At 35.2% G+C, this 72,089-nt stretch overlaps 5 protein-coding genes across 5 annotated transcripts; all 5 read right to left on the bottom strand.

Moving 5' to 3' along the window:
- Positions 1-5,142: 5,142 nt before the first annotated feature.
- Positions 5,143-17,373, bottom strand: LOC115989738 (eukaryotic translation initiation factor 3 subunit A-like). The gene is made up of 14 exons (XM_031113575.1): positions 17,177-17,373; positions 15,155-15,232; positions 13,435-13,916; positions 12,326-12,541; positions 11,802-12,170; positions 11,672-11,701; positions 10,714-10,941; positions 10,455-10,616; positions 8,194-8,415; positions 7,888-8,094; positions 7,606-7,812; positions 6,975-7,055; positions 6,389-6,590; positions 5,143-6,058 (listed from the first exon to the last, which is right to left on the bottom strand). Exons 2-14 carry the CDS (start codon positions 15,198-15,200, stop codon positions 5,583-5,585), a joined length of 2,928 nt encoding a protein of 975 aa, XP_030969435.1. The 5' UTR covers positions 15,201-15,232; positions 17,177-17,373; the 3' UTR covers positions 5,143-5,582.
- Positions 17,374-27,945: 10,572 nt separating this feature from the next.
- LOC115989920 lies at positions 27,946-30,249 on the bottom strand. Its single transcript, XM_031113789.1, has 3 exons — positions 29,903-30,249; positions 29,006-29,818; positions 27,946-28,906 (listed from the first exon to the last, which is right to left on the bottom strand). The coding sequence occupies exons 1-3, from the start codon at positions 30,247-30,249 to the stop codon at positions 27,946-27,948; spliced, it is 2,121 nt and encodes a 706-aa protein (XP_030969649.1).
- A 4,825-nt stretch (positions 30,250-35,074) lies between these two features.
- LOC115992028 (pentatricopeptide repeat-containing protein At3g53700, chloroplastic-like) lies at positions 35,075-38,113 on the bottom strand. Its single transcript, XM_031116066.1, has one exon. It carries the CDS (start codon positions 37,996-37,998, stop codon positions 35,680-35,682), a length of 2,319 nt encoding a protein of 772 aa, XP_030971926.1. The 5' UTR covers positions 37,999-38,113; the 3' UTR covers positions 35,075-35,679.
- Positions 38,114-44,808: 6,695 nt separating this feature from the next.
- Positions 44,809-47,086, bottom strand: LOC115992414 (actin-depolymerizing factor 2). The gene is made up of 3 exons (XM_031116610.1): positions 46,875-47,086; positions 45,467-45,732; positions 44,809-45,383 (listed from the first exon to the last, which is right to left on the bottom strand). The coding sequence occupies exons 1-3, from the start codon at positions 46,875-46,877 to the stop codon at positions 45,233-45,235; spliced, it is 420 nt and encodes a 139-aa protein (XP_030972470.1). The 5' UTR covers positions 46,878-47,086; the 3' UTR covers positions 44,809-45,232.
- A 4,799-nt stretch (positions 47,087-51,885) lies between these two features.
- LOC115991809 (3beta-hydroxysteroid-dehydrogenase/decarboxylase-like) lies at positions 51,886-68,568 on the bottom strand. The gene is made up of 13 exons (XM_031115742.1): positions 68,417-68,568; positions 68,068-68,317; positions 67,875-67,964; positions 67,600-67,733; positions 67,114-67,284; positions 66,475-66,600; positions 65,470-65,549; positions 63,758-63,956; positions 62,791-62,896; positions 59,201-59,375; positions 58,869-59,025; positions 54,106-54,172; positions 51,886-52,388 (listed from the first exon to the last, which is right to left on the bottom strand). Exons 2-13 carry the CDS (start codon positions 68,309-68,311, stop codon positions 52,237-52,239), a joined length of 1,701 nt encoding a protein of 566 aa, XP_030971602.1. The 5' UTR covers positions 68,312-68,317; positions 68,417-68,568; the 3' UTR covers positions 51,886-52,236.
- Between the last annotated feature and the right edge of the window lie 3,521 nt (positions 68,569-72,089).

Genomic DNA, 72,089 nt, shown 5'->3' with positions numbered 1-72,089 from the left:
AATCAAGCCCACCATGATCCTTATTTTCATGCTTTTCCCAGATCTACAATATAACCAAATGGCTATCCAGTAATTTTAAGCTATCCAGTATTTTTCTTTTCCAAAAAAAAAAAAAAAAAAACCACCGCCACAGCCGCTGCTACAACCCACAGTGACAATAGCAGCAACAACAACATCAACAGCAATGACAACTTCGACATCAACAGCGGCGACAACTTCGATGAACTCGAGAAGAAAAAAAAGGAATGGAAACCTAGTGAAAAAAAAAAAAAAAAAAAAAAAAAAAAAAAACCCAAGCCCAGAAACCAAACCCAACGTGAAAAGAAAAGAAAAGAAGAAAAAAAAAGAACCAAACCCAGGAAGTGAAAAGAAAAGAAAAGAAGAAAAAAAAAGAAAACCCAGAAGAAAAAAAAGAACCAAACCCAGAAAGTGAAAAGAAAAAGAAAAGAAGAAGAAAAAAAAAAAAAAAACCCAAGCCCAGAAACCAACGTGAAAAGAAAAGAAAAGAAGAAAAAAGAAAGAAGAAGAAGAGGAGGAGAATAGGAGAGGCGTGTCCCAGACCCGTGAAAGAAAAAAAAGTCTGTGCAAAAAGTCAGACCGTGGGACTCATATGTAATTTTAATTACAAAAATGTCATTGAAAACAGAGTTATGAAAACTGAAAACAGCTAAAATGTGTTTTCAGTTTCCATAACTCATCACTCAAAAATCAGAGAATTAAGTGATGGAAATAAAAACTAGAAACAAAGTTATTGAAATCCAAACAAGCTTCATAACTTGTTTCCATCATGGGTCCCACCATTTTTGAGTTATGAGTTATGGAAACAGAGTTATGAGTTATGGAAATTAAAAATCCAAACAGCCTCTTAGTTTGAGTTACTAGTTGTGGCTTGTTTGAGAGAGAGGATGACTAGGTTCATTATGAGTCTGTGATGGAGAGAGAGAGAAAGGAAAGAGAAAAAAAAAATTCTTTTATTTAACTAGGGATTATTTTAATGAGAGAAAAAGGTTTGGAGTTATTACAGTGCTCTCTTCTCTTCTTCAAGAGATAATTGCTACAATGCTCTCTTCTTCAAGAGAGCTACTGTAGCAACTCTATGGGTTCGTTTGGTTGGAGGTAGAAAAGTGAGAGGATAGAAAATAGTGGGAATATGGAAAAAAATTTAATTTCTCTCTTTTTTGTTTAGTTGAGAGTGAAAAAGTGGAAGGATGAAAAAAATGAATTTTTATAAATTTACTCATATACTCTCCAATTAAAACCAAAAAGTGACCCAAAAAAAAAAAATCACCCAAATTTATTAAAAAATAAAAATCAAGTCCAAAAAAAAATAGCATCTAAACAAACAAAACAAAAGAACACAAAAGAAAAGAAAAAAAGGGGGGGGGGGGGGGGGGAGGAAGAGGAAGAAGAAGAAGAAAGAGCAACATACTCATTGTCCTAGACAAAGCCTACCAGGAAATCAAAAGAAAAAGAAAGAAGGAAGAGGTAACGTCCAGGGAAAAAAAAAAAAAAAAAAGAGGCAACGTCCAAAAAAAACAATAAATAAATAAATAAATAAGAGCAATGTACGGAAGAAGCTCATGTACAAGTGCATATGGTTATTTTCGTCATTTACCTATAAAACTCCCCCTCACCCAGTTTTTTCCCCAATTTGTGGAGAATGGGCCCGGTGAGAAAAACCTGAGCCCCACTATCATTTTCCCCTCTCCCCCTCCCAAACAAACACTTTCCAAAAAGTTTTCTCTTTTTTTTTTTTTTATCCTCCCTAAAATCCACTCTACCAAACACAACATTAAGTGTGATTTGTGCTAAGAGGGCAAATTGGATATTTTTGAAAAATTTGCATAGTGCCTCACATTAGCACAAACCTCAAGAGTTACATTTGTATTATACCCCATTTTTCATTATAATAAATGGTATAGATTCAAATCTATAACATCCATTTTATATAATTACTATTTATATTCAAATCTATAACATCCATTTTATATAATTACTATTAATCATTACGTCAAAATATTAATCAATTTTTAGTGTAAGTGAAATCCAAACCTAAATCATCAAGCATATTGGTTCAAAGGCCATGGCCACTCCAAACCTTTTGAAACTTTTTTTATTACTTTTGCTAATATTGATAGATTTACAAGTAATCTTTAAGAAAAAAATCACTTGGTCAAAAGCTTTTCTATGTTTATATTCTTGTTATTATAATTATATCTATAGACAATATATGTCAAGTGATAATAAATATATATAAAGTGTAATGACTCAAGAAAAAGCGTTAGCCACATCTGCATTATACCTCAAAATGATTAATCACTATTGAGGCTCCTTCTAGTTGTTAATAAAGCACACTTCAACCCAGTATATGCTAAAAATGGCAACAGGTCAGGTTCGAGGCGGGTTTTTTTTATGCCTGGACCCAACCCACGAGCTCTAACTCGTTACCCGAACCCGGCCCATTTAATAAACGGGTTTTTTTTTTAACCTTAAACCTGCCCCGTCAGGCCCCGCGGGCCCCGTCCAACCACTTTTGGGCCTAATCCGTGGCCTAATCTTAAAAAAAAAAAATTTAAAAACTCAAACAGCAACACAATTCCTATCACAATCACAAAAATGACCAACACAAACTCACATTTAACGACAAAATAAATTGTAAATAATATTAAATAATAAATCAAAATTGTGCTATCAGGCTTGCTGAAATGGGATTCTTAGATAGAAAATAAATAATAAATAAACACAAAAAATAGAAGAAACAAAACTCCATTTATGGACCGATTTTTACATTAACACAAACATCAACTCCGATTCACATTCTTTGAAGTTATCTCAGGCGCCATAATCAACTAAACCAACATAAAATATACACATGCATTACATTCTATACATATTGAATCCACAGATAAATACCCAAAATCAAAAACTACCAAGAGAGGAAATGAACCCAAAAATAAAATAAAATGAAGAACTCAAACCACCAAAGCTGTATCGGCAGTGGTTTCAGCCATCATTCCCACCTTTGGGCTTCTCCTGACCTCAACACGACCAAGAGCTCCTCCGATCATCACATCTCTCTTCGATCTAACAATCTCATGCTCCTCCATGACAAACTATAACCACCACGAGATCTATGCTCTTCCATGACAAACAACAACCACCACGTGATGAGAATGAGGATGAGGGTGGGTCGATGAGTGAATGAGAGTGAGGGTAAGGGTGACTGGGTGAGACCGTGAAGGGCGAATGAGAGTGAGAGTGAGTGAAGGTAAGGTGAAAGAGTCAGCTAAGTTGAGAGAGATATCAGAGAATGAGAGAATGAAATTTTAGGGTTAGGGTTATGTTATATATGTGTGTGTGTGTGTGTGGGTTTTTTTGTAATTTTACCTTTAGGCTAAATGGATCAGGTCCAGGTTTAAGTTTGGGGTGGGTTTTGACAAAACCCGGACCCGATTCGGGTTTTAATTTAAAAACTCAAGCCCGATCCTACTGTTTATCGGATCGGGTAAAACCCGACTCATTAGGGTCGAGTCAGGCTGAGTACCCATGGGTTGGGTTGTTATTGCCATCTCTAGTATATACCCGATGTGGGGCTCATCACATACCCACACACATCATATAAATCAATCAAATTGGGGCATCACATAAAGAAATTGAAAAATATAATTGGGTATAAATTTAGTATAAAGTGCTTTTATGTCAAATATAACAATACCTCCCCAAATTTAATTCCTATCTCATTATGCCATTTGCTTTTCAATTGTTTTTTATCACATTTCTCCACTTTATGATTTTATTTCAATCATTGTCTAATATGTTGTCAACAAATTGCTAAATAAAGTATTTTATACAATACTCACGGACTTATAAATCATTGAACACATTATATGTAATTTACAATATTTTATATATATATATATATATATATATATATATTGCTTGGGAAAGGATTCCACTTCAATTCTCTCTCATTTTAAGCCGGATTTATGACACATGGTATTAATTTGATTTTTGAATACCACATGTCTTACATCTAAAATGAAAATAAAAGAAAACTAGAGGATTCAATAGAATACATATATATAATATTACACATCTATAAAAATTAAAGTCTATCAAGACCTCTATATTATAATAAGTTATTTACCGAAATATATATATATATATATATTTCTCTAAGAAAATACAATTCAAACCCATAACTTAAGGGTATTACAAATTTTATTAATCAACAGGAATATTACAAGTTAAACCTTATAATTAATATTACAAGTTAAACCTTATTTTTTGAGAGAATTTTAACCTATAGCATCCGCTCCTGATAATAGTATCTCTCACATTTAGTGGACCTTATAGTCTTAAAAGTAATAACTTATGTGGGTTCCAACTAACTCAACTGATAAAGTCTCTAATGGTTGAATAAGAAATCTAGGATTCAATATTGCCTACATAAAAAACTGATTGATGTCTTGATCTGATGATAAAGAATTATCATCAGGAGTAAAGGTCATAAGTTGAAACTCTCTCAAAAAAAATAAAAAAATAAATAATGTGTAATTAATACTACAAGTTAAACCTTATAGTTTTAAAAGTAATAATCTAAACTAGATAGTGTCCCTCACATTTAGTAGACCTCACGTGCCTATACCACTTACACATGGTGAGATAATTTTTCCTGTCGTTGGTACACAGATCATTGGATGAAACAGATGCATTGAGCTCGGTTATGAATATGCATGCTTTTGAATTGAATTTCTAAGATGTGTGAATTATCTAAAAGTATGATTTGCTTATTAATTCTTCTAAGATGATATTAGGTCAAAATACTACTAGATTAATTGCACCACTTTCAATGTCCAAGAAAATATTCAAATTCTCGAAGAGATCTAGATACCTTTATTTATCAAAAAAAATAAGCTCACACTTTAGCAAGAGAATAACTACACCTACAATATTTTCACAACACTTTCATAACAAATTATAAGTGGTAAGTTTATTGGCTCTAATTTAAATCTATAGCTTAAACTACTTTTTTGTCCATCCATAACAACCTACTATTTAAAATTTCTTGTAAAAATATTGTGAACATAACATTTTTTTTTTTTTTTTTTACCCATAATGCCAGCAAAAAATACGCCAATCTGACCAGGTCAAAATTGAAACCTTGAACAATAGTAAAACTGCTCTAAATAAACCATTTAGAGTAGTCAAACAACGAGTCCCAACAATCAACATACAACCTGTAACAAGAGTCACAGCTACAACCCCAATTAGCATCACGATGTATAAGATATTCTGGACAACTATTTCCTCATCAAGCTCACATGGAGTTCTCATTGCCACACTTCAAAATTAGATCCCGCAATTATCCGAGGGAACGTATGCATTGAGCATGATGGGAACAAGTTATATTTAATTAAAAATAAATCTAAATGGGAGGGAAACAAACAAACGAAAAAAACAACCAAAAGTTGCGAAAAGAACCAGAATGCTTAAGAAGCAAATGCCCAGCTAGAACCACAACCACATTTCGGCAGCAAAAGTGCAACTGTTAAACCCTCCAAAGCTGCTTAAATTTAAATTCAACGTTCAGAGCCACGAGTAGGGATCCTGGATGATGACCATGTTGACCTTGAGCCACCACCCCCACCAAAGGAGGATCCACCAGAGGATCTGCGGTCATCACTGCGCCACCTGTCACCTGCTTGAGTCATTCGATCATCCTGTCTGCTACCCCACCGATCAGATTCTGGGGGTGGGGCCTGGCCTGAGCTCTCTGATCCCCGCCTAAACCTGGGGACAAATTTTCCAGAGGATGGTGCAGCTGCTGCTGCTGCTGCAGCAGGAGCCGGAACAGCAGCAGATCCTGTATCCAATGGGCGGGGTGAAGTAGGAGGTTGAGAAGGCTTTAAAGGTCCCTCAGTGGGTCTCCCCAAAAGTGCTTCTCTCCTTAACCTCTCTTTTTCTTCCAGCTCTCTCTCTCTTTGTCTCTGTTTTTCAGCAATCTCATCCAACTTTGCTTGGCGTTCAGCCTGCTCTTTCCTTTGCCTCTCAGCTTCTGGAAGTTCCAAAACAGCAAGAAACATACCATTAAAATATACTAAGAAAGATAAACCATTTGCACATGCACAAACAAATGAAATGTAGGATCCAATAATTCTTTGCATCAGGAAATAACTAGGTAATCAAAAATTACAACATCAAAAAAGTAGTTAGTTTCTTTACCATTTGGCTAAAATATCAAAGCAATTCATATATTATCTGATGATGACTGGAATGATGCCCTTTTTTTATCTTAAAACTGGAAGAAAACAGAGAGAGAGAGAGAGAGAGAGAGAGAGAGAAGAGAAGAGAAGAAAGTTGTATGATTTGAACAAAAGTCTCTCACCTTCACGCTTCTGTGCTTCCTCCTCCTCACGCAATTTTTTCTGTCTCTCCTCTTCCAAACTCAAATAAAATTTCATTTTCCTCATCTTCTCTCTTTCTTGTCTCCTGGACATCAAAATTTGTGCGATCTGCTCCTCTCTCTCCCTTCTCAATCTGGTAAATTCATCCTGCCGGCGACTTACAACTCTTTCTTGAAATATTTCCTGCACAAACAATTTAAGATTCCATAGTTAGTCGAAGGTACAGCTGAAAACTGCCCAAATGTCATCGAGTAGACACATTGTCAGCCAAGTCTGTCCAGGTAAAGACTGTAAGCCATGTCATGAAACAGAAGATCAAATAAGAACATAAGAAACATAATCTGAAAAAAATTCCATGGTAAACTATGGGAGCTGATAAGTAGGAGTCCTCAAAATCACTTCCAAGACCCACTCTGTTTATAAGTGATATGTTGAGCAGTCTTTGAATTTTTCAAGTTAAAGTTCTCCAGATATGTCATTTTCTGTACTTTCCTATTCTCTGAAAAGGGCATAATGCACTCATGGGATTTGGCAAATGATTGCAAGTTAAGACAACCAGGTACTGACCTTATTGTTCTTAATGCGAGCCAGCCTCTCCTTCTCCTTTACCTCTTTATCATGGCGCTGTTTGCTAAGCTCAATCTCTTGCTGCAGAGTAGAACAGAACACCCAGTAAGTTTAACATCTGGGGTTCAATATAAATTTCTTTTGTTGAACAAAAACGAGAGGTGCCAACCAATTTCAAGCACATGATACAAATGTTACTATTTCACAGATTAAATAAAGGATACCAAAAGAAATAACATCCAAGCCTTACTCCCAAAACTCTGGGGACGGCTATTCCCAACGAACTAATCATAGTCAACTATATGTATTCTTTTCCACAATTCTATCATATATCCAAAATTATACTCTGTTACCCCCTTAATTAGCATGTCATTTTTTAACTACCTATTCTAATGTTATTTTAGGTCTTCCTCTATTTTGTTCATTTCTCAACTTGAATCAACACACTCACTCTTCCTCATTATTGTCATTAATTCCTCTCCTCTACACATGACCATACCCACTCAAGTGACTCTCTCTCCTCCTTTTCCTCAATAAGGGTAACCCCTATCTTTAAAAAATTCTTCATTTCAGGTGCCACAAATATGCAAGTAAGCAATCAGTTGAGATACTTTAGAGAATTTAAAATTACCTGTTGCTCGTGTTCATGTAGAGCCCTCTCTTCCACTAAACGCTGTTGATATGCAGCTTCAACCAGGGGAGCAGCCTCTTCTCTTTTCGCTCTCTCCAAATAATCCATAGTCTTTGCAAGTTTCTGCAATTTCTTTTCCATTTCCTGCCTTTCTCGGAGTTGCTCAGTCAAAGTCAACTCCATCACACTCTGCTTCGTAAGTTTTTCCTGTATACAGAAAATGTCAATACTTACCCCATCATATCCTAATGAGACATAAAACAAAACAATTCTTCAACTCACTCCCTCTATGCCTGTCTTCTTTCCTTTCCACTTAATTCGTTGTGAAGCTTCCTGAAGCAAAGCTTGGGCTTCTGCAAGGTCCCGCTCCTCTATTTCCCTGCGGATCCTTTCATTCTTCCTCTCCTCAAACTCAAAAGCCAGTCTTTTTCTTTCTGCTTCCTCAGTTATCTTCTGCAGTTCTATCCTCTTTGACTCTTCCAGACGTTCCTTTAAAGATGAAAAAAAAAAGGTTCAAATTTATTCACTTTAAAAATAATTAGATATCATGTTGTAAGCCATAAGCCAGAATATTAGTTTACAGATTACCTTCTCAAGAAGTTTGCGTTCTTCTTCTTCTTTGCGTTTCTCAATTATGGATTTTCGAGCAAGAACTCTCTTATGTTCCTTATCCACAGTTTCAGCTAAACTGGGAAGCAATTCACCAAGTTTTGAGGCATTCCTACTAGGAGGATAAATCATTGCCCTAGCTTTATTCAAAGTTTGTGCAAGGATGGTCAGGTGATCCCTTAGAATCTCAGACTCAAGGCCCTGAAAGCAAAAACAGACGCATGTAATCCAGATCCACGAGATGAAAGCCACCTTCATTTACAGAGGTAAACGTACAAATATTTGTATTATAGAAAGGCCCCCAAAAGCCTCTGATTGAAGAACAATTATTTAAAAATTAGTTCCATTAACTTCTGTCATAACCCTAAATATGCAAAAGACAAAAGGCACAACAGAATGTCTGGTGTATCTCAGCTGGAGGTGTAGATGCAACATGGAAACGTAGTCTGAATGGTGAACAAGAACTGGTGCATGCAAAATGCAAAAGCATAATAGAGCAATTTTTTAGAGGTTACAAAAGACCCATCTTGAACCCAATCCTAAGGGTCAATCTAGGACGGTAAATGAACTAAGCTGTTTAAACAGATCCAACTCAACTCCGGAAAAAACATGTTTATGTTCTTTATTTAGAAAATGAGCCAAACTCAAGCCCAAGTTAGGCCCAACTATTAAGCGAGCCAAGTTCAAACATAATAACCTACTCACAAATAAGCTCATGAGTAAAAAGGCTCAATTTTAAGTATATATGTTTATATGTTTATATGTATACATGTATAAAAATATACTAACATACTTGATATTGGATTGTGTGAGATAGTAAATAAGTTCATAAGATATAAAATTATTATTGTAATTTATTGATAACATAAATGGTAGTAAAGATTATTTATAATTTTTAACATTACAAGGTTGGTGAATCTAGTTCTTATAAGTTCATAAATGAAAATCATAATCATTCTATCTTATTAATTCCAAAAATATAATTTCAACCATAATTTAGTTATTCATTAGACCAGGGAAACCCTCTTCGACTATTGCCTGGGAGCTAGGCGGCTAGCAGCACACTAAAGGTATACCTAGCCTTCTTCCCATGAACAAACTCACTATCATGGAGGTAAAAAAAAGTATACCTGTGTTGTTTACCATATCAAGAAAAAGAATAAATTAATTAAATAACTCATGATCAAGCTCTAGCTTGCTTGACAAGATGATGAACCAAGCTTGAACATATGATCGAGTTTGTTGATGAGCTAAAGCTAGATTGTGATATACATTCCTAACTGCATCTTTTTTAAAATACTAAGCAACCCTTGGATGACTTCTCAAAATCCTCCTAAAAAGAATGAACCACTTAAAGATTTTGAAAAAAGCTGAAGCACCGTTGTTTTACCTAATGACATGCAGGTAACTTCTGCTTCCTAAAAGCTGAAGCACCCCTGGAAAAGCCCCACCTAATAGGGCCTAACAAGATGCAGTTGATAAAAAAAAGGCCTATAAATCAAGGCATCAGGGAATAATCAAAATTAAACTCACTAAAGCCTAAATAATACCTTAAACCTTAAAATAGACTCATATTTTCAAAATCATGAGAGTAAAGCTACTTAAGTCAACTCCTAACCCAAAAGAGTCCAATCAAGTACAACCTGGTTTGAACGGTAGTTCCAACTGTTGAACCTTTAACATAAGACTGCAGGAGTTACACCTACAGCCCATAATGTGAGCAAGAAACAGAAAGTCCTCTACTTCCCTAACGACAAAAGGAGTATGGTCCTACTAATATTAGCAAATCCATCCAATCCACAATGGTTTTCACAAAATCAAATTGGGTGGAAACCATTGGGTTCCCAAGTGAACCTAAACTTTGCTGAACCCACATCAAATTTTACCAGCATTGTTACAGATTTTAATTATTTGTCAATTCTTTCTCTTCTGAATACCTAAAACAAGGGACTTCAATAAATTAAATTGAAAATTATAAATGAATGACGCTTGAGAAACTAGTATGTATGGTTGTACATTGATCATTACAACGAAGATGACAAATAGAAAAGAGAAAACAAATAAATTTTACCCAAACTACCACCCATAAAACATCGCCATCTATACTGTTTTAAGAAATTTCAACCTAGCCACATTAAAAAGTTAACCATTTCTCCCATCATCACAATGTGGACACTTGTATTCAACTGATTGGGGAAGTATCATAAGCACAAAACTTGAGAGCACAAATAGAAGCTTACCGTATTATCAAACGTAACAATACCCTTCATATGGTCAACTTTTGCGGCCAAAAATTTATTCTTGACTGCATCCACAGATATCCTTTCCACAACAGAAAAATCAAAGAAAGGGATCATCCTAGACAAACTCTCAATCATCATTGCCTGGTACACTTGAGATACCTGGAAAGCAAAAGGGCAGTACAGTGACAAGCATGATGAGATGCACAAAAAATGGCAAATATATCCCCAAAAAAAAAGAGGAAACAAAACAATGCACCTGCTGTAACAATCTCAAAGTCGTAAGCTTTTCCAGGGCAGGAACATATTGAGACAATTGTACTTCTGGGACAGAAGAAGCTGAAGAAAGCTTGCCACCAAATTTTGCAATTTTGGTTAACAAAGGCTGAACTTTTGATGCAAGATCTAGAGGGAAAAAGTCATGTTCTAGAAGATGGTAAAGGTCTTTCACTTCTTGAATTACACAAGACATTACACCTTTGGCCACCTGCAATGAAACCCATAATAAAGAACTTAATTGAGAACAAAATCATGTGAAAAATAATTGAAAAGAATTAGATTATTACAGCCTAGATTGTTTCCTCTTTAAAACTGATAAATTGAGGATCTCTTTATAACTGGAGGATGTATTGGAGGCAGATCAAAGAAAGGTACAAACATCATATCACATCACATATTCAAGCATGATCAAGCAGACATTTAAGCAGGGACAAGTCCAACCCACCAAAACAGAAACAAAGATCATAAGATAAGAATAACAAATAGGATAAAGATGAATGTGGTAATGTGGGACAACTATTTCCTTATCAATGTCAGCTGGAATCTATTTCCATGACTCAAAAGTAAATAAAAAGAAAATTCCAAGTGACTTTGTGATCAAGAGCTATAACCACAAGTGTATGGGCCATCTCAAAAGACTAAACAAAAAGGTAAATTGTTTACAAGCAGAGCATCAATTGATAACAAGCAGTCCCTATTCCCCACTCCCACCCCCAACCCCCCCAAAAAAAAAAAAAAAATTCTTGGAAAAAAACCCTATATATATAATAACATTATAAGAATCCATAAAACCGACATTCTAAGACTGAACAACAATAATCAAACAAAGTAGTGCACAAGAATATTTAAAACTTCACTTCATCCGCATCAGAAAGTGTGTAACATTTACCACAAGCAGACAACTAATAATTAAAAAGGAACAAAGAAAATCTACCTACCAGTTCGGAGAGAAGGGATGACCTTGAAAGCTGGAAGAACAATAAAGGAGCAGAAAGCAAGTAGTCAGAACTGGAAAACTGTATGTATCAACTAACATGAGACAAAATTCAATTACTTAATTTACATTACCACTTCTCTGCTCTCAAGTTTAGACTCAAGATTAAATCCTATGAGATTAGCCATCTTCAGGTTTCTCTCTTTCTCATTCTCAAGATCTGAATGAGATCCACTGTGGATGCGATCATAAGGCATCACTGAAAGAGCAGCCAAAACAACAGATGATGCTATCAATTGCAAATCCTTCTGGCTCAAGTTCTTATTGAAGCTTTTCTGTAATAAGAAAAGCCTGAACCATGCATAAGCATGATAAAGATGGCTAGCAGAAATCCAAAATATTTCAGTTAGCTTAGCATAATAAACAACCATCAAGGATGCCTTGGGCGTTTTCTTGACCATGAACATCAATCCATGAATGTCCTCAACTGATCGAAAGGCTTCCTGCAGAAAATACCAGGAAAATTATTACAAAAGAGACATGGTTTTTTGACCATGACAAATAGGTGAACTGTGTGCTAGTACTTCTTTGTTCACACTTAACAAAAACGTATAAAAACACATAATAGTTAAAAAAAAAAAAAAAAAAAAGGGCAAACCTGCCAGAGTTCAAGTTCGGTGGCAACTTTTAGCTGCTCAAATCTCGTGTCAAGATACAGTTGCAAGCTTTCAGGAGCTGAGAGATCAGGTCGGTCCCTCTGGTCTCGATATTTGTTGAGATTTGCCAAATGATTTCTTATGATCTCACACAGCCTGCGAAACTCTGTTGTTCGTTTGTATTGCTTACAAAACTGGAAAGCTCGATGCGCTGTCATCTACACAAAACATATGAAGCTTTATAAAGCCCATACAATCCACTGATATAGTTATAGTTCAGGGTATTGTGTGTACCAATATGATTTGCATAAACATAAAATTAAATTAAAACTAACCATATAACATATGAAAAAAAATGACAAAAGCAAGTAGTATAGCAGATATTTTCCTCCAAAAAGTTTGAATTTGTTGCTTTTCTGAGTGCTGCTAGATATAGTGGGAAAAAAGAAAATCACAACATTCAATTCAATATAAAATTTCTTTTCCACATATGCCTAACAGCAAACTGGTGGTTTATCAGGTATATTAACCACTTTCCTCTTTCTTGAATTTGAACAGTTCATGACTGCTGATGATAGAAGCATACTAAATCACTGGCATTTAAAAAAAATCAATAAATAAAAAAGAACAGTCAATGGGGACTCCATCTTTTACTTGCTGTTTAACCAGCCATTAAGCACTTTTACCAAGTCAACAAGACCTTTAATAACACATACCACACTATTACTTTGTCTAATGCCAAAACAATAGAAGAAGAAGTGCTAAATAAGTAACCATGCCATCATGTATCGCAAGCACAACTGTGACATTCTTAGCAATAAAGAGAGGAAAAATAAAACTAAACTTGAATATGATCACATTCACAAGAAGACTATGAATACAAGACCCTATTTCACGATTGAAAGACTATATGTTTATCAAAATCTATAGCAGCAAACATAATAATCCACATGATGCAGTTATATATATAATAAGTCAAGATGTAGCAGTTATAAACAAATGAGCTGCCACCCTCCCCCCCCCCCCTTTTTTTTCCCCTTCCCCATTAAAAATTAGCAAAATGCAACTCCTAGCAACAACACTAACAAAAAAAAGGATTCTATTTGCTCACCGCATACAGTGCTTCCAATTTTGAATTGTTCCGTAAGATTTCAAGCACTGTTCTATACGTTTCCCATAGAAATTTAAACCATGGCGTCACAAGCTCTCGATCAGATCTATCTTTCCCTTTCTCTCCACTCACGTAGCTTAGCATTAAGTCTTCTGGTCTTTTATCTGCTTCTAGATCTTCAACATCAAGAGCTTCTTCTAAAGCTTGTGCCTGGCTACGAGCTTGCTCAGCTCGCTCAGTTGATAGATGCATGAAATGTTTGATTACCTCCTCCAAAGAACTAACATTTACTTGCTGACATATGATACGATATTGAATGAGTCCATCCTTGGCAAACCGACCTCTCCGCAAGTCTACACACAGCTCTATATACTTAAACATACTCCTTTCAAGTGGCTTTTGCCATGCTCTGTGTCTCCTTGAGGTAAAAAGGCCATGAAGTGTTTGCAATGCATCTTGCTTTTGTCCAACATTTATTAACTCTGCACCGTGAATACCAAAGTGGATCAGTTCAAGAATATAAAATATGACCAAGCCACAAATGAGTCCTTATTTGTTCAGTGAAGGCACTACATCAAGTGCTAAAATGCATACATAGCAGAAGAACTAATGCACTACAGAAGAAGAAAAGATGCATATCTCCAATTTCAATAGACAGGAACATGACAAAAAAGAGCTGAAGAGTCTATCAACTAAAAAAGGAAAAATTGCCAACCCATGTGGTATTCAGAAACACAAGTAGAAGTTATTTTAAGCTTGCAGTCAGGCCAAAAGAAAGGTAACGCAGGTAGCGTGAATCCAATTTCACTTTTATTTTATATTATTTACATTTAAGTGTCGAGCAGTTCTATAATTTTCTGGTACCTGGATGTGGGTTGTAATATTGGTCTAGTAGGTCTTATTTTGGGATTTGAATATTTTATTGGATTTTAGTTGTGAGTTTAGTCATTTAGTTTGGACTTAGTGATCAAAGCCCAAGGAGTCCGAGTCCTATTAGGGTTAGGTATTAGTCATCTATTTATATGTATGTAAGCTTTCTCTTTAGGGGGGAAATAATATGTTTTCTAAATTCTCACAGGCTATTAAGCTCTGTCTAAGATTTGTGTGATAAAATCTTCTTTGAGGTGTGATGCTAGGTGCAATGCTTAGGAAGTCTAGAAGCTTTTTTTTTATTAATCCCTAAATCAGCAACTGGACCCCTAGCAACCAAACATTGATTTGTCATTTTTAAAACCCTAATATTCAAAACTTCGAAATCCTAAACTACCCATCAAAAAACCCACAGAAGACAAAGTACTGTTCAGATGTTAATGTTCAGAGCCCTGGAATGGCAACTGAGACCTTCCCCTTTGTTTCATCCCCAAATCTAACTATTCTTTTTCACCATTAGAAACCCTACATTTTACTACTTACCAGCTTTTTTCCTACCAATCCCTAACCCTAATTCTTCAAAATCCTAGATATCCATAACCTCAAAATCTGATTTGGATTCCTCCTTGTCCTATGCCAAGGTATATAAATGATGATAAGGGGAAAATGACATCCCATGAATTACACCATAAAACATACCATAAATAGTCTTGTTCTTTTGATTTTGAATATTTACCTATAGTTCCAAGCAATGCAGTGACACTTCAAGATAAAGATAAATCATTTAAAGAAATTATCCCAAAACAAGGTACTACCACATAACAAACGCAAAATAATATCTGTCACTTACCTTCAGCTCGTTTCAAAGCATTTTCTGGTTTCGCAAAATTCGACATATCAATCAAATCGAGCAGATCAGATTCCTTGCCTGCTCAAAGGACAGCATAAAACATCAAATTAATAAAAGATCTAAATTATGTAAATTACATTATTACTTCAAGTCAAACAAACTCATGATCTACCAAAGAAAAAAAAAACAAAGCATCTGCACTATTACCCCTGAGAAAGGAAAGAATTGTCTGGTTTAAAAGGCCAAGTTGATGACATCAATATTCACATGCAAAAGGGGGCTCCAGACAATTGATTTATGCGATCCATTTACCCCCCATCTTTGACATGGATGAATAAAAATATTACTGTAACTAAAATCAGTGAAGTACCGAGACCACTTTAAGAATATGTTACTTCATTGGTGGCTAAGAAAATTTTGGGAAATTGATTGTATACTATTGGAGTCTCTTTTTCTTGTTTTCTTTTACAAAAACTTCTTTAGCATTTTTTTTTTTTTTTTTTGATAAGTAAGAATAATTTTATTAAACAGAGACTACATCATGTTCAATGAACATAAACTACAGTAAAGAATTACAAAAAAATACAAAAGAATTATGTACAAAAGAACATAAAAACTTATTTAGCAATGTGAACTTAAGTAGAAACAAGTGGCAGAAAATTAGAACATAAGTGAGAGAGGAAAAAATTCATATAGAGGATTTCTGCCCAGACCATGTACCCCCAGGCAAGCAGGGGACAGATGTCATCACTACATAAAACTGCATAAAAGATGCTATATGCAGTTTTGTGGAGAAAACACAACATTTATTGTGTTCTTTAATTTATGTCTTTCAATCAAAAAGATATTCTAGATGTTAACTTAGCTATCTTATAATGGACATGAAGTCACAGATCTTTGGGAAAAAGGATTTTGTTTGTGTTTTATTAGTATTTGATTATTCTTAATTATATTCACTTGCAATGTTAGACCATGATTTGATTCTGAAATTGAGTCTAGTAGTGGAGTGCGACGATGATAAAAATGGACTTAATAGTTAAATTATTTTGTTGTAGTGTCAATTTTGTGCAAACTGCATAAAAGATGTCATCACTACAACAATTGCTTATAAAGTAAAACAAACCATTAATTTTTATTTAAGTGAATTAACCAAGAGATGAGTACATATAGCATCAACTAGGTCTGGCCATTTGTACTAATGAATGATGATGTAGCATTACGTTTACCAAAGCCTGCACTAGGCATACCCCAAATGATACATTGTGCAAATGATGCACAATGCCACTACCACACAGTCACTGTTGCTTGAAAAACTATCAGCATATGCGAGGAAAAAAAAAAAAAAAAAACTTTACTCCAAATCCTAAATCTTTGGTGTTAAATAATTTAACCATTAAGTCCATTTTTATTATGTGCACCCAAAGCGTATTCTTTGCGGGAGCCAACTAAAGTGGGATCATCATCACACTCCACTACTAGGCTCAATTTTCAGAATCAAATCATGGCCTAACATTGCAAGTGAATATAACTAAAAATAATCAAATACAAATAAAACACAAACAAAATCCTCTTTCCCAAAGATCTGTGACTTCACGTCCATTATGAGATAGCTAAGTTAACATCTAGTATATCTTTTTGATTGAAAGACATAAATTAAAGAACACAATAAATGTTGCGTTTTCTCCACATATCGATTGGGATGAGAGTGTTGTAGATTTCACAGAATTAGATTTCTATATATATAAAATAAATAAATAAAATTACAATTCTTTGAAATCCGAAACAAAACAAAACACACACAAACAAACAAATAACTAATTGATGATATAGAGTGCATGTTTATCATGACCGAATCCGTAGATTTTTATTATTATTATTATTATTATTATTATTATTATTATTAATCCTAAGACTGGGTAGAGACAAATAGAAAACGCAGTATTTCGTAGCAATCGGATCAATAATTTAACGTTAATTATTTCAATTCATAGGTTTCGGGGAGAGAGAGAGAGAGAGAGGGACCTGGGTTTACGCTATTGGTTTAGAGCAGGATGTTTTTACTGAGGCGCTTCTTCGTGTAGTTCTGTCTGTCTGACGAGGTTGCCCTAAAACCCAACCGAAGACGATGAAAGGAATGGACAGCTTTTAGTTGCCTTCATATAAATAAAGAAAAGATATAACCAGTTACTCCGAGCAGTGACCGAGCCAGGGGCTTCATCCAAGAAAATGAAATTTTCATGGGCAAATTATATAATTTAACTAAAATTTAAGGATTTTTTTTTTTTTAATCAATTTATAAAGTTTAGATAAAGAATGATTTGTCAAGGGTTTTTTCAACCCAATCCACCATGGTGATTTTTTTTTAAAAAATAAAATCAACTCAACTCAATCCATCACAAGGATCTAACCCAACCCAACATTGATCAGGTTGGATCCATAAGTTGGATAATTTTTTTAAAATACTATTATTATTATTATTGTGGGGGCTAGTTAATCAAGAGGTACTGTTAAGGCTGTATTAACTAGGCCTATGGCCCAATCCAAGGATGTCCAAATAAGATTATAAGGGAAACGGAGTAATGAAAAAAGTATAGATAATATGAGATAAGTCCTACAAATGTCCGAGGAGAAAAGCCACATTGGCAACAAGGGTCCGAGGTCAGTAAGAGTGTCATATCATTATGGACTTACTTCGAAGTTACATCACAACTAAGAGTTGGACATTGGACGAGGGGTAAGAAAGGAGAAGGGCAACAAATATCTTCGAAAAGCTACTACCTCCGCATTGAATGCCTCCTAACCAACTCTCTGGCCGTATTAATGTGAAGGTGATGCCTGAACAGTGGTCAAGCAGTCTTACAGCTATTAGTCGATGGTTCTGGGAGGCATTGGATGGGACAAGAAAGAGTTCCCAAAATCAAACACACACGTGTATGGTAGGGATGATACCAAGATTGTAGTATATAGCATGGGAAGATGCACTAAAAGAGAAGGAGGGGAGGAAATCACGCAATTTTTACGATAAGACTGTGAATTCTTGTAACTCTGTTAAAAAACAAGACAATATAATATCATCTCCTCAGGCCACTTCGAGGACAGACTTTCTCATCCTACTTGTGTTTAATAGCCTTAAATTGATAAATCTTATCGTCTTTCTTCTTGAATATATCTAATTCTTTCATCCACGCTCTAAAAATTTATTGTTTGGGCTTCTTGGGCTAAAACCCAATTCTATATTGGGTCCAATAAAATTTCAGTCCTTACAATTATTATTATTATTATTAAATTAAGCATTAGAACAACCCCACCACATATAAGATCAAATTTATAACCAGATAATCTTGAGCATAACACCAAACCAACATAAACCATACAAGGAGAACTTTTAGCATTTGGGCTTTATTTAGGAAAGTTGGCAAAAAAGTAAATAACAAAATTATATAATATCTTTTTTAATATATTTTTTAAATTTTAAATATAAATTAAATATAGGCAAGTTGGGTCGAGTTAGATGGATTTGTGAATCTTATGACCCGAACCCAACCCGATCCAAAAAAAAAAAAAAATCTCACAACCTAACCTAACCCACCAACCCCTAAAAACCGACTTAACACGACGAGTTAGGTTGAATCGGGTCAATTTTGACGGGTTGGCTACATTCCATATAAATCCTTGATTTCAAGTCCTTCAATATTTAGATTTTTTTTTTTTTTTTTTTTTTTTTGACAAGGAACCTTAGAGAGTGTAGAGTATTGTATCTTTTTACCTAGTTAAATCTCAGATTCATGTAGCACGCCCACAACACATGGATGAAGTAAGTTATCGGTTTCAGGGACGTGGCCCCTAGAAAATTGTTTGTAGCCAGGGGATTCAAACCTTACTTTTAGGGAGCATACCAACAATATGCTAGACTAGATATTTGAAACTTCAATATGTAGCATATTGTTTTAAAAATTATTATAATATGAAATCTTAATATGTATATTTTTAGGACAAGGTTTTCCTTCAAATTGGTTTGAAGGAATTTCCTCCATCCATATGGGGCAAAATATCCATGTATATTAATTAAATTAATTATATAACTCATTAAAAATGTTATGTATTTAATACATGTGGTTAATCTTTTAAACCACCATGTAGTAAGATGGAAAAAGCAGCTTAGAGGTAAACTTAAAAATAATAATAATAATGATAATAATAAATCATATTATATATAATAAAAGTTGGGCTTAGACGCCGTGGTTAAGTCATGTGTCTTCACCAAATTGTAGAAATTTTAATAGATTTTTGAAAAATAAATATAATTTTTTTTTTCTTATCTTTTTTTCCTATAATTTATAAGTTGATAAAAATTTTAATTTGAAATCACTTCTTTAGATAAAGTTTGATAGACACAAAAACTTGATAATTTAATATCGACTTAACCTCTTCTCATCCATTAAGAAAAAAAATATATATTCTTAAGCTTCACACTTTCATAAATTTTTATAGATATATATATTTTTTGTTCTTATCTTCTTAAATTGCATGATTTTTTTTTTTAGAAGATAAGAACAAAAAAATATATTAGTACATAATGACATATTGCATCTGTGGGTCCGGGAAGTTTACAATCAAGCCCAAACTCTATCTGGGCCCATGGCCCGTGCCGAGGACGAGTGATCAGTGGCCAAGGCAAGGGGGAAAGGCTGAGAAGCTACCCTGTCCTCGGCACTCCAGAACTTCGAGGGGAAGATCAACGTCCTAGTGAAGGCTATCCCCAAACCGCTCCTTGAAGGGGATGTGAGTGGAATGGGGCCCACGGGGGAGCAAAGTGTAAAATTGAATCAAGGAAAAGGCGTCCTTCCTTCAGTAAATGCACCTACCAATACCCAGAGTTGATTAATGGGAAAAGACGTTTGGACGGTGTAAATTTCGATCCACGCAACTAATAGAAAGTAAGAGAGGACGAGTGATGGGATGGATACAGAAATCAGCACCTGCCTGACCGACAAGTGGAAGGCTAGGATCAACCAAGATGGACTATATAATAAAAAGATAGGTGCACAAATTAGGGGGCTGGGAAAAATGGCCAAAAACCAGAGCCCCCCAGCCCACCGCCAGGAAAAAGATTCCAGGGGTGAAGAACACCTAACCTCGCACGAGCACCATGAAAAACCCACCACTTGGTGACCAAGGCCTAACCTTCCAAACCCACGCTCTACAAATGACATTGTTTGGGCCTTTTCACGTGCGAACCCAACACTGTTAGGTTCGTTACGAATCGTGTCCTTACAATTGGCACCGTCTGTGGGAAAGGCTTGTGTGTTGGCATAGGCGGTGGGTAGAGAGAGTTCCTTTGTTATTTCTAACCGTTGGTTATAGAGTTCTAGTATAAAGTCCTGCTAGGGGCTACGTTTCTTAACTAGGAGCTTGGCTGAGGAGCTAACTCCCCTAAAGCCAAAGCTCCCCGTAAAGAGCAAACTAGGCGCTTGGTAGCGTTAATCGTATGGATAAACTCTAGGGGCTTGGCTGAGGAGCTAACTCCCCTAAAGCCAAGGTCTCACGTAAAGAGAAAACTAGGTTTTGGACAGAACCAAGGCATTGCATAGTCCTCGGACTCAAGCCTATGGGAAAACCAACTACCTGGATGTGGAAAACTAGGTTTTGGACAGAACCAAGGCATTGCATAGTCCTCGGACTCAAGCCTATGGGGAAAACCAACTACCTGGATGAGGAAAACTAGGTTTTGGACAGAACCAAGGCAATGCATAGTCCTCGGACTCAAGCCTATGGGAAAACCAACTACCTGGATGAGGAAAACTAGGTTTTGGACAGAACCAAGGCATTGCATAGTCCTCGGACTCAAGCCTATGGGGAAACCAACTACCCGGATGTGGAAAACTAGGTTTTGGACAGAACCAAGGCATTGCATAGTCCTCGGACTCAAGCCTATGGGGAAACCAATTACCTAGATGTGGAAAACTAGGTTTTGGACAGAACCAAGGCATTGCATAGTCCTCGGACTCAAGCCTATGGGAAAACCAATTACCCGGATGGGGAAAATTAGGTTTTGGACGGAACCAAGGCATTGCATGGTCCTCGGACTCAAGCCTATGGGGAAACCAACTACTTGGATGAGAAAATTGGGCACTAAACAAGACCTAGCTACTATACGCGACGTCGAAAATGGTTCCTATATCTCCGTTAAACGATGGTTAAAAATGATTCTAAAGCCTCTACGGGGCATGGATCGCCATCGTGCCATTCCCCAGAGACGATAAGGAAATCCTTGTTCAGTCCCTTGTTGGAATCAGGGAGGCACTGGATCAACCGAACCCTTTCATCCCTCGACCTCATGTAGTAGGTTTTTCCTTTCAATTTTTGGAGGTTATAGCACCAGTTTACATCATGGTGGGTCAGTCTTAAACCCATCTTCTCATTTAAAGCATCCACGCAACCCAAAATCCTAAAAACGTTGCCGGCGCACTGGGTAGGGGCCAAACGAAAATGCCTGAGGTAACCCCTCGTCACTGGCCCCATAGGGATTCTCATACCTCCCTCTACAAAGGCGAGGACGGGAATTACAACCGCGCCCGTTCCCCTCTTAATGTGCCATTCCCCCATCTTGCAGTGCTCCAGACTTACGTTGGGGGGAATCCTATAATCAACGATGAACTTATTCATCGCCTCTTCAGTATCGACTAATTTCCTCAATCTCAGTTTAGTCATCTTTGTCATTTACTAAAACAAACCCGACCCGCGACGGGAAAAACAGGGAGTCAAAGAGGAATAAACTCATAAAAGAAAAAGCACGAGTTAGTGGAGGTAGGGAACTTACATAAGAGAAGAATTACGCTTCAGATAGACTTTATGTGCTTGAGATAGACTCGAATTTGGGCGGAAGTTCAGATGAACCCAGGATACACGCACTACAACTCTTAAGTGCAGAACTGAAGAGACGGATCCATCTCCAAAAAATCTTTTATATTTTCTAGGGTAACTGCACACCTTTTCCCGCCCAAGGAGGCCAGGAGATCATCACCGTTCGATTTCCATCACACCGTTGAACGTGGGAAGCACGAAGCCGCCCGTATTTAATGAAGCCACGTTTCGCCTTCCAGGGGCTTTAGGAACGTGCTTTGGGCAGGTGAAAGGCCTTGGGAACTGATAGGTGATAATGACTGACAGGTGTTGGCGGATCTCTGATGTCATCAAAACCCTCCTATCCGTCCGAAGAGACGGATAGCAGGATTTCGAGGGGCTATTGTGGGTCCGGGAAGTTTACAATCAAGCCCAAACTCTATCTGGGCCCATGGCCCGTGCCGAGGAGGTCTCTTGCCGAGGACGAGTGATTAGTGGCCAAGGCAAGGGGGAAAGGCTGAGAAGCTACCCTGTCCTCGGCACTCCAGAACTTCGAGGGGAAGATCAACGTCCTAGTGAAGGCTATCCCCAAACCGCTCCCTGAAGGGGATGTGAGTGGAATGGGGCCCACGGGGGAGCAAAGTGTAAAATTGAATCAAGGAAAAGGCGTCCTTCCTTCAGTAAATGCACCTGCCAATACCCAGAGTTGATTAATGGGAAAAGACGTTTGGACGCTGTAAACTTCGATCCACGCAACTAATAGAAAGTAAGAAAGGACGAGTGATGGGATGGATACAGAAATTAGCACCTGCCTGACCGACAAGTGGAAGGCTAGGATCAACCAAGATGGACTATATAATAAAAAGATAGGTGCACAAATCAGGGGGCTGGGAAAAATGGCCAAAAACCAGAGCCCCCCAGCCCACCTCCAGGAAAAAGATTCCAAGGGTGAAGAACACCTAACCTCGCACGAGCACCATGAAAAACCCACCACTTGGTGACCAAGGCCTAGCTTTCCAAACCCACGCTCTACAAATGACATTGTTTGGGCCTTTTCACGTGCGAACCCAACACTGTTAGGTTCGTTACGAATCGTGTCCTTACAGCATCAAATTGATTATAGGAAACAACAAAAAGAGGGGCTAACAATGGAAATGAAGCAATTGAAGAAAAAATCTGTGCTGAAGTAAAGAAAAGAAAGATTGTGAAGAAGTAAGTACAATTGCACAATTAAATATTATTTGGTTCTTTTTTAAAACTTCACACTATTTTTATTTTCCTTAAGAAGAAAATAACTTTTGTATTTTTTCTGTTTTGCAAAGAAATAAAAAAAGAGAAAGTGGAGGACCAAATAGAAGTGTTAGACGATTAGAGAACATATAAAATATTTAAATGAAAGACTAATTTCATATTTAGAGTTTTAGATTGTTTTCATCTTAGAATGATTTGAGTTTGGAAAATTTTACTTTTAAGCTATTGTATATACGCTAATTCAGTTAATAGATTTTATTTCGGATAGGTTGACTTAGTTTATTGTACATGTTTTCGGTGTTGCACTCTTTTTTTAACAAATGTGTTAATGTGCTAATTTTCTTTCATAAAAAAATGTGCTAAAAAGAAGGAAGGATTTTGATGAATATTACACAAGACTTCTTGCTGAGATTTCTTAATTGGAAGCAAGGTTTCAAGAGGTAAAGGATCATGCAACTCTCTTATTTTTTAATTATACAAAATTCAATTATTTTTTAGATTTAAAAAAAATAGATATATTTTTTTTTATCTTATTTACACAGAGAGAGAGAGAGATTTCATTAATAATTGTTATACTATTTTTACAATTTGCCATAGTTTTTAAAATATTTTATAGTTTTTTTAAAAAAAAAAAAAATGCCCAACTTGAACTTACATAATATTCATTTTAATTGTTATTCAATTTAATTATATTATCAAAATACCATGTGGCTTCACCAAATTGCAAAAATTTTATTAAAATTTTAGATTTTTAAAGAACTAAAAAAGAATAGTATACTATCAGGACTCTAATTCATTTTTATCATTAAATTAAATTAGATTAACATTATTTTTTTATTTGTTAGGATATATTTCTTAAATTAAGGGATAATATTGAACATACAAAAATTTAATTTAGATAATATTTATCATCTAATTAACATTGTTTTATTTGTTAGGATATATTTATTAAATTAGGGGATAATATTTAACATTCAAAAATTTAATTTAGATAATATTTATCATCTAAATTTTCTAAATTTTAATATTATTAAATTAACATTATTTTATCAGAATATCAAGCTACAAAACTTGATTATTAAGGGATAAGCACAATCCAAATTCTTCAAGAGGTAATTAATATAAATCTATCCCAATAAATAGTATATATCTCCAATAATTTGATAAACTCTATCTATTCTAAAAAACAGTATATATCTCCATTAATTTGATAATTTCTACATTAATAACATTTAATATATATATATATATATATATATAAATATCAAAATTCCTTATAGCTATCAACCACGTTCTCTTTCTCTCTCTCTTTTTTTTTTTTTAAATTTTTTTTATATGTTACGTTATGTTGAATCAGCTTTTTTTTATTTTTTATTTATTCTATTCATATGACTTTTTTTAATTCCAATTTTTATGGGATAAAAACAAACACATTGATTAGATATCTTTAATTTCAATTAGATCTAAATGAATTATATTTCAAATGGAACTCCACCAATATATATAACCCTATATATCCTTTTTGGAGTGAAACTTATTTCAATATGTGAATGCATAAATCCTATGACAATGCAGGTATGCATTCTTTCTTCTTTTATTATTATTATTTTCATTTTGTTTATTTTCTTTAGTGTTATTATTGGTTTTTTGTCTTCATGTGATTTTAATTAATGAATTCAAAACATTCGAAAACATTGTCAAGTTTCTAAAGGCTCCTTCTTCATTTTTGTATTTTGTTTTTATTAAATTGATTAGGTTTTGTGTATTGGTTGCCTTTTGTTTAAATTAATTTTCTTAGCTTTGATCTAATTTATATGCTTAGGGTTAGGGTCTTAGAATTAATAGATTAATTTTAACAATTTTCTTATTTGATTTTAATGTTACATCAAATTATCAAGATGTTCTACACGTGTATTCTTGAATTATCAACTTAAATTTTAATTTATAATATTATCAAGATTATATTAATTTTAGATTTATCAATTGTTTAGTACTTTTTTTAAAATAATTATCAATTTAAAATTCAATTTGGAATTATCAATTTAATTTAGTTTTAGGAAGAAATCTTACCCCTTATTTTAGTGAGATAATTATTTACACCTAATAATTTTTTCTTTTATATATATTGAATCTATTAAAATATATAATTATTTATACATTTATTTTATAAGCTTTTTCATAAAACCGTGCAACGCACGGGCCTATAACTAGTAAATAAATAAAACTAAATGAAGTCTCGGCTAAGAGTCAAGTGAGGATATGTGATTATAAGTGTCTCAATTTAGACAAGTGTCTAAACTATGAGTTAGAGGCTTAATGTAGTCATTTTCGGGTAAGTTTGGACTAGTATCCATAAGCTTTATTCATTCATATCTTTCATTTACTCAAAGTTTGTATGAGATTGTTGTAGTAGAGTTTTTGTGGTAAAAAGTATTAGAATAAGATCTCAAAACATTTATATTTTTGTAGATTTTTTGAGATAAAAAGTATTAGAATAAGATCTCTAATCATTTAAATCTTTTAATTCACTCCAATTATTTGTTAAATGAGCAACACGTGAGAGTTATTTGATTTTGTGGTTTATTTGGGTGTTTTATGATCGCTTTATATACATACACAGGCATAAATAGATGGTGAGTGATTTGAAATTTGGACATTTTTATTAGAAATACCAGGAGGTTTCGTTGGTCGTTTCATGACCACTTGATTATTCAAATATCATGTATCTTATATCTAGATTAAAATAAGAGGATTTAAATAGGATGGATCCTTTCTAGAAAGTACTAAATAAAATAAAATAAAGTTTAGTAACAAATTACACTAATAAAATAATTTAAAGTTGGCATTTTTTGCAGTGGAGAAGTTGAAGGGAATTTAAAGTGCACTAACATTAGAGAATTTGAATCATTGAAGTTTTTTGAGTTTTAGGTAGGTTTGGTTGGGAGGATGGATATGGAAAGTTAGAGAATAGAAATGTAGGAATGATAGAAAATTTTGTAGCTTCTCTTGCGTGTGTTTGGCAGGGAAGATGAAAAGGTGGAAAAAAATATTAATTTGAATAAATTTATTGTTATACATTTATTACATTAAAAGAAAATAGTCTCCTAGAAAAAACCGAATTAAGAGGGGCAAAATAGTAGACTCCATTTAAGAACCATTTTCTACCCATATTTTCCTCACATTTTCTAGCTTTCTCCTTTTCTACCCAACCAAATAGACCATTAATTTTTTTTTATTAGAGAGTTTCAATGTATGAAGCCTGCTCTTAATGATAACTCTTTATCATCATACCGAGACACCAATCGGCTTTGGTGTAGGCAGGAATTGAACCTTGATCTCTTATTCAACCATCAAAAATTTTACCAATTGAACTAATTGAAACCCATAGACCATTAATATTTTAAGTAAACCACGATGCTTATCTGAGATAAAAGATGCATCAAGATGAGGTAGTTTTGAAGACAATTTAAATGACACATGTCACAACAATAAAAGGACATGACTCACAATAATGTGCATCCTTATTTTTGGATCTAAATTCTATATAAAATTAGTCACTAATTCATAAAATACACGTGAACATTAATCAAAATTAACAAATGAAAAGGTAAAATTAGATAACTTGTAGAAAATAACCTACCTAATTATAATTTGATTATAAAAGATCACACCTAATTTAATTAGAGAAGATCAAACATGATTTAATATAGTGATTTTACTTAATTTAAACTAGCATAATTTAGCATTATTTGTAACTCTAAAAACCAAATTAGAAATACATTTTAGAATGATGGCGTGTAAAATTTTGGATTTTTAAATTAGTTAATATTGCAATGTTTGGAAAAAGCTTACAAAAATTTTGAAATAAATGTAAAATTAAGGTACGGTTCCTTTATACCTTAAATTTACCTATATATAAAATGTTTCTATCATATAAGTAACATACATTTATAGTATCACACAGAAGCTTAATAAATCCAAATTGAGTTTGTTTATATTTTATAATTTTAGATGCATGAATTTGTATATAAACATAATTGATACAAATTTGAATGATACTTGGTATGAAATTGGAGCGCACATTCTACCAAAAAAGAAATTTAAGCGCACTTAAAATCAAAAGACATTTGGCAACAAATTATAGTCAATTAAAAAAACACTTGGTACAAAATTGGGATGCAATTAGAATCTAATTTGGATTATTGAGCTTCCTTTTTAATATATTATACGTATATGATATGAAATAGGATTATATGCATGTAAAATTAAGTATTTATATAAGAAAATAAAAAATGGGAAATCACTTTATTATTGACAAAAAAATGCATTTGTGACCTTTCACTAAAAGTTTCAATATAATAAAAAAAATGCAATTTTGTAGAAAAATGTAATTATGCCATATGCATTCTACTAGACTAATGCAGATATATGGAGAGAATTATGCAATAATCTACTCAACTGAAAAAGGGTGCAGAGAACACCCCCCCACCCCCCGGGGGGCAGGGGTACAAAAGAAAGAGAGAAAATGATGCCATATTTAGAAGCATTCAATTTGATTACTCTTGCAATGTGCTCTTACAAGTTTTCCGATTGTGGCCACTTTTATTACAACAAGAACAACATGTTGATTTCTTGAACTTGATTTGTGATATTTGCTTCAATTGTGACTCACTTTGCCCTTTATGTGAAAACTCAGGTTATGGTCCTTTGCTGTCGGTAGGCTGAAGTTCAAGCTGCAAATTATCCCTTAAAATAGGCATATTATGGGTTGAAAAATCATGCATTACCTCTGTGTATAAAGTCTGCTGAGTGTTTCTATGGTACCACTTCTCAACAAACTCGTACACATCACGATTTGCATGTTGAAGTGCACTACATGCATGTAGACAAAGGATGCCTATCATCTGCCATTCAAGGCATGTGCAATCCATTCTTGACAAGTCCACCTCAAACTTATAGCTTTGCAGTTCAAACTCAAATACAAACTCAGACACTTGGCTGCCCACTAGACTTTGTGCTTTAGACATATTCTCTCTTATTTTCTGTTCAATTTTGTAGCCGACTGGACTTTTCCAAGTCATAACATCCCTTTGCCTACCAAGTAGCAAATTCGACAACTTGCATTGATGTGCTTTCATAAATTCTAAAATTGGCTTTTGACACTCTTTCCACATCCATGAATAAAACACATCTGTTTCATTAGCATTCAACTTGTCCCATCGCTTTCTTTTAAATTGTGCATTAGCCCAATGCTCTGGGTGATTGGCCATAACCCACTCATATATTTCCTTACAATACCGATGCTGGGTAACTAAGGCCTTTTCATATTCTGCTCCTAATCTTGCAAAAGCAATATCATCCAAAAGTTGAAGTGCAGTTTGCTCCCAATTGGATTGCAATTGGAAGTAAGAGCTGAAACTTTGCTTTAGGCGACGATAACAGTAAGAATGAGTTTCAAAACCAAACACCTCATTGAGCCTATTTAGCAGGCCTTGATTTCTGTTCGATATTATTGCAATCTCACGCTTACCGACGATCAACTTAAGTTTCTCAAAGAACCATGACCAATCAGCATCATTATCTGTAGCAACTATCCAATAAGCTACTGGATATATTCCATCATTTGCATCTAGTGCAGTCACAGACCATAAAATGCCTCTAAATGGTATACTTAAATGATAATCATCTATAAATAGTAACGGCCTACATCCAAGCTGAAATCCTCGAATTGAACAACCATAAGCAACAAACAACTACCTGAATTGATTATCTTCAGATGATGACCATGTAGCAATTGACCCTGGCATTACATCCATTATATGTTGGCACATCGATGGTATTAACTTGTATGCAGCATTCGTCATTCCATGAATCAAATGTTCCTTTCTAGATGAGTGGAAATAAGTCAATGGTACAAAAAGGTCACCTAGGAAATCCATGCAAGTTTGTCTAGATACATGATCTGGACTTACTTTCATATTCTCTTTAATCATTTCTGCAACCAATCTAGTTTTCAATGAAGGCTTCAAATTGGTTTGACCTTGTACCAAGTGTTCATGCTTATCAATCAATGTATTTACTCTAATTAAGTTAGTGTTTCTCACGCCATAAGCTGTCACTTTCCATGGGCACCCATCAACTACACACCTTACAAGTATTTTTTTGGAAGTATTTCTTTTAAACTTGTATTTAAAGCATTTTGCAACAGAATACTTGTATAAAGCCAAACAGAAAGCAGCAGGACTTTGAAATTGCTGACCTCCTCCAATTAGCTCTCTTTCCCACTCATTAAGCAAAAGTGGTGATTTCTCACCAATTGAGCACTGCATTGACACTAGTTGAGCTCTATGAATGTAGTTATCATCAACATTAGTATGTTGCTCACCACCATGCTGATCCGAAGTTAAATGGTTCTCTGTGTCAGAGCACTCGGCTAAATCTCTATCGACATACTCAGCTTCATCATGTTGATCTTGGCTCTCAATGTTGGAGGACCTGACTGGATCTCTATCAGCATACTCAACTTCAGCATCCTGATCTGACGTCAATGGGCTCTCTTTGTTAGATGACCTAAAAATAAAATGTTTTTCCAAATTCAATTCAAATAGACAGAATTGACATACATGGAAAAATCAATATAGCAAATTAATATACCTGTTGCTTATAAGTGCAGGATTTGCAACTTCTGCTGCTTCAACCACATATACATATCCAGCACCCTCATTGAAATACAACAAGTTATTCAAGCCATTCTGGTCTTTGAGGGGCAACAGACATGATTTGTCAAATTTAACTGAGTATTGAAATAACTTTCCCGTAGGAGTTATACAAAGTTGTTCACATATCTCACCAACAAATGTTTCATATGCAGTGTCTTGATCAATCACCAAGCCATCTACCAAACCACCTTTATATAAAACAGATCTATCTTTCTTCACCACTAGCTCTCCCCCAAAATGACAATAGCAAAATAAAGTCTTTTCCACTCTTTGCAGCACCATGCTGTTCTGGTTAACATAAACGTACTTAGTTGTGCTAATCATACGTTCACATGCGTGTCAAAAACAACGGAATAATAGAATAACTTACATTATCGCATTAGATTAGGAACTACGTTACTTCATAACCAAGACACCCTCAAAACAGGCATTATAGAAAACATGACAACCAATAAGAAAAGTAAGTTGAACAGTAAGACTTATGAGCCTTTTCCTTGTAACTATTGAGAAGGATACAACGACAAATGATCACATGAGGAGACTAAAGATGAGAATAATGATAGTCACTAATTCCAATGCTGGCACTTCATATGTTTTCATAATGCCAATTCCAATAGCTTGAGATTACTATAATATTTATAAAGTTAGTTAATTTTGTATTGAAAAAATATGCATAACTAGCCAATGATCTCTAGCTTTTGTGGCACCTCCTCTAGTGTAAGGTGGAGAGTGAGGTCGTGACTTCAAGACACATCAGCAACGTAATTTACCAATCATAATTAAACTAATCAAGCCAAAGATTACATAAATAAACTAATCACGCACAAGGAAGTCAAGAACTCCTAATGATTTCAACAAAACATGTTAAAATTATGTGGTTAAATGATTAAATTTATTATATCCCAATAGCTTAAACTTTTTGGACAATCAGAAATTTAGAATTCGATCTCCGTCTCCTCCACTCTATCTCCCATTTAAAATCCCACGTGTTAAGCCTCACCTATTAAAAGGGAGTTTGAGCCCTACATGAGGGGGAGTGTTAAAAGGGAGTTGAAGCTTAAGCTTTTAAACAATCAGTAATTTAACAAAGTCCCCTCAAAAAATACAGTTGACATTTGCAATGTGAAAAAATTATGGAATGCCACTACAAATTGAAAAAGCATACAAGTTTACCAACCAAACACCCAAAAAAAAAATGTATGCTTTGTAGTATTCACCTCTGAGATTAACTTTGTATTAGTAACAATGTTAAGAACATATATCCAAAGCGATTTGCAGTAACAATGACACTAATTTGAAAGACTCTGCTTAAAGAGAGATGACGTAAAGCTTTCCTGGCATAACACCAACGTAAATTCGTAAATACCCATATCAAAAAATATCATTAAAAAAAATCCTAAGACATGAATGGCGTTTTCAGCATTCATTCGAGGGTTTACCTGGTCAAAATCCGCAAGGAAATGTCAGGAGAACTATAATGGCGACTGTGTTGTAAAAAAAAAGTAACGTTGATTGGCGCTCGGTGAGTTTTTTACTACTAGAAATGAACAATCTTGGGTTTAATCTAATCATAATTTTGTTGTATTTTGGCATTCTATGTGTTAGATAGTATTGGAAAAAAAAAAAAAGGTCAAAAGAAAACTATATACAAGTCAATGGAAAACTTATCGTTTGGGAGGAGGGAAAAGAATAAAATGGAATTTGTTTGGGAGTTTTAATGGATAGAACAGAGAGTCTATTCTATTGTTTAAAAGTTTAAGTGGGAGAGAACTCAGGAAATTGAATGGATAGGAGAGATTTAAGGAAACACGCATTCTTTTTTATTCCCTCAAAACCTCAAATTTTCACTAAAACTCCAAAAATACTCTTATATATATTTAGTCTTTTATTTTAAAACGGAAAAAACTTATGTATTCCCCTTTTTAGAAAAAACCACATGGCAGAATTTTAATATGGAAACCTAAAGAACAGCATATAAGTACTGTACCTAAGTTTTACCCTTTTAAAATTAAGGTTTAATAGTAATATTGTGATTAATGATTCAATTTATTTTCCTTTATATAACTCCTAAATACGATTAACTTTCATTTCTTTATTTTAAAACTTCCAAACAAGGATTAATAATTCCATTTGATTCATTTATTTTTCATTACTTAAATACGTTTTATTCAATTCAATGTTATTCCATTCCTTTATGATTTATCCATTCTATTTGTTGATTCCCTATTTTTTAGGCTATGGGCCGGCAAAAAAAGTCTCAAGCCCACTAAAGAAAAGCAAGGAAGAAAGGGCTTGAAAAACCTATTACTAGACCCACATCCTAACCAAGCTAGCAAAGTAACCAAAGAAAAGGGTTTATTGCAATCTATATTAGGATGAGGAAATCAGTAGAGGCCTGGTTATCCACAGCTGAGAAAAAAGAGAGAGAGAGAGAGAGCAGCTCTCATTAAGAAGCCCGCTGGAAAAGCAAAAATAGGCCCAAGAGATGGCCCAAACATGCTAAAGAAAATAAAAGGCCCACAAAAGGGCTTCTACAGAATGATCCAAAGAATTGAAATAAGCCCAGTATGCCCCAAACTCCTTATATAAGTGAATTGGAGGCTCTGAGCACTTACCAAACTCCTTATACAAGAGAATTGCAAGCTCTGAGCACTTCATGAAAAGGGGAAGGGAAAACAGAGAGACCTGCTGAACACGAAGGTAAGTAAAAACATTCCATAATTTCAGACATCGAGCAATGTGAAGAAAAGGATGAGTCCTGCTCCTTCGCATCCCAAACCCGAAAAGAGAGGAGGACTTAGCACTAATTGAAGCTCGGGAGTTGTGTTTTGGTGGAGGGGAGAGAGTCTTTGGTTTTTGGTGTTCTGTCGTGGTTCATTCGGAAAAAAATACTTGCTGGGAAGTGTTTTGATTGAATGGATGGAGAACGTGGTGGACCATAAGTTGCATGGTTTAAAAAAAATCTTAAGATTAAACCTTGGTTAAATAAGATAATCAATTTCCATCAATTACTCTCTAGGAATCCTCGTCTGAAAAGAAGTGTTGCTGTGATTTGAGAGTTTGCATTGAGATTAGTCTATTTACCAAATATAGAAAGAAATCAAAACCTCTTTTGTAATAAGAATTTCCAAAGAGGGAGGAAGAGAGTCAGAAGGAAAGTCCCAAAATTTGTGTATAAATAGGAATAGAACTCAGCCACATGGGGGAACATCAACAAAAGGAGGAAAAGGCATTAGTAGAGCAGTAAACATATTAGAGAGAATAGACAAAGGATGGTGGCAGAATAGGTTTTTAAGAGGGTAGTTGAGAAAACCCTTAGGAGAATATCTTGGCATGCACCACTAAAGTATTCCCTCTCTCCCAAAAAGACACTGCTCTTCGGGCTTCTTCTCCACAGCCAAGGTTGACTCAAGTTCCAAAATCCATAGTTTTGTGCTGACTTTAAGCAATAAGACTATGAGAGTTGGAGCAAAGATTTTTCTTAGCTAAGTTCTATTCAGCAAATAACAATCCTTTGAGTTAAACACTTGCTAATATGCTGGTTTTTTTTTGAGTTAACAAATTACTGGGTTGTATTTTATTATTTGTTTGGAGTATGTGTTTTGCTGCTGACTGGTTTAGCGGAGCCAATTCTACGGGACATATCAAGCCCAATTCCAGCTGGACCAATTTTGTAAAATGAACCAGGCCCATTTCTCAACCCCACAACCCTTTGTTCAAGAAGTGTCCACAAATATCCTGTATTTTGACAAAAAAATAGGCCCCTACACCATTCAATTTCATTCTAAAGTGTTATAGTAAAACTTATATTTTTTATTTGAAAGAGATATTGCATGTATATGATACATGAGATACCATCTTGTTGTTACAAGAATTTGAAGAATTAGAGTTTTGATCACATGGTCTCTAAGAGCATCTTCAAAAGGTTCTTTAATCCATGGGTAATTTGAGGATTAGGAAATGAAAGATTTGGATCCTGACATTCTTATTGAAAATAGGAATTACAAGTTGATTTAGAAGACCCAGTGCTCTTATAAATTTTTAACTTATTATCTTATGTCCTTCAAAGGATAAATTTTGAACAATAGAATTTTTCTATTTTTTGGAAACTTAGCATTTCACAGGAGCCTAAAAGAAGGAAAGTAGAAAAATGATAGTGGAAAAAATGGAATAGAGCAGGGGTGCCAATCTCTGATGCGACCGCATTTTTTGCGGGTAGTTAATGCGGGATGAAGGGAATCTAGCGTGCATGAATAAAGATAACAGCCAAACACAGAGATCGGAGGTTGAGTGTTCTATTTAAATGATTTATTTTGATAAGTACATTCTGTTCAAATTTACTAGAACATGATGCTTGAAAGATTTCATTTTCGTCCTTTAAGATCAATATTATATAAAACAGAAACTTTTATTGACCAATTTACAGCTTATGGCTTTTGTCTTTGACCCATGACTCAAAACGGTGACAGATGGAGAAAGTTGGTTTAGGGTTCAGGTAGCTCTTTGCCATTTACTTTAATCTCCTTCTCGTTTACATGTGCTACTGTGTATGGACATGAACTGTACTGCATACATTCCCAGGAGAATGTAAATCTTGAGTTAGTACAAATCTTTTTCTCCATTCTATTCTATTTGAAGTCATGCTCTCTTTTACTTTCCTAATTGACATTTCGTTTTTTTATTTACTTTTATCAATGTTATTTTTGACATTCCTCAATATTTTTACATTCTCTCAACTTGGATCAACTTACTTTTTCTTACCAGTTCATTACTTGCTCTCTTTTTAACATGACCAAACTATCTCAAACAGCTATCCCTCATCTTTAGGCTATCCCTATCTTTAAGTGGATTCCCTTGTTTCAAATCCTATCTTTCTGTGTATTCCTGCTAATCTATCTTAATTTTCTCATTTCCACCATACTCATTTTATGATACATGACTCAAAATAAAAGAAGAGCAGAGATTCAAAAATTCGACCATTCTTTGGCACTCAGCCAAAAGATTCCAAAATGGGTGCAAATCAAACACACACACACACGAATATGTATTAATTCCGTGGAAGCTGACCAACAGAACAGCAAACGGTGATACATATAAACCAAACCCGTAAATAAGTAAATAACAAATTATGCATTGAAGAGAAGGGAGTAATGCCTAAGACATACTACATGCTACTCGATCAAGCTTGCTAAATTCGTTCTTTTTTAATAGTTATGTCTAATTTACATATAAACATCCTCATGGGTATAACTGGAAGCTTGAACCTGTTGATAGGCAATGTTTCTGTACCAATCCACAAGTTGACCCTACAGCCTGAATGCATTCACACATTATTACAAGAAATTCAGGACCAGAAACAATGGTATTCGCTCTGAAATGGTACACGAGCCAACTTAATACAAAGACAATTTCTGATCTTTTTCTTCTGCAAATGTTGACACTGAAATTGCAAGAGGAAGTCTTTTTTCAGATGAATATGTAGGAGGGAGTCTCCTCCATGAGGCCAACCAAAGAGAACCAACATTACTATTTTATTGACTCAACCCCTTACAAGTCCAGCATGTCATCCTCTAAAATCCCTTTCATTATCTTCATTACCTTAGTACAGCATCACCTACTGGACTGAAAGTAATCCAAAATTTTCAAATTAGAAATCAGGAAACATAGCCTCTATCCTCCTACCAACTAGCACGTAGCATTTTAATTGCATCTTCACCTGTAAGCTTTTCTGGGATTTCGGCTATCTAAAATATCACCAAGAGTGGCCAAGGCATCTTGAAATTTATGGATTTTGAGAAACCCCCTTATCATGGAAACCTCACTGTCTGAGAAGCCTGCTTTCTCCATGACCATATCAACAAGTTTGATTAGGGTGTCCTCCATGGCTAAAGCGCAAAGTCCTTCAGCCAGCAAAATGAATGATGAAAATTGTGGAACAAATCCTTTCTCCATCATCTCAACCACGAAATCAACAGCTTCCCCAATTGGTCCTCCACCATTGCAAAGCCCACGAAAAACAATTTTATACGTAACGGCATCAGGAGGATCACCCTTCTCCATCATTTCTCTAAAAAGCATCATGCCTTCTTTTGCTCTCTTTTGCTTAAATAGTGCTTGAATTACAGGATTATAAGCCGGTGGACTCGGGACCATTCCTTTCATCTGAACAGTTCTGAGGAGCCTACTTGCAACCTCAATTCTACCTGCCCTGCACAAGCCCCCAATAAGAGTCCCATAAGTGACAATGTCTGGTTCACACCCATTTGAAGTCATACTTTGAACAATATCTGCTGCCTTCTTTATATCACCATCTCTGCAGAAGAATGTGAGCAGGGAATTGTATGTGAACTTGTCAGGTTTCAATCCTTCCATTATCATTTGATCCATAAGCTGAGAGGCCTCTTCCATCCTCCTGCTCTTACAAAGACCATCAATAAGGCTGTTGTAGGTCACTGAATTTCTTGAAACCCCTAGGAGTTCCATCTGATCAAAAATTTCCTCCGCATCCTCAATTCTCTTGTTTTTGCAAAACCCATCTATCAAAGTATTGTATATAAAAACATTCCGTGAGCAGCCACTTGACTCCATCTCTTTCAGCAAGCTCAAAGCTTTCTCAAGTCTCCCCCTAGAACAGAGGCTGTCAATCAAAATATTGTAAGTAAATTCATCAGGTTGACACCCTTTCTTCTTCATCTCCTCAAATAGCTCCATTGCCATTCTATGATTACTAGTCAAACAGAGTCCTTGAATCAGAGAATTAAACGTACAAACATCAGGTAAAATTCCCTTGCTTGTAAGAACACGAATAAGTTCAGTGGCCTCTTCAACTCGGTTCTCCTTACACAAGGTGCTAATTAGAGTGTTATAAGTGATAGTGTTAGGGGAACAATCCCTCAAAACCATCTGATTAAGAACTTCCTTTGCCTCTTCAACTTCACCCAATTTACACAACCCAGAAATCAAAGAGTTGTACGTAAATATATCCGGATCAAACCCTTCCTGCAGCATTACATCCATAACCTCTAAAGCATGTTTGACATGTCCCGCCCGGCACAAACCATTAACCAAAGTGTTGAACGTAAACTGATCGGGACGGAAGCCCTCATTTGACATCTCCTGAACAAAACTCAACGCTTCCTCAATCCTACCCTCTTTGCACAACCCATTAATCAAAACATTTACTGTCACACTGGTACATGGGCAACCAACTTCTACCATTTGTTCTCTAATTCTCAATGCACCACTAATATTACCTTCCTCGATATACCCTTGCATTAGCGTGGTGAACGTTTTCTCATCCGGTGACAAACCATAGTTTGGCATCTCTTCCATCATCAAAATGGCCGGCCTAATTTGATGAGCTTTACAAAGAGCCTTTATCAATACATTAAAAGTGGAAACATCTGGCTTAATTCCTCTACTAACCATACTCGAATGCATGGTTTCAACTAGTTTAAGCTTATTACCATCAACAAGAACATTCAACAAGAAGTTACAAAAATGCGTGTCAGGTTTTAAGCCAAACTCATTCTCCATCATTTCCACAACACCAACAATTTCATCATATAATTCAAACTCTGCATAGCTCATAATAAAAATCAAGAAAGTACCTGTACTAATCTCACACCCCGCGAGTTTCATTTCTTCCAAGACACTTCTCATCGATTCGAAAGACCCCACCTTTCCAAGCTTACGAAGAATCTCCTCGTATATGGCCGAACTGGGTGTGAAGCTGGACTGCTTCGAGGCCCATTCGAATATGCGAAGGGCTGAAGACTCGTCGGTTTGGCGGCGAAGGGTGTCAAGGAGTTGCTTTGGGGTGAAGTCTGAAGGGAGCTGAGAGAGAGTAGTGGGTGGAGTTGAATTGGAGAGTGGAGAAAGGGTTGTGACTTGGTCATGGTGTTGTGTGGAGGCGAAGGAGATGAAGGAATTGGAGGTGGGTTTGTGAGAGAATGAGAGCGGTGGTGGGTGGTAGTTTATGGAATGCGGTAGAGACAAAGGATAGCATTTTAGACAGGAAGAGAAAGCCATTTGGGCAATTTCACAAACATGTAAGGTGCAGAGAGTTGAGTGGTAACTGGCGATGAGGTGAGAGTAGATATGAAATTGGCAGAGAACAATGTGATAAGAGTTTTGGGTTTGGCAGTTTTCGTAACGACCCACCGTTTTCATAGAGGAAATGCAGACTTATATTTTGTCGTTTATTATTATTATTTTGATAGATATGGTAATATATACTATTTTAACTTATCATATTCGTTCTATGATAATTACTCTTTTTATCATCCGGCTAAAGCACCAATAAGTTTTAGTATAAGTGAGGTTCAAACCCTAAATTTGTCATTCAACAAGAAAAGACTTTACTAATTAAGTTAACTGAAACTCACACCTAAAGCTGTCCATGGGTCGGCCAAGTCGATTTTAGACCCAGCTTGGACTTGACCCGTCGGCATCAGATGGAAGGTAGAGGGACCCGAAACCGACCGCTAGCGTCAATCGGTCGAGTCAGTTTCGGGTTTGGGTGGTGCTCGAGTCGGTTTGATCGGTGGAGGAAGTCACTAGAGCTTGCAAATGCCATCGGAATACGCAAAACAATCGTCGGAATCTGTAGAAACTCACTAGATCTACATCGAAATCTGTTGGTATTTGGCTGGATCTAGCTAAATCTCACCAAATATGGTCAAGATCTCGTCGAAGCTCCTCAAATCTGAGCTTGATCTTGTCGGAGTAGGCCGAATTTGTATATAACATCGGTCAGGTCGAGTGGCTCGAGTTTTGGAGAAGAAAACCTGCCACTTGACCCGCCGGCATCGGGTCTTGGGCGCAGAAACCCACCACCAACCGATGGGAGCGTTGGTTCCAGCTAAAATCGGGTGGGGATCGGGCGATTTGGTCGGTCCGACGGGTGTGGTTCGAGTCTGGACACCCTTACCCACACCAAAGATAAAGAATCCAATGTTGGCCTGCCCGTAACAAAACAATTAAGGAATGTCAACCTTTTGAGCCACACACAATCTTAAAGGTAATCGAATCTCTTGTAGTTGATTCTTTTTTTCCTCTTGACCCTACAAAACAAGCAAGCATCATCAAACCATCAATCTTATTGTTTGGAAACCCATCCTATGGGTTTCTTCAAGCTCAACATTGATGGGTCTACCTGTGGAAACTCGAGTAGGGCTACTGCTAGTGGCCTCATTAGAAATTGCAAAAGGAGAATGGATCGAGGGTTTTTTCTTTCTTTCTTTCTTTTCTAGAAGTATTGGTCTCACCCACTCCATGGTGATAGAGCTTTAGGGAATTCAAGATGGACTTGCCCTTGAAAACAACCTCAATATCCATGAGCTACTTATAAAGATAGATGTAAAATGTGTTATTAGCATGCTCCCATCATATAGCCCCATGACTGATGCCTCTAACCCTTGTAGTGCCCTAATTTTTTACTACAGGTCCCTAGTTCAACTTTTTGATAAAGCTTTCATCCACTGCGAAGGGGAATAGTGCACAGACCTTTTAGCGAAGGAAGGAAACAATTCTAGTGATATTTTTGTAATGTACTATAATCCCCCTCCTTGTATTTTGTACCAGCTCTTAGCTTATGCTTGGGATGTTATGTGATCTAGGTTGTAATTGTACTAATTAACTTAGTTCTAATCTAATTTTTCTTTTCACCAAAAAAGAAAAGAAAAAAAAAAAAAAAAAACCAATGCTGCCACTAAACTAAAAAACTTTTTGACATTGTTTTATAGTTTTGTGATTAGCTCGAAATAGAAATAAAAGACATCACCAATTTTAGAAAGAAAATGACAAAATAATTATTATCATATATTCATAAACAACTCATGTCTTTAGTACAATTATGATTGAGAAGTTGGACATTAAACTTTAGTTTGGGAAATTTATTATGCCCTATCGATCAAATTCTAATAAATGTGATGTTTAGAAATTTGGATGTTTGGGAATATAATTACATATGTTTTGTTGATGGTAAGAATTGCTTTTTAGAAAGAAAAAATATATATCTTCTTAAGAATCTTATTGCATATTGGGGAAAAGTAGCTTTGAAAACTAAGAAGAAACAACAACATCTAAGGTTGGGCGATTCGCCACAATAACAACGAGTGCTTTTTCTTTTCCTAGCCTCAACTTCTCTTTCATTTTCTTCTTCTTGTCAACCCTTTCCTTTATCAAAAATTTATAAAACAACTCCTTTTTCTCAAAAATCACAAACACAACCGATTGAATGGTCCCTCACAAAACCACCAAGTTTGACTAGGTCTAGGTGAATCACTTGCAGAAAGGGTTTAATTAAATACCGAATCGGCTACCCAATTGAAAACTATATTTCATAACTATGGGAAAAAGGCAAAATTTGGGATCAAGGACTATGGGCTTGCCACTATCTACATCATGTTTTTACTTTTGAGTGAGCTTTTTTTGGGGGGAAGAGAGGGGGGGGGGGGGGGGGAGGGTGGAGGAGGAGACATAGGGCTAAGGTGTCAAGAGTTTCCAACTAAATTACCAATGATGTAACATAAGCTAGGGTAGTCCACTAGTCGGGTCGAATTAGGTTTGCGCTTAACCTACATTTGACCCAACCTGATCGAGTAGAGCAGCCCTCAACTTGCCATTGATCGAGATGATGATCGAATCGGGCAAATCAAACCTCCAATGAGTGGCAGGCAGGTTAGTTGGAGTTAAGGATCTAGGAAATGATAAGAAAATGATAGGAAATCGGTGAGATTTTGCCAAATCCAATGAAAATCTAACTAGATTCAATAAAATTTTGCTAGATCCAGTAGAAATTTCATCGGATTTGATGATGAGATTTCGCTAGATCCAATCGAAATCTCATCGGATCTAGCTAAGATCTCACCGAATCTAGAAATTTTCGTTGAAAATTGCTTAGTAAGTTTGTCGATTTGGGTTTTATGGATTTTAGGGGGGGGGGGGGAGAACCTAAACTGGCCTATTGGAGTCAATTTCTAGAGGAAAAGACCCGCCACTGACCATCGAAGTAGTCAAGTCAGCCAATGGTCAACTCAAATCCAGTCGGTTTCTTCAGCTAGGTTAGATAGCCTTAATATTGTAAGCAAAGAAACAGACCAAAAAAATTAAGAAAATGACTAAGGGCTTGTTTGGTTAAAAAAAATGGTCACTCATCACTCATCACTTAAAATACCCAAATTTCCTAATTCCACCCGTTTGGCACATATTTTCAACTTTTCATCACTTAAATTTTTTTACTTTTTATGGGACCCATACCTAAACAATGGTCAAAGACAGCTGTTAGCCTACCCACCAAACCCTCATCTCCCACAATTTTCTTCACTGCACATTTCATTTTGCCACCACCACAATCACAGTTTAACACAAAAACTCCATTCACAGTTTAACCAAAGAAGTATAAACAACAAAAACTCTCAACAATTTAACACCACCTAAAGCAGCTCATCATCCCAAATTCAAAACTCCATTCATACTTATTTATGATACATCACAAAATTTAAAAAAAAAAAAAAAAAAAAAGAGCTTCCAGATAAAAAAGGAGCTTCCAACGGAGCTGTTCCCAGCATCAACAATAGAGCTTCCAGATCGAATCATTTCCAACAGAGATCCACTGTTGCTGTGGATACCGATTTCGACGCTCCGGCCAAATCGAAGAACAAGTACAATAGCAGCGATGAGGAGAATTAGCGCGTGGTGGAGCTTTTTGGCGTGTGATCAAAGATCGACGCCAATGATCTCTCAGCTTGGGTCGGCGTGTGAGAGACCGGTGGGAGAAGAACAAAAAAGAAAGAACAGAAAGAACACTAAATCAGAAGAAAGCAAAAAGAATGCTATGCGTGTGAGTGGTCGGTGAGTATGAGCTTTTTGCTCTGAAGAAGAACAAAAAGAAGAACAGATAAAGAAAAAAAAAAAAAAAAAAAAAAAAAAAAAAGAGAGAGAGAGAGAGTGACCGATGGGATGTGACAAGGCACTGGCTTTTGGGGCCCACAATCTCACCTTATTTACGGTCATGCCACTAAGTATCAGATTTTGAGTTTTGAAAATAGGTGAAACCTGTTTTCATTTTCCATGACTGTGATCTGGTTTTTTGAGTAACTTGAGTCATGAAAACTATAATTCAAAACTCATCCAAACAAATGCTCTTCCGTGGAATCCACATGATTTGGATGATGGAAACAGAAAATTGAGTGATATAACTCAAAACTCATCCCATCTAAACAACCGCTAAATTGTTACCTTTTAGATATTTAAAAAAAAAATAAAAATTGTATTTTTTTTAATAAAAAAATTTGGACTGTGCGCCAAAAAATTAACGAAATTTTATTTTTAAACACCAAAAGTATACTTTACATCTATTCCCCCTTTTTTCCTCTCCTTTTTCTTGTTCTTTTTCAAACCTCTTCCTCTCCACCCACGTCCCACCCCACATTGGCCTCTCAATGACAACGATGCCATTCCCTGCCGACAACCCCCTTCACCACTTGCTCCCTAGCCCATAGAGCTAGATTGTGGATGAACTCATCATTAGGAGAAACTACACCCTGTTTCGGGTGTATGTTTCCTCCATCTCACAAGCTGGTGGGACCAGCTGTGGGTCCCACCAGCTTGTGAGATGGAGGAAACATACACCCGAAACAGGGTGTAGTTTCTCCATCATTAGGCCTCTCGTATCACATCGCCGCCCGAACCATGTTCATCATCAGCACATGGTGGTTTTTTTTTTTTTTTTTTTTTTTTTGGGGAATGTGATGGTTTTTGGTATTTAAGCAAATAAGGAATGGGGATTGAAGTAGTATGGATCTCAATCGGCAGTGGGTCTGTGCCACTAGTGTGGGTCTTGTGTGGGATGGTTTGGGGTTTATGGAGGTGTTGGCTTTTAGTGAGGATGCCCAATGAGCATGAAATCTCTAGTTAGGTACAGCCGTATAGGCAGAGTATCTCTACTGGCAATCTGGCATCAAGTAGTGAGACACCTAAACTCAACTAATAACAATGTACAAAAGTAGGAAAAATAAAATGGACAAAAGCACATGAGAAAGAATAAAGGCAATATACGATGTATGGCATAGAGTCATGAACACTAATCAAAATTAGGCACATTGCCAAGCTTACATTAAAATTTGTGGTGGGGGATGAGAGTCATATTTCCCTCTAGCATGATAACTGGCACCTAGAAGTTCTCTTCACCAAGTATGGGCATAGATTCATCTATGACTCGATTAGTTCTTTAGATGCTAAAGTGTCAAGCAATCTCAAGAATGAAGATCGGTGCTGGAAACCAGCTCGTTCTAAAGATTTAGTGTCAATTCAAAGTAGAATAAGTCTTGTGCTTTTTTTTTTTGTTGGGGGGGGGGGGGGGGGGTGGTGGTGGCGGAAGATCAAGTAGTACGCAATATTTCAAAATTTGGAGGCTTTAATTGCACCCAAACCTAGAATGCAATTAGAACCAAGCTACCAGAGGTGAATTGGTGGAGGTTGGTCTGGCTCACGCTTCCAAAATATGCATTTAGATGCAAGCTGGACTTCAAGAACAGTTTGACTACTAGAGACAGATTGATCTAATGGAGATATAAAGGTGTGTCATGCTGTGTTTTTTGCAAAGCCTATACTAAAAGTAGGTTTATTTTTTGAATGTTCCTTTACAAAGAAGACTTTGAAAGGAGATTATGGGCTGGTGCCTCGTCATTAAGCCTGAGTTTTGTTGGGAAGATTTAGTATGCTAGGGTGGTCATAAATTGAAGGGAAGTAGTTTGAAAGAAACAAGAAAATTTGCTTGGGGAGCTGCATATTCTAACATATAAACACATAGGTATTCTAGAATTCATCAAGGTCACTCTAAAACTAAGGAAGAGGTGTTGCAATCCATAAGATGGGATGTGAAAGCTCGTGTGATGGCCATTGGGGGATTCAATGACTTTATCTTAAGCAGAGTCCTCTACTGCAAGTGGGGTTTGCACTTATTTGTTCTAAAAATAGCTATTTTGACTATACTTGATTTTGATATGAAGTTGTACTAGCAGGGTCTTTGACTTGTTCCTATGAGTGCTGTAAGTTGGGTTTTTTTTAATGAAATTAGTTTGATTCATTAAAGAAGAAGAAGAAGACGAAACAATACCGGTAGTGCAACACAACGCAAACTGTAAGGAGGGTATAGGATAGGCTCCGACTAAGGGGAAACAATAGGTGAATAGGTTAGTCATACTAGCCCGGTCTACATCAACAACATTTTCCTATTAAAGTTGACTCCGTATATAGTGGTAACATTTTACTATTAAAGTTGACTGCGAAAATAGAGTGGTAGACACATTGCGACACAGACAAGCTTCTCCATCATTTAAGAATTAACAAACAATAACACGGACACACTCATTTTCACACCGAATTTCTGAATTTCTCAATCACACCGAATTTCTCAACTTGTTGACTTGTACAACCGTAAATAATCAACCAAAAGTGGTGAGTCCATGTAAATAAGAGTAGGCTAAAAATGTTCACCACTAATAATCGCACATATCAACATATGTAAAATTAAATGTGCGATTAGGTTTGTCCCTATAATTATTCTTTAGGAATTATAGGTAGGTATTTGAACAATTAACACAAACAAAGGCTCGTAATAATTCAGTAAGATACTAGGGACGAAGATGTCATTGACCTTAAAATTCTCAAAGAGCGACAAGTAAGCAAATCCTGTTCCGCAACCCACAATAACTCAAAATGAATATTTATTTAAGAAGAAAGTAGAAATAGTTTTAAAAAAATATAAAAAATTTTGCAAAATCAGATATCAGTTCTCTTGATACATTTTAACATTTATCTATGTAAAACAAAACAAGACAATAAATCAGCAATTTGAAGATTTAAAACCATTCGCCTTTAGCATTCCAAAGTTAAATGACAGGGATCAGTTCAAAACTTGAAATGAACTCTAAAGGTGTTGTCTAACCCCCACGAACAGTTACATATTAGCTAGTAGGAATAAGACTATGAAAGGCAACTCGACAGTACATAGGTTCTATAGATAACAAATCACATGATATTTTGGAAACCAGCGATACTTGTTTACACAAGACCAGACCCGCCAGGGAGGCAGAAGGTGGTAAACACTTGTCCAAGATGAATAAAAGACTCCACGGAAAAACTTGGAAATTAAGACGATAATTAGCCAAGTTTACCATCTCACAAACTATAAACAATTCACTTAAGTAAAGAAGGGATGAAGGGAGGAACTCCCTGTCGCAAGGGCTACGATTTGTATTCAGCAGGCACGGCTCTTAATGACATCAAGACCCATCTCAGTTGGATCGGTTGCTTGCAACTCAATCTGAATTCCATCAAGCTCTCTCTTAAATCTATCCTTGGAGCTTGCATAAATCATCTTGCTTCTAACCCTTGCCGTATCAGGAGACCTTCATAGAACAGGAAAGGAATTAGAACATACAACCACCAAGAACATGGCAACAAAGATCAATTAAAGACGGATCATAGTTACCACGCAATGAAGAAAATCCTGCTCTTTTGGCAATTCTCTTCAGTGACAAAATCAAAATCGTAGACAGCATAACGACACTCCTCAGCGGGAAGGCTTGCAGTGAAATCCTCATAACTTTGGTTTGGCTCACCAACCTTCTCCACAACAACTTGCTTTTGCTTCTCCTCAATCTTGTAAACAATGAAGCGATAGGTCCTTTTTGCCTTAAGCTCCAAAAACTTCAGCTTGCAGTCATCATGCACTGCCATACCCGAAGCTGCGTTGGCCTGAGGAATTGCACGCACATCATAGAGATAAAATACTTGACATAATTCTGTAACTCAGTATGACCCACATAAGATACGCGGAATACTGACATAAGTAGCATTCCAAAATATTGGAAACATTTAGAAATTAAATTCAATTACCCTACATTTGATTGCCGGAATGACAGAGACAGAAAGATAATAGACACGAATGAGATCACAATGATTAAAAAGATTCTAGTCTAATTTGATCCATCTTTTCTTTCTACGGACTGCAGAAAATAAATTTTTAAAACAGTGAAAAATTCTAACAAACCAATCCATAGGCAACCCCAAAATTTTGGGACTGAGGCTTCGTTGTTGTAAAATTCTAACAAACAAAATTTGGCCTTCTTTATCCTCTAACATTTCTGCTTAAGGTAGATAGTGCCCGTTTGGTTACTGCGTTCCGGTTCGGTTCAAAACTGAAAACATATTCATATTATAGAAATATGAAATTCAAATCAAACAAGCATACACTTCCATAGCCATCACTAAAATACTCTTAAAATAAAAATAAAAAAGAAAAAAATTAACACGCAATGCAAAGTCAGAACCGTCCGCTTTCAAAGGACAACGCACATTCACTACATCCAAAACCAGCACACACATACAAAACAAAATATCTAGGGTAAAAAAGGAAATCTAAACAGAAAGCACAGCAAAGCAAGCAAGATCCATTGACTAAGGACAGTAGATCCACACAATTTACAATCACTCGAATTTACAATCAATAATTGATCAGAAACTTTAAAAAAAAAAACATAAAACAAAAAACAAAACAAAAAACAAAAAAAGATAGTCCGCTACAGAAATCGCGAATCGTACACTAAACATCGGAACGAAAATCAGATCTGCTAGCAAACGAAGTACAGCAAAACGGTTAAGGAGCTACAACTCCACACAGATTTCTAGAATTCTAGTCAATTTTTAGTTCAAATAATCAGATCGAGCACAGATCAAACACCGACTTCAACAACAACAACAACAACTTTTTTTTTTTTGAAAAACGAAGATCCGTTTGGCTGCTAAGAAACCGCGAGAAAAGTAAAAGAAAAATTTGAGTACGATCGGAGTAGTAAAGTCAGAACCCTAGGATAAAAGAAGTAAACAGAGAGACTGACCATTTTGTTTGTTCGGCTTCTTCTTTCTTTTTTGTTGTTGCAGTGGATAGTTGAGGAAGAGAAGATATAAGAAGTTGAGAGAGAGAGAGAGAGAGAGATGGGAGAATCGTCCGATGACGAAGGCTTTGGGTTTGGGTTTGGGTTTGGGTTTGAGTGTTCTCCTTGATATCTGGTTGCTTAAATAAGTTGAAAATTGAAATGCCCTTTTTATTACGTAGTAGATTTTTAGAGGTGGCTCTCTCTCTTTCGCTGGTGGGCAAGGATTTTTTAAGTTTTAAGTATCAATCGTGGTATACGACTACGATTACGACTGAGGGGCGTGTGGAAAACCGTTTAGCCAATGGCCTAGCGCCACGTTTTATTACATATACGCGAGAAATTCTTTCTCGCGTATGGGTGGACGGTGGATTTGTACGGATCGGCTCGCTCTGGACTCTTGAGTGGAATGAGACTCGGCTAAAGATCAATAGTCACTATACGACGTCGCTTGCCTTGAGTTTTTTTTTTTTTTTTTTTTTCATATATAAACTCAAGACATTAGTTAGTTTTTTTGTGTAAATGGGAATCAAATATCAAATATCTTATTTGATAATAAGAAATTTTATCAACTGAACTAATGGGAATCTACTCTTAAGTTTTTCTTTTGAACAATAATCTAGATACAAAATTTATCTTCGTAAATTGATAGATTGTAATTGAAGTAATATCAGTTTCAAATAGACTTATTAAAGATACAATTTTTTTTAAAATACTCCAATCACAAGAAGTAATATGAGTAGTTCTTAAATAAAAATTGTATCACTAGATTTATTGCTTTCTTTTGAAAGTGATTTTCTTGACACAGAAAATAATAAAATGAAGGGAAAAAAAACATTTTAGTAATAAGCAATTTTAAAATCAATGCATCTAATTTAAGCATGGACCATTCAGGAGAAAGAATTTTTCTTCAAACTAATTTGAAGGCTTCCTCCAAACTATTATGTGGAAATTCAAATTAGTTTCCGCATGTAATATTATTATTTACATAACAATCATACGATTTAATACATGTATATGGTTTTATGAACTGTCATGTTAAATATTTTATAATTTTAATGTGTTTTTCCCATCAATATTCTATAATATTTTATAATTAACCTCATTTTCAATAGAAAAGATAACTTTTTTTAATAATTAAGAATAACTATATTAAGACGAGAGGGGAGGAGAAACAGGCTTAAACTCATTTCTACCTTCTAGGCAGAAAATCCAATCAAGAAGATTAGGGATGATTATAGGTCCATCTTTATGGGAGCCAGTTAATCAGGAGGTACTGTTAAGGCTATACTAATTGGGCCTATGGCCCAATCCGAGAATATTAGCTAATCTGAGGATGGTCAGATGAGGTTATAAGAGGAACAGTATAAAGAAAAAAGTAAAGATAGTATGAAATAAGTCCAACGAATGTCCGAGGAGGAAAACCATCTCGAAAACAAAGGTTCGAGGTCAGTAAGAGTGTCATATCATCATGAACTTTCTTCAAAGTTACATCACAACTAAGAGTTGGACGTTGGACAAGGGGTAAGAAAAGGAGAGGGCAACAAATATCTTCAAAAAGCTACTACCTCCACATTAAATACCTCTTAACTAACTCTCTGGCCGCATTAATGTGGAGGTGATATGTGAACAATGGTCAAACAGTCTTACAGCTACTAGTTGATAGTTTTGGGAGGTGTTGGATGGGATAAGAAGGAGTTCTCAGAATCTAATCTACACGTGTATGGTAGGAATAATACCAAGATTGTAGTATATAGCATGAGAAGATGGCCTAAAGGAAAAGATTGGAAAAAGTCAAGAAATTTCTGTAATAATACTGTGAACTCTTGTAACTTCGCTCATCAACAAGACATTATAATATAACCTCCTTAGTCCACTCCGAGAATAGACTTTCTTATCTTGTGTTTAATAGCCCTAAATTAGCAAATTTTATCGTTTTTCTTCTAGAATATATCTAGTTCTTTCATCCACGCTTTACAAATTTATTGTTTGGACTTTTCAAGCTAAAACTCAATCATATATTGTGTCCAATTCAAATTCAGTCCTTACAATCCCAATTACAAAATGTTGCCCAAGAAGCAATGTTATGGGCCAAAAAGTTTAACATCCTAGAAACTTAACAAAATTCCCAACAAGAAAGGGACCTTAAAAACACATTTACATTTGACATAACAGAGACTTGAAAATTAGGTAGAGGGGATACTAAAGTTTATAGTCTCAATAACATTTTTTTGTAGATATGTTAAGAAACAATGTTATGAATTATAACAAATTGATTATAATATTTGATGTTGAAGTAATATTAACATGCACACATAAAAGATATCCAATTGAAGTAAATCTAACTGAAAATTATCTGGAGGCAAAATTATATTTGTTTACTCAACTACAATACTTTGTTTTTGAGAATAGCTCAACAGCAATCTCATAATACATAAATTGAGTTATTTAATAATATCTAACTTTGGGTTATTGCAGTTTTTTTTTTAATTGTAAAGTGTGATTATTGCCCTTTTTTTTATTACAGTCTTGAATGAAGGAAATAACTAATAATATATACTAATATTCCATTGTGAGTAAGACAATTTTTAGATTAGTAAACCTTGATTTTTTTTCTTAATGAATAACAGAATAACTTTGATTCTTAATTATATTATCCTGGTATTTTCAATAGCAATCAATCCTAGCTACTGGGGGAAGAACATAAAAAAAAAATTAAAAAAAAAAAAATACAGAGCAAAATCCTTTAAGAAATATCCAAAGTTGGGAAGCCGCATAAGGGCTGGCTTGGCGAGTTCAGCTGTGTACATGTACAATGGCACAGACAGATATTTGGTGGTCGTTGACATTGTATGTTTGGTAGTGTAAAATTTGGATACTTCCCTCAAAACCAAACCATTTCTCTCCACTTTAAATATAAGGAACATAATAACACTTGGCTTGGGTCCATCAAGATTCTCTTTCTGCGTCGACCCAACGCTACCACCGATATTTAAACTTAAAATTAAATTGCAAGCACATTCTTCCATATGATCACATAATTTTAGTGGTTGTATCAAACTACAGGTGTTTCCAATAATTGAATTCTATGAAAAGTGATTCAGCAACAAAAAAAAAAAAAGAAAAAAAGAAAAGAAAAGAAGAATTGTATCAAAAGTGGGTGAAAATAGGGATGGCAACAAGACAAGCTAGGGTCGGATTAAGGGTGCCTCATTCTTGTCTCATCTATTTTCCAAAGCAAGAAAACTTGTGTAGGAAAGATTAGAGCAAGTTACATTGGAGACGGATTGGAGATAATTTATTATCCATAATGAGATGGCTTCAATATTGATAAGGTATAGATGGAATTGAAAATGAAGAAACAATTTTAAGAGTGCTAAGAGGGAGAGGAAGTAAGTGTTTTTGAATTGCAATTGAACATGAAAAATATTATTTTTGTTCCTAAACTTTAAAAAGTTTTGTTTTTAGTCCTTAAAATTTTTAGAAATTTTTTCAATAATATAAGGGCAAAAATAGGAACAAAAAAAGAATTATAATAGTTTGGGATTAAAAAATGGGTTTATAAATTTGGGTCATGCTAACTAGTGCCCTTAGGCATTGGTTAACAATCCAGTTAAAGAAAGTTTTTATGGAAAAATAAAAAACAATTAATGTTTTGACAATTTTTTCATTTCCCATAAAAGTGATATTAAAACTTTCCTAAAAGAGATTGTTAACCAATGTTTTAAGGGCACTCGTTAGCATTTCCCTTTAAATTTTAAGGATAATTGTAATATTTTCAATAGATTAGGGACAAAAAAAAAAAAAAAAAATTTAGGCAAACTTTAGGGATGAAAACAATATTTTGGTATCAAAACACGTGTGTATATTCGAGGTGGGACAAGAGAGCAAAGCCGCCCCTTCCCTATAACCTCTTTGGGTGGCAGTGCAGGTCAAGCGGGGTGGGAAAAAGGGAAAAAAAAAAAAAAATTATTCATTATTGGACAACAAAACAATTAAGAGAAAATTCTACCAAAAAATGCCACCGGCTACATTGTACATCCTTTTATCTTTTATCACTTAAGCAAGATATTTCGTAAGTGATACTCCATTTTTCAACAATAAATGGTTTAACAACTCAATGAACAATATATTTGGTTAGGGTTGGGAGTAGGGGAGAGGTGGTTGATAAGCTCATAATTGAAGTCATCAACCCCAATATTAAGCCTCAGAAGGCTCACATCGAGCACCATTATAACATTCGAAATTACTTCTACAATGTTTGGCCTCCATTACCTTCCTCCACCACATTCTCGACCAACTTGCTACACCATCACCTGCAACAAACTATATCACTTAGAGAGCTCAACTAGGAGCCTAAGGGGATTTTTTCCTTCAATCAGTTAGTTTAGATATTCTGAAATGAAAAGCCTAATGAGCACAGTCAACCTTCATTCACATCGATATTTATTGTGTCTCACCAACTTTCAATTGCATAAAAATGAACCTATTCCTCACATGTTACCTCCCGCACACCGCTTTGGAGTATGTCCCCATCAGCCGAACAAAGAAAACCTCTAGTATACTCAAAAAAACCTAATTTTGAAGCATGATTCCCACCAAAAGTAGCGCCACCCCACCTTATAAAAACCCACCATTCCTGTTGGCTATGGTAATCCATTTCTGATCAGTATTATTTTGAGAATTTTAGTGTAGAAGATATAGTAAAACTTAGTCGCTGTAGCATCTTTGGCTAGTTTCACCCTGGGTTGCCTCAAGTGACACTGGGAAAATAAACAAAAAATAAAACAAAAAATAGGTCTAGGTAGTTTTACAAGCAAAAAAGTGAGTAATCTTTTGCCTGGATTCTGAATGCATGAGAGAGAGTTTTTTTTTTTTTGTGGAAAAACTCCATAAGCAACTCGAAAAAGCCTGATGAGTTAAGAAAAGAATTCGTGTAAAACATTTTAAGAGATCAGATAACTAAATTAAAGCAAAATCCAAATATTTCTTCAGGGGTTATCCTCCATTGAAATAAAGAGACCAATATTACACTATAAGAAAATTCAATGTAATATTACAAATCAATTAAAACGTCACTTATCAAAATAAAAATAAACATCAATTAAAAGAACGTCATTAATTGGGAAGAGAGTAACACATCTGCTGCACAAGCATAACATGGAGTCCCTCACCTTCTCTTGTGAAATCTCAAAGACTAACACTAACAGCACCTACAAGGCTACATGCCGGTACCCACTTTTCAAATCATCAAAATATGAGGCAAACGGCTCCATATGAGAAAATTGAAGATGCTCGCACCATGTAAAATCTGGGCTACCAGCTATCACTGATCCTTCTTGGACTTGGAAGTAACAAATTTTCTGACAATTTCAGATTTTAACTTGCATCCAAGAGTGAGAGCATCCATAACCATAGCATCAATTTCCTGCTCCTTTTTCTCATATACATAGATGGCTAAAAAGGCAACAGGAAGTCCTGCAAAATATCCAGAGAACAAAATCCCCCTTATACAAGACAATGCAGAATGGAATAAAGTCACAAAATTGGTCCAATATGAAAGTGGCATGCAGTCCAAGGCGAAATGATCTCATATTCAAACCTCAACTACTAAAATAAAAAGGAACCACTGTGGAAAATGGTCTGTTAATGGAGTAACAACCATTATAACATTTTGGGAATATTGCACTTTAAACCTTATACTTTAAGGATGGTAATAAATTAAACCCAAAAGTTTCAAAAATAACAAATATAACTTCAAACTTTTAAACTGCAACAAACACCTGGAGTCAAGTTAATCTAAAACCGGGAGGAGGGGGGCTGTCTTTTAAGCAAACCAAGCAAGAGGTGACCGCACCTCAGCACTGCTCACCACCCACTACCATCGAACCACCACCCACCCCCACTGGTAAGCTCTTTCTTTCTTTTCAAGTAAACCAAACTTGAAGTGAACTAGAAGAAATTACAAAAAGAGAAATACTCAATCACTAACTCCATCTTTAACCAATGAAAGAAAAACTTTGCTAAGCTTATTTCTCTCCTTTTTTGATAGACAGCTTATTTCTTTCTGTTCTCAAAGCCTTCATGGTGTACCAATGAAAGAAAAGATTTGCCGAGCTTATTTCTCTCACTCTCTTCTCTGAGCATTCATGGCAACACCATTTTTTCCAACGACCCCAATACGGTCCATCCTCCAACAGTCCAACCACAGCAAAACCCTCCTCTTCTTTGTGGTATGTAACCCTTTAACCTTTTTTTAATTGTGCATGCTTTGGGAAATGTTAGTAATTCATAGAGACTTATGGTTTATTTTGGTAATGTGAATGCAAATTGGGAAATTCGGTTGAATTTCTAAGTGACAATTTTGGAGTTTCAGTTTGCGGCTTTGTTTAGAAAGGGGGTTTGAGTTGAAGATTTTTTTTTCCTTAACAAAAAGCTAAATTGGTATTGATTTTATTGTGAAGAGTGTGGATTGTGATTGAGTATTTTTACAGGTTTGTGCAATGGAGGACCGGATTTTGTGAAATGCCGGTCCAGTGCATACCTGTGGAGATTAGCTGTGAGCTAGTGGTCAGTGGTCAGTGGTCCAAAAGCAGTGGATGGCGTGCAGTGGCGGGAGTTATGCAGCTGGTGGGGTGCGGCAGCATCTCTCTCAACTGTTTCTCTTAAAAAAAAACCTCTTCCCCCCCCCCCCCCCCTAACGGTGTTAAATTAATTTGACTTCAGGTTTAATTTGTTCCTTTTCAAAATTTAGGGTTTAATTTGTTATCACCTCTAAAGTATAAGGTTTAAAGTACAATTTTCCTAAACATTTTTATCTGGGCCCATCAGCTTCATTTTTACCCAAGACCGTCCAGCTAATTCATTTACAGAACTAATATTTCATGGGCAAGGATCATCAAATGTTGTTTGAGATTCATGAGGGCTATGCTCAGAACTCCCGAAGTAAAGGCAATTTACCCAATTAATATCAGCTTCTCCCACAAAATTTGGACACTCTAACTTGTGGAGTGACTTCTTTTTTTTAATCACAATTATCCAAAACACTAAATTATACTAAATGAGTGTGAGCTTAGATTGACAACATCAGGAACTACAGCTATGGCTTCAAAATCAGATCAAATGCCAATACCTTCCAAAAATTTTGTAGAAAAAAGGCATGCATGTGAGAGAGAGAGAGAGAGAGAGCGCAAACCTATAACAAAAAGGCTCTGAAATGAAACAGCTCCAAGTAAGCTTAGAAGCAATAGGGAGAGAACAACCTATTATGAACATAAGCAAAGAAAAGTATCAGCTAAAGTGAATCAATAACCCCAATTAGAATTACTGAAATGAACCAGATAATATATGCATTAAACAATTTGGAAGCAAATATTGAATTAACTGATGGTAACAGGGGACCTTGGGAAAGTAGCTCTTTAACTATTTTCTAGTGCTGGCCCTGGTATTGCCTTATTATGAATAGTATACTAATAAAAACATGGTGATCATCTATCAGTGCATACTTATCTAAAGAATATATGAAGGCAAACAAAAGAAAGAAAGGATCCAATAGGGGCATATGCTTTTACTACATACTATGTCCTCAAAGAGTAGAGTTGTGTCTCATCATCACCCCTCATCAGTACCACAACTATTTTTGTGTAATAAGTAATAAAATCTTAATGGAATGAGGAGAAATTTATGTTCACTGGATGCGTACAAAACATCTCCTAAAGAAAATTAGGAATATGAAAGATTTACAAAAGGAGATCAAAGTCTACAATATCGCATATTACCAAGCACGAGGGTCCTAGACCATTCAAAGAACAATCTCCCAAACAAAGATTTCATCTCCACCACTGAGTCTGCAACACTGTTACAATTTCAGTTGTACTCCTCCCACCAAATTCTATTGGTGAAGATTTCATCCACCACCAACAAGCCTATAATGTCTACGATAGAACACATGTCACTAGCTCCACAGGTCCTAGACCATTCAAACAAAAATCTGACCAACAAAGATTTCATCTCCAATATTTAGTCCACATTATTGAATGTTCCCCTCCAACCGTATGCTTTTGGTTGAATGAAACAACTAATTATTCTCAGGAGTGAAAAGTCCTTGGATTACCCAGTAACTGGTTCTGGCTGGTGGGTCAATTGCCCGTAGAAGTTTGATTAACAGTGAGGATTGTTGTACAATATGCTCTACGATATGCAACTAATCTGAGTGAAGTTCTCCTACGTCATCCAAAAAAAAAAAAAAAAATCATCTCAAATATGGTGGTAGTTTAGTGGCATAATTAGCTGTCCTTTATTAAGAGAACCAAGGTTTGAATGCCCCCCCTCCCCCAGTTGTAAAATATCAAATTATCAAGAAATCAATTTTGGCAGCTGACTCCAACAACTCTATCTCTCTCCCCCTCTCATCACTATTAAATAGGCCATGACTACCTTGAATTAGCCAAGAGACTTTCTTATGTCATGGTAGGGTTATGAATCTTTCACATTGAATCAAAAACCTTTCAACTCGTTCTAGAGGAAAGGGGCACAGTATTCATTCTTAGAATTTATGAGTGAGGCATTGTTTGGACTATGACTTCGAAAAAGTCATAAATGGGGACAGAATTGGTTTTCCTGTGTATTTATGGATATGAGAACAAATAGTTTCCTTCTTGAAATTCCCGTGGTTACCAAAACTGTCCAAGTACCAACTAAACTATGTTCTCTCTCTTTTTAGGGGATCAAATCAACCAAAAAAAAAAAGTGACATGCTGCACAAATTTTACCCTAGAAACCTTTTAAAGTTGACTTCATAGAAATAAAACCAAACTTGCCGCATGATATAGGTACTCATTCTGAGAGCGTATGAATTCCTTCTGAAAAAGTACATACTCAACTCTTTTTCTCTCTTTTCCATTTTGAGTTCTTTGTTTGACCGTGTATTACAACCCTCAGCTATGGCAGTTTACATTTTCATATTAAATAAAGTAACTTTTAATACTACTCAACTTTTTTTCTCTTTTTCATTTTGAGTTCTTTGTTTGTCCCGTGTAGTACACCCCTCAGCTATGGCAGTTTACATTTTCATATTAAATAACGTAACTTTTATCACTACTAGTCTGCCTAAATGAAAATTTTTGAAATAAATATCATCAAAAAACTGCTTGGCACATCCTATGCCAGTTTATAACATAGAAGTTAGAAGACAATGCACCAATACAATGTGGTCATTAATAGTTTTTTATTGGTAAGTTACACACGCACCTAGTGTGAACCCACAACCATACCTTCCACCCATTCTAATGGGAAGATGGTATCATTTGAGCCAGAGCTAGAAACTTATTCTACTTCAGCATTTGGTTTTAAATTTGCCTTTTGACCGGATGACTTTACTTTTATAAATATGTATATGGATTGGATTCAAGTTACACCTAATGTAACTCTAAGCAATGTTACACTACCCAATAACTTGTTATAGAATTCATATTTTGAAAATCTCACCATTGAATTACATATTCTACACGTTCTTAACATTCATACCGATTTTTATGTCAATTGGATGTTATTTACCATTCAATTCATAAACTCATCTTTTATGCATTATTTTAAACTATAAAAACTTGAATTTAAATAATTGATTGATAACATGACTATTAATCTTTAATCACCTTAAAATTTTGCAAGGATAGAGAATATATGAAGATAATGTAATCTAACAATGGATTTGTCAAAATTCGCATCCAATTAAAAAATATTGGGTGGTCTAACATTGCTTAAAGTTATACCAGATGTAACTTGAACCCAATCATCTATATATATATATATATATATATACTAGCCTCTAGTGTAATTTGAACCCAACCCTATATATATATATAGAGGCTCTTCTCTTTTTTTTTCTTTTTTCTTTTTTTTGATAAGTAACGTAAGAATATTATTAATAATAGGAAAAGTGCCAAACCGAGTACATTGGGGATGTACTATGAGGGCACAAATCAGGAAATACTTTGCATCTATTATAATTTGGAAATATATATATATATATATATTTTCAAACAAATAAGAAGGATAAACTTTAAAGATAAGCAGTAACTATAATTTCTTTTTTAAATGTGTTGTTGAAAGTGGTGTAATGATATAGAGAAAAGTTTGCATAGGAAAAATAAGATGAACTTGGGGGGAAAGAAGGCTAAATTTTAGGAGTTCTTTTAGTTTTTTATTTTTTATTTTTTAAATTGGGGGTGTTTTACTTTTATTAGGATGAAAAAGGAATAAAAAAGCTAAAATTTAGGGAATAAAAAGATGAACGTGAAAGAAAAAAATCCTAAATTTTAGGAGTTCTCTTTTTGAATTCAAAATGAAATTTTTTATTTGACATTTATGATTCTATTTTTAAGAGAAATTACCCTTCATTAATGAAGGTAACCACTTAAAAGTCCAGTTCAAAGAAGAGGATCCTCTTTTATATATATATATATAAATAAAGAACCTTAATTATAGTAGTCTAAGGTTCTACCATGTGACTCAATCCTCCAAAAGGAAAGAGAGTTCTCTCCTTTTAGCCTATCACCTCACCAAAACATTGCATTTCTAACACAGTATTAGCTAATTGCCATGTGTTAATGGGATAGATGCATTTATTTTCATGTATTAATTATCAATAGAAGATACACTAATTATTTATATAAAAGGAATTTATATGGTTAATTTTATAAAATTTAAATAAGAAACAATTTATTTGGAATACTTATTATCAAAAAATAATTCATTTGGAATACGGCATTCTTTGTCATGTTTAGTTGCTTTGGCAGCAATTGAAATAAAAATCATCAAAAGGCAAAAGCAAATTTAATAACGCATGCAATTAGGAAAATAAAATATAACCATGAGCTTAAATTAGTCAAAATATTTAAATATTTATGAATTTAATTATATGATACGTTCATATTTTTAATTATATTAATCATAACAATTGACATTTCAAAACTCCTTGTAATTACATGTGATATATATAAAATATAAGGTTGGGTCAAAATGCACTTGGTGTAACTTTATTTTATATTACATCACTCCATAAGTTTTTGTTGTATTTAATATTTTGAAATTCTTACTGTTGGATTAGACTTTAGCTTTAAAATGCAAGCCAAATTTAGAGATAATTTGATACCATTCACACGAGTTCTAGTTAGCTCAACAAATAAAGTTTCTTGTCAACGAACAAAGGATTTAGGTTTTAATCCCACCTACACCAAAACCAAGTAGTGTTTGGGCAAGATGATACAAGCAATCATCATACAGTGAACACCATAGGTTTAAATCAAATCATAACTATATAAATTTTAATTTAAAAAAAATAAAAATCTGATACCATGTACCACTAATCATAAACTCATACAACAATTTTAAAGTGCACTAAAATTGAAATTTTAACATTTTATTCGTGAGATAGTTATTGATTTTTGATAACCTTAATATTTTGCAAACATGTAGAGTATAAGGTGAAAATGAACATGTAGAGTATAAGGTGAATGTAATTCAATAATGGGTTTGTCAAAAACACATCCAATAAAAAGCTATTCCACGGTGTAATACTGACAAAAGATACACCATGTGTAACCTTAATCCAACATGTGTGTGTGTTTTTTTTTGGGGGGGTGGGGGGGGACAAGACTGTAGTGGACTACATACTGTGATTAAAAAAAAGTATTAATAGGACAAATGCATTTATTCTCATGCTTTTTTTTTTTTTTTTTTTTTGATAGGTAAGAAAAAATCGTATTAGTAGATTTGCATTTCCTATTTTTTTAATGACATCTAATACAATTAAAGTGAATTCCACAAACATTATCATACATAATAAATATCATACATGGGTCATAAGATAATTTCTTACAAAGTATTTCAAGATGCACCACAAAATCCATCGGCTAGTTGAGATAAATAGCAAGTAAACATACAAAGAGTGCTAAATACCTTAAGGAACAGAGTCCAGTCATGTCCCGTCGAAAGAGATTTTAAAACATCAACAGCAGCATTCCAAGATGAAGCCACTGACAAAGCAACTCTTCTTGACATCTCTTCTGACAAGTGAAAACGTGACCGGGGTATTTTCTCAACTGTATATCCCAATCTGCCATAGTAGACAATGCGTTTAATAACATCAGTTATATGCTTCTACGTTCTGACAGCCTCCCATCCAGTCAGAACACATTCACAAGTTTCAACCATGGGTGAAACATGTTAAACAGCAGTAATCATGTTAAATGGAATATTGATATGTCCAAGAAGAGAATAGCCAGACATACACTTTTTCTGGTAAAATGCCATGGATAAACAAGAAAACTGATGTTGCCAAGAGAAGTTTTGAAAGGGTAGTCAGGAGGGTGAATCCAGATGCAATGAAGTTGTAGTAAATAGCAACCAAAACTAACAATGCAGTAAGTGTCCTTTTTTTGTCCCTCCAGAGTAATGTGTCAGCAACTGCAAAAGGATATAGCAGTTAATGGATTACTTCATCAATAAATTTAAATGAATTGATGTATATTACAACTTCAATCCCAATGTTTGGACTAAAAACTATGTTTTGACAAAAGGACAACAATCATAAGTCCCATAAAATAAGAATATCCTTATGTTTCCTCTAGATGTCCAAACACAATAGAATTTATAAACTTAATAAGAAATATAAGCACTTATTTCCAACATGCATCAACATTTGATATTGTAAACCATAAGAAATAAATAAATAAGGTATCTGAGCACTTTTCAATGCACATATGTACTGTTTGTAAGACAGCTAAATGCGTCAGCATTTGACATGTCAATTGTCAACAATCATACTGTGTTGAATTTTGAAAACACTAAAATGTATGTGTTTATACCAGTCCTTGTAGTCAAGCCTATATCTCTCCATTTGAAAGAGGGGAGGTCTTTGATGGAGCACGAGACTGATAATAAGAAAGAATTAGAAAAATTGAACAACCCTAGGCTTCACCACCCTGCCCAAAACCTTAGGCTTCACCATCTAGAGGTACTTGGAATCACCACCAAGCTGTAGAAAAACTCGAACTCAGGAAAAATTGTATTCAACTTGCACTGCTCCAAACTATTGCTGAAGCCTCTTTTAATAGGCTTCAAGGATTACATCAACAAGGGGACTCCCAATCAAGTCACAATTACATCTCATAAAATCCTTAACAACAATCCATGAAATCCACAACCGCAATAAAGCCCAATTTCATAATTCAAAATGTGAAATTGGTATCTCAAATGACAAAATCTAAAATATTATGCTCTTAAATAAATTTTTCTCGCTGCACGTGCTACAGTAATCTTGAGTATAGCTCATAGGAAGGAAAGGCTTAAGAAGGCTAAGGCTTGGGATGTACTTGTAGCAAGTTTTTCACTACTTCCGCTAGAGTGCATACATACATGTTCATATGCATGTGGATGCTTGCACGTATATATGTTAGAAACAAATTCCTATATGCCTTTTGTTTTATGAACTCAATTGAAACCTCCTTAGAGTTTGCCTGTTCATCTTGATCAAATCCCCAAATTTCAGGTCATATTAGAGATACAAGTTTTATATGCTTTTCTTATCAACTCAATTTCAACGTCCGCAGGGTTGGCTTGTCCATCTTTAAGTCTTCAAACCCCCTAATTTAAGGTCATATGAAAACCCAAATCGATAAATTGGGCCTTCTTCAGATTTTCTTTTTAAAAAAAAAAAATCGTCCATGAACAACGTTGCACAACAACTAGATTGAATATAATATCCCTTTGGACGTTTGAACTTTGAATACTCCCTTTAGCTTACATAACAAGAACATGAGGTAGGTGCTATAGAATCGATGGTGATAACATGGAATGGATTCCTTGTTAGTTGCCTCAAGATTATGATGGGCTATGAAGCACCAATATGGAAACAGTCCTGGCCTAATACGATACAAACATGGCAAGATAGTAATTCTAGAAAAACTAAAATACAACAGGATAGGAATATGATACAACAAACAAGCCTTAATCCCAAAATTTTGGGATCACAACTACGGATTCTAAACAGACTAATCAGGGTTGGTCAGCCAGAAGTATTCTTTTTCACCATTGTTTTTACAAGCAATGCGAACTTTATTAAAAACAGAGAGAAAAAAAAAATTACAGACCACTCCCCATATACACCGATAGTGTACTAGGTAGGGCCAAGAAAATCAACAAAAAGAACACAAATCTAAAAATCAATAAGCAAAGAAAATGAGAGGTCACTCACCACAGACATCCAACCATAAAAAGTATGCAAGATAAAACGTGCTCTTTTTCGCCAATTCTTCACTATCCAAAATCTATTCTTTGTTATCTTCTTAACTAACATAAGCTAGTTCCCTTGAAAATGTAACCATATTTCTAAAACAAGAGGTCAAGCCTAAGGATATTGCTGAAACTCAAAAAAAAAAAAAAAACTCAAGAATATTACTGAAACTCAAAATAAGCATCTCTTCATTCTTAACAATAAAAGTTTGAATGCAAAAGTTAAAAAAGTAGAGTTGTATTTGCTGTTATGGCCAAATAAAAGAGCAATCCAGTCACTACAACACCTCAAGAAACACATCCTCAAATGTATGCCTATCACATTTCCGCCATATGCCCCTCCACAAAATAATAGGCGTGTATTTGGGGATGTGGAGAGGACAGAGGATCAGATTTTAGCCACCTTTGCAGGCTCTTTTATGAATAGAGAATCAATTCCAATGTTTTTAAACTCAAATTATGAAGCTTTGAAATATATCTACTCTCAAAAGAAGTTGAATTATTGGCATGAAAAGTGGGTTTCCATTTTGCAAGAATACACTTTTGTTCTCAAGCACAAAGCTGGAATTCGGAATAGGGTAGCAGATGCATTAAGTCAGGTGGTCTATATCCATACTTCATTGGCTGTACAAGTGATTGGATTTGATCCTTTGTGTAAGGATGTCAGCATCATATACACTGAATTATTGAGTGGGCAACGAGCACAATATTTGGACTTTTCTATCCATGATGGTTACCTTTTCATGGGAACTTGCTTATGCATAAGTTTAATATCCTTGCTGGAAGCGGCCAAGGATCAGGGTGTGTCTGTTGGAGGGTACTATTGATCTTTAATGTCTAAAATTGACGCGTTTTTTCCCTAGAAAATTATTTGGAGATCAAGGGTACCACCTAGAGTTTCTTTTTTCCTTGGACAGCAGCTTTGGTGAAAATTCTGACTTATTGACAATCTACAAAGGAGACGTATTAGTGTGATAGATTGGCGCTATATGTGTGAAATGTAATGGGGAAACTGGACCATTTATTTATACATTGCCCTTTAGCTACTAAGATGTGGACTATTGTATTTGGTTTGGAGATCACTGGGTTATGCCGAAAAGAGTTTTGGATATACTAGCTTCTTGGCAAGGTTGCTGCTTTAGTCCTCATCAGAACATAGCAATTTGGAAAGTTGTGCCTCATTGTTTAATGTGGGGCATTTGGAAGGAATGAAATGCTATAAGTTTCGAAGGTTGTGAATGGACTATTCTTGATCTGAAGTTTGATTGGTTGCTAGCTTTGAAATCCTTTTCTTTTACTTCTCTCTTCTATATGATTAATCATTTTACCTGGAGAGCTTGCGTGTATAAAGTTTACCTCCTGTGTACTTGGGCTTCTATTTTACATTAATAGAGTTATGTTATCAAAAAAATTGTATCTATTTTTTTTATAAGTAAACTATCATCCATATTTACAACTCAAGTTAACCCAGAATGACTGCATTCTGCAACCCAATATAAGCAGAACGTCCAAAGAATAGCATATGGGAATGCAACATAGCCAAATGTACCAAAACGTAGTAACATGAATATAAATTGATGATTTTTACCCCTTCCTTTTCCAAGATATATGGAAGCTTTAGAAGGCCCCTCTCTTTTGGGTGGATGTTCAGCCCTCAAGTGTGAGTATGACTCAATTGTCCTCTTTAGACCCTCCTACAGGAAAAATAATAATAATTAAAAATAATAATAATAATAATCTAATTGTGACAAGTATTATACCAACACAAGGACTTAACTTGGAATATAAGTGGTGATTGGATCTTTCTCAGTGTTATTGGTAAGTGTTTATCAAGCAGAACTATCCAGTTCAGAGTTTATAATGTACTTAAGACTCGGACAACAAAAATAAACCACATCACAATTATCTAAATATGTAGAAGACAAATCATTATGGGCATTAAATTTACATCAGCAATCCAAAAAATTCTTTTTAAAAGGTTATTGCCAAGCAATTATAAGGGCTGCACAGCTCATGAGAGCAAATCCTTGATGTTGAGTTCAAAGATAAATCATGGGGCCATAGCTACTTAACCCATGTGGTTCAGCAAAAAACATTTCCTTATACATACATACATACATACATACATAAATACATACATAGCTTCTCAAAAAAAAAAAAAAAATACATACATACATACATACATACATATATATATATATATATGAGTTTTTTTTGGCCCCAAGATGAGGGGAAGGAAAGGGAAGACTCAAACGAGTGAGCGCTGGTTCATCAGGCATAATCCCCAACTAATTGTGTTAACTCTAGGGGTTATGAGGTTCAGCAGACATGACATATACTAAACAGAGAACTTTGGTAAATCCTTATACAACTTCATCCAATACCAAAGAATTAAGCAGCTAGATTCAAAACAATCAAGAAAATATTTCCACATGGAAAAACAAATGTTTCTTCACTCTTACCCCCCCCCCCCCTTTCTTGTCTTTTCTTTTCTTTTCTATCCCTTTTTTTCTCTTAGCAACTTATTAATCTTTTCAAATGAAACAAAAAAGAACCTGAAGTGGTACAACAGGTGCATAGCCAAGTAGATCCTTTGCTTTTGAACAATTAAAAGATCTGCTGCAGGAGAGGAGTCTTATTCTTGAAGGTGTCAACTGTGGAACTTTCATCCCATATGGACCTAACAGCCTATATGCCCATTCCACCATATGTGCAATTGGCATCACCACAAAGGCAGGAATCTTTATTCTTGGCCTGCAAACTACATTGGTTCAGATAAAACGTGAAGGGAAATCGACAATTAAATAACTATGTTTTATTCATTTTTAATGAATAAAATAATTTAATAAAATAAAGAACTAGTTGGATCATGGAGTGTGTATCAAGTAGCCTAACCAGTTACAATCTGAAATTTCAGAGTCTAGTAAATCTAAGAAAAGATACAACAGAAATGTTTCCTAATGCATTCATACAATCATATAAAGAATATAAAAAGCATTGTTCAATAAAGTGAATAGAACATTCAGCACCAACAAAGGTCCTGCTATTCCTTTCTTGCCATATAGTTGGAAGAGCAGCTTTCCAAGGGACTAATGGACTATTAGGGCAAGAAACATAAAATGTGAATCAGATAAGAGTAATCATTAGTTGTTTAAGGCTTAAGCACTTGAGCCAAGCTTCCTTGTTATAAGTAACATTCCCCAATCACCAATACGGCTGGATTTTTTGGTACTAATTCTCAAACTGGTACAAGAACCCCTTAGTTCCATCCCAACCAAAACATTGGCCTATACTAGATGATATATATCGCCACTAATGAGAATACTAAACAGAATTTTGACGTTATAAAATCCATAAAAATATAGCATATCCATTATATTAAGTTTATTTGTTAGGAATATTTCGCATATGAATATGTTGTGTTGCAATTTTTTCAGTATCAAAATTCTACAATTCTCATGGAATTATCTTAGTAATTGGATTACATCACTTTTTGCTGAACTCAGAAAAAGATCAAATTGTAACAATTTAAACAATATCGTAAATATTTAAGCTAAAAAAATAGAGTTTAACTCAAAAACAATATCAAATTATGGAGTTTGTTATATAATTATTTACATATTTAATTGCCTATACACTAAGGGGTATTCTTTTAACTTTGGCAGGGAGGGGCAATTCACCCCCCCCCCCCCCAGGGAAAACCCCCTAGCTCTGCCCCATCTAAATAACTATAAAAAATAGTACAACATGCCAAAATGGAAATTGTTTTAGTGTTTTATCTCTGACAGCTTAGGTAAAAGGGTGGAAAACATTTTCCGCCTTTTTCAGTTGACTAGGCTACAAGTTTCCTATTGACCAAATTTTTTTGCCATTCCAAATCCCGGAAAATGAGTGGAACGTTTTCCACTGAAACAAATGATTCATTAATCTAGACAAACTTGATAGAAAATAGAACCAGTTTAATTTTTAACTCGTTTTGTTTTTTCTTCCTCATAGCTTTGGATAAATTTTTTCTTCCTTATGGCAGTGGATAAGGATGCATCTGTTGCTTCTAATACAGAAATGACAGCTTTAAAATGTAACATAACTAACTCAAATGACCTTTGTCATGTTGACCTGCAGATGACAAGTTGAAGATTTAACATAACAAAGAACTGGTTGAATTGACCATAAATGAGACAAAGATCAAAGAAGAAGAAGAAGACGAGGACCAACATTATGACAGCACATTTGCACAAAATGAAAAGGTATTAATTAAAAGCAATACCTTTCATAGCCAAGACCTTCCAGGACAACCGAGACAAACTCCCAAAATTTCATGCGTTCCATGTTGGTAATAAAATATGCCTGCAAAACCAATCTCCATTTAACAAACCTGCCAAAACCCAGTTATAATATCCTAGTTGGACATGTCCTCACTCATGTATGTATCTTCTTGTTTAACTTTCCTAGGAGACATTCCAATTAAATTTTGAGGCATAAATCTGCAATTGTAAAGAAAATGCCATGAAGGTGGTTGCATACACAGAAAGTTCAAGCATAAACCTTTGTTCAATCTTAAAGTTGCTTAAGGATGCAGAGAATGCACTGTTATTCCTAATGCCTATCCAGAACAGGGACCATAAAGCTTCAAAGTACCTATCATGGTGCAGGAAGTCACCAAGACTGCCTCCACCAGTCCACCCCCAATGAGGTTTTCTTGGCTTTGGGCTGCACCGTAAGCTCACCAAACCAAGCATATGCACCCCATAAATTACGGAAGTTAGAGTCTGTTCAGGCCATGTTCTCACTCACACGAAGTCAATGGGTCCAAGCTACCCCTTGGTCCCACTCAACTGCCTCCTCCCAGTTTCTTCCTCAGGTCAGTCAATTCTCCTCTCAAATTGGTGTTTCTCAACCATCAAATCATTTTAAGTGATGCATGATACATCTCCACCTAAAGCCTATCACTACACTGCATTGTTATATCTATGGATATTTGACAATACAGCCTATCTCATATATTAAGTCTCAAAGATTCCAACAATATAGTCACATGCAATAAATTGGATAAATCAAAATTGGTTCTAGCACAACCAGAATAAGCAAAGAAGTACAACCCATTTGAGAACAAAAAATAAATGCATTCAAACTTAGAATCCACCCCCACCCCCAACAGTAACTTTGCTTTTCCAAATCTTCCCCATAGATGACAATTGGATTTGATGGAGGAAGCTCTCTCTCTCTCTACACACACACACACACACACACACACACACACACATATATGAACCTGGCCTGATGCTTTTTCTGCAACCATCCCTTCTGATGCAAGAGCTCGCTCAGCACATATATGGGCATGTGCCACATTTTCAACATAAGTGAAGTCATAAATGTTGTTGCCATCTCCAACAATGAACTGATCATTTTAGAAAAGAAAGGAATCAATAATAGATTTTATTGAATGTTAATGTAATGCACTTATGTGTGTGTTTCTGTGTAATATAATCTTCTTCTTTTTTGACAAGCGTGACATGTGTGTGTGTGTGTGTGTGTGTGTGTGTGTGTGTGTGAGTGTCTGCATTTGTATACATTTACATACATATAGCCCAAATGTATTCACCACTCAGTACCCCAAATTTTATATGATTTAGAAGATTCTTGTACCCAAACCTGGTATTTCCTACCAAGCAGAGAGGCACAATTAAATGATCAAATGATTATTTGATCAATGTTTTTAGTGGTCAAATTTCTTGTCTAATAATTATTTGATCAATGTCTTAGTCAAAATCTGTGTCATTCATGTATCACATCATAGATGTGGATGACTGAACCCGTCATAATGTCCAATTTGTTGTATATCACATGCACAACCAGAAAACAAAAATGGAGACAAATTCATCACTAAGCAGAACAATGAATATATACATACCTTCAATTTCCCTGCCCTTGCAGCATCAACTAAAGATGGAACAAACAACCTATCTCCAGGACCAAAAATGCTGCTAGGACGTATGCAGCATGTTAAAAGTCCCTTAGTCCCATTCGATTTGATAACCAATGCCTCTCCTTCAGATTTAGTTGCTGAATATGAATCATTGTGCTGAAACAGGTGAAGACAATATAGGCATTGTGTAGACATTCTAACCAACAGAAAGGACATTATAAATTGAGGATAGATAATACTACTAAAGTTTACAAGATCAGCACAAAAAATAGACACAAGCAAAGAGATTGTTCGATGTTCATAAGTAATAGACATAATAACATAAATTGAAAGCTTTTAATTTTTATTTTTTTACAGATTTATTCTAATATAAGTAATAGATTTAATATTTTTTGACAAACTTTTTGGTGCCATGCATGGGTTATAGCAGCAGCAACAACAAACTCAACACTTTTAAAGTGAAGTGAGTACCTTAGCCGGGTAGGGCACTGATTCATCCCCATCCAAAATGCCATGAACCCCATCAAAGACCACACTAGGAGAGCTAGTATAGATCAGTCTCTTCACTTTATGCTCAATACAAGCATCAATAACATTCTTGGTCCCTATAATAAATCATAAACAAACCACAGCATAATAAGACAAACAAACTCAAACACCCAAAACAAAGAAAGATTCAACAAAGTCCAAAAGCACATCAAAAAAAGCCAATAGGCTAAACACCCATCAAACCTAGCACTCTGTACCTTCCACATTGACCGAATAATGTAGCTGGTAATTGTTGATCGAAGAATTCGGCGCAGCCATGTGGAACACAACCTCAGCTCCTTCCAATGCTGTTTATCATCATTATTAAAACAAAAACAAAAAAATTCAAAACTTATGCAGAAAAATTTTCAGCTAGGCATTTTATCAAACAGTTGGAAGGGGTGAGCAAACCTTTGAGAACTTGGTCCTTGTTTCGAAGATCCATGGAAACATAAACAGCTTGAGCAGAGCGCAAGGCTTGGCCGAGAGTTCCATTCTCCTCGTGAGGGTCAAGGCTAATGGTGGGACCCATATCAGCAATTCGGACGAGGAACATGTTATATGAGATGAGCTTTTCAACCAAATGACGAGCAGCAAAACCACGACCTCCTGTCACCACGCACCATCTCTCAGTACCATCATCCCCAGATGCCATTTCTCTCTGCAAAACCATAAAAAACCCAATTGACTAAAGCATTAATTGTGTGTATTTGTAATGTGTTTGATAGATCTTGATAAGGAAGAAGAATTATGAAGTAACCTTTTTCAATGAGGGAGTGATCGATGGGATCTTAATTGATTCTGGGCTGGCTTGGCGAGTTCAGCTAGTGTAGGTGTACTATTTGCACAGACTGATATTTGGTGGTCGTTGGCTTTGGATTTGGTGGTATAAAATTTGAGTTTTTGTAGTTACCAAAGTAATTCACTTTCACAAAACTCACTTCTTCTTTTTTTTTCTTTTTTCTTTTTTCTTTTTTCTTTTTTTTTTTCAAAAATTCAAAATCACCTGCATGGCTGCATCATACATCATAAATTTGAGAATGTCTATTAAAATGAGTGTAGAACTAAATATGCTGCTAAATTTTTTTTTTTTTCAAAAATTCACAACCACTTACATTGTATATACCTCATAAGTTCGAGAAATACTACATATCTATAATTAAAAAAGATATATTAAAACTAGTGTAGAATTGATTTGCTCCTAATTTTTTTTTTTTTGTTAATTTACAATCACTAACATCATACATCATAAGTTTGAGAAATAATAAGTATCTATTAAAAAATTATTAAAATGAGTGTAGAACTGATTGTGCTCCTAATTTTTTTTTTTTATTTATTTACAACCACCTACATCATACATCATAAGTTTGAGAAATAAATGTATCTACTAAAAATTTATTAAAACGGGTGTAGAATTGATTGTGCTCCTAAATTTAATTTTTTTCAAAAATTCACAATCATCACATCATACATCATAAGTTTGAGAAATACTATGTATCTATTAAAAAACTATTTAAACGAGTGTGCCGCATGCCCATGTTGGGCTACCATTGCCTAGGCAGCATATATGCCAGGGCCTTAACTGCGTGCCCACGCGAGGCATGCCATGGCCTAGGCTATGTGCCCCGTGGGTGGATTACCAAGGCCTTGGCATGCCCTTGGGACCCCTCAAAGGCCATGGCAGCTACGTGGGGAGCACGCTGCTACCAAGGCCAGATAACCTCTTTGAACAACTCTTGATCTTCACCCCTCAAAAAGTGCTTAGGACCGAATCTTTCCTAGCACCAGGAAACATTGATTTGTTGAGAAAACATAATGCCCCTTTTTGAAGCAATTCTTGGAATCTTGTCTTGGTTTTTCGTGAATTGATCATGCTCCTGATTTTTTTATTTTTTTTTTCAAAAATTCACAATCACCTACATCACACATCGCAAATGTGAGAATACTATGTATCTACTAAAAAATTATTAAAACATGTGTAGAACTAATTACCTACATCATACATCATAAGTTTGAGAAAATACTAAATATCAATTGAAAAAATTATTAAAAGAGGTGTAGAACTGATCGTGATCCTAAAATTTTGGATACTTCCTTCAAACTTGGCTTGGGTGAGGGCCCATCAAGATTATTCTTCTGCATCGACCCAACACAATCGAATATTGAATTTTGATAATAAAGAACATAATATGCTAATAATAATAATTAATAACTCTAGCCAAAAAAAAAAAAAATACCAAGCACAGATATTTAACTTGAGTTATATTGCAAGCATGTTCTTCCATGTGATCACCTAATTTTAAAAGTTTTATTGAATTGCAAGTGTTTCCAATAATTTGTAAATGAAAAGTGGGTCAAATTAGGGGTGTTTCGTACCTTTTTTGGGATAGGAAAACTCGTGTGAGGTAGAAGTGGGGCAAACTAGGCTCAGGACGGGTTGGAAGTATTTTTGTCATGCCTAATGAGATGGCTTCAACATTAACAAGTTAGTGAAGAGATAAAAATGGGAGGAACAATCTTGAGAGTGATACAAAAAAGATGAAGCAAGTGTTTTTGGATGGTAATAGAATATGTTATAATAAATAAATAAAATATTAAATTATACTAAATTAAAAAAAGTAGATAACTTTAAAAAGTTTGCTTTTTGCTCCTGTAATATTTTGGATTTTTCCCCAATAACTTAGGAGCAAAATGTGGATGAAAAAATAACTTAATTTATAATAGTCTAGGGATAAAACCAATAAAGAAAATACTTTAGTATAAAAATAGAAAATGTAACATTTTCAATAGATTGGGAATGAAAAAAAAAAAAAAAAATCATGCAAACTTTAGGGATGAAAACAATATTTTGGCCTAAAAACATATGTATGCCCGTTAAGGACTACATGGGTTGGCAACCCGTCCCTTCCCTGTCACCTATTTACGGTAGGGAAAATTCGAGTAGGGTAGGGCAGGGTGAGTCAATCGAGATGGAGAATTTTTGCCGTCCATAGGTAAAATGGTACATTTAAGAGGATAAAGGAAAAAGATAATTCATTCATTATTGGACAACAACAAAAATGAAGAGAAGTTTCTATCATAAATGCCATTGGCTACACAGTACACCTATTATCTTTTGTCACTAAAGCAAACTATTCTGTAAGCAATAGTCCATTTTACAACAATAAATTATTTATGTTAATGAACAAAGTCATATGGAGTTCGATATATATATCATTATGGTTGGAGTAGGGGAAAGGGTTGTTCAATAAGCCCAATATTGAGCACCACAAGGCTTATAGATTGAGCACCGTTATAATATTCAAAATTACCTCTACAATGTTCGGCCTCCATCACCTTCCCCCACCACCTTATCAACCAAATTTTCACATTATTCACCTGTAACAAATCAACTAGGTGCTTGAGGAAATCTTTCCTTCAATCGATTTGTACAACTTTCCATAAAGAGAAAGCTTGTCAAGCACTCTCAACCTCCCTCCACATCGATATTTATTGTATCTCACAAACTTTTAATTGCATACAAATTTGCAATTGAGACTGCCCCCCCTTCACATCAATATTTATTGTGTCTCACAAACTTTTAATTGCATACAAATTTGCAATTGAGGTGCCCCCCCCCCCCCCGCCCCCCCAACATATTACCTCATGCACGCTACTGTGGAGTATATCCCATTAGTCCACCAAAGGAAACAATCTCTAGCACACTCATAAAACCTGCTTTTGAAGCATGATCCCTACCAAAAGTTTTCCAAACACACCCTATAAAAACCCACCAGTCCTATTGGGCCATTGGCTAAGACAAGCCATTTATGATCACTACTATTTTAAGGAATTTAGTGCAAAAGAATATTGTAAAACTTATGGTTTGTTTGGATTGAGGGGGAGTAGAGTAAAATAGAGTATAATTAGCCCAAAATTAACCTATTCTCAGCCAACTCTACTCTACTCTCTTCCACTTCCCTTCTCTCCCCTCTCAATCCAAACAGACCCTTAGTTATCAAAGTATCTTTAGCTAGCTTCCACCCCAGCTTGCCCAAGTCACATTAAGGGATGTATGTTTCATGTAGAAAGGAAGGCGTATCAGTAGCAGCTAAAACATGTTTCTTCTTTCGGAACAATTTCCTTGTAATTCAATCTTTTTATGTTCAATCCATCCACCTATAAGTTAAATATGGCCACCTGAGTTGGATCTAGCCCACAGTTGGGTCATATAAAGCTTAACTAGACTGTGTTCTAAAAGGCCCAAAGAGGTCATACATATAGTGAAATTCAGCCTACCGTGAGTTTTTTTTAATCTTTGAAAACCGATTAGAATACAAAAATTTGAGCCATATGTTTGGGAGGTAAATTGAATAAATTATAAGAGACATTTCATAGATCCCCTCTTGTTTGGGAGTTTTGTAGGAAGAAATATAACAGTTATACATTAGTAC

This window comes from Quercus lobata, chromosome 5, assembly GCF_001633185.2.
Source record: "Quercus lobata isolate SW786 chromosome 5, ValleyOak3.0 Primary Assembly, whole genome shotgun sequence".
Taxonomy (NCBI): domain Eukaryota; kingdom Viridiplantae; phylum Streptophyta; class Magnoliopsida; order Fagales; family Fagaceae; genus Quercus; species Quercus lobata.
The sequence above is the reverse complement of the archived record's forward strand: the minus strand, read 5'-3'. Positions and strand labels throughout refer to the sequence as shown.

What these genes read in the sequence shown, in the direction of transcription:
- LOC115989738 (XM_031113575.1), bottom strand. Translation starts at nt 15,200, where the DNA reads ATGTCGAATTTTGCGAAACCAGAAAATGCTTTGAAACGAGCTGAAG. An exon ending in CATCCCTTCTCTCCGAACTG is followed by an intron (nt 10,942 to 11,671) that starts GTAGGTAGATTT and finishes GTTTCATTGCAG; the next exon opens with GTGGCCAAAGGTGTAATGTC. An exon ending in GGAAGCACAGAAGCGTGAAG is followed by an intron (nt 6,059 to 6,388) that starts GTGAGAGACTTT and finishes TGGAACTTCCAG; the next exon opens with AAGCTGAGAGGCAAAGGAAA.
- LOC115989920 (XM_031113789.1), bottom strand. Translation starts at nt 30,249, where the DNA reads ATGGTGCTGCAAAGAGTGGAAAAGACTTTATTTTGCTATTGTCATTTT. An exon ending in CCTGCACTTATAAGCAACAG is followed by an intron (nt 29,819 to 29,902) that starts GTATATTAATTT and finishes TTTTATTTTTAG; the next exon opens with GTCATCTAACAAAGAGAGCC. An exon ending in TCTGAAGATAATCAATTCAG is followed by an intron (nt 28,907 to 29,005) that starts GTAGTTGTTTGT and finishes TATACCATTTAG; the next exon opens with AGGCATTTTATGGTCTGTGA.
- LOC115992028 (XM_031116066.1), bottom strand. Translation starts at nt 37,998, where the DNA reads ATGGCTTTCTCTTCCTGTCTAAAATGCTATCCTTTGTCTCTACCGCAT.
- LOC115992414 (XM_031116610.1), bottom strand. An exon ending in AGGATTTTCTTCATTGCGTG is followed by an intron (nt 45,384 to 45,466) that starts GTAACTATGATC and finishes TGTTCTATGAAG; the next exon opens with GTCTCCTGATACGGCAAGGG.
- LOC115991809 (XM_031115742.1), bottom strand. Translation starts at nt 68,311, where the DNA reads ATGGCATCTGGGGATGATGGTACTGAGAGATGGTGCGTGGTGACAGGA. An exon ending in CAAGGACCAAGTTCTCAAAG is followed by an intron (nt 67,965 to 68,067) that starts GTTTGCTCACCC and finishes GATGATAAACAG; the next exon opens with CATTGGAAGGAGCTGAGGTT. An exon ending in CAAGGGCAGGGAAATTGAAG is followed by an intron (nt 66,601 to 67,113) that starts GTATGTATATAT and finishes TAAAATGATCAG; the next exon opens with TTCATTGTTGGAGATGGCAA.